The sequence below is a fragment of the Dipodomys ordii genome, unplaced genomic scaffold (assembly GCF_000151885.1).
Source record: "Dipodomys ordii isolate 6190 unplaced genomic scaffold, Dord_2.0 Scaffold119, whole genome shotgun sequence".
NCBI classification, from domain to species: domain Eukaryota; kingdom Metazoa; phylum Chordata; class Mammalia; order Rodentia; family Heteromyidae; genus Dipodomys; species Dipodomys ordii.
Window position 1 is genome coordinate 5,962,992 of NW_012267335.1, and position 72,089 is coordinate 6,035,080.

Below are 72,089 nucleotides of genomic sequence, written 5' to 3' on the forward strand. Positions count from 1 at the left end.
CCTCCTCCTGCTCCTGCTCCTCCTGCTCCTCCTGCTCCTCCTCCTGCTCCTGCTCCTGCTCCTCCTCCTCCTCCTCTTCCTCAGTTTCTCTGGTCCTGCTTTACTCCCACCATGGTGCCCAGGTCATGAGTTCACCTCAGGACATTTCTGTGGGCACCGCTCTCCTTCTGCTCCTCACAAAAGACTTGAAAAGTCATTGCTTAAATTTTATCTTTTGAAAAAATCAGTTAAAAACCTGCTATTATGAAGGTGATGTACAGGGGGAATTTTGCCTTCTGTCCGACGCCTTCCTCTAGCCCCCGAGCTGCTGAAGTCAGCGGTTACTCCATCATTATGCCCCGTGCTGCGATCATCCCGTCCACCTCCCGGTCCTGCTCTCTCCCTGCTCGCCCCGGGATCGCCAGCACCATCGTGACTCGCACCTATGGTGAACCTCACGTCTTGCAGAGACCTTAGACCTATCTCAGAAGCACAGTGACCCTAAGTCAGCGGGTTCACGCTGACACACAGACATGGCTGCCCACCGCTGGGGAATCCTGCGGTGAGCAGGTGGCCGGTACCCTTGCTGGAGGGTGATCTGTGGCTTAGTGGAACAATGTAGAAGAATCTCAGTGATTGACTTTGGAGTCAAAGGGATTTGGACTCATGCTCTAGCTTCATCATTCAGTGGCTGTGTTACCTTAGGCAAATTACCGAACCTCTGTGAACTGTTTCCCTTTATGTAATGTGCAGGTCGCAATCCCTTTTTATAAGATCGGTGTTAGGATGTATGATACTGTGTGTGAAGTAATTAGCATGAATAATAAGGAACCACACGTTTTAATACATTTCTGTGCCAGGCACCAGGTGAGAGCATTATCATACCAACTCATCAGTTCTTTTTATCAATCCTGCTAGGTATAAATGATTATCCTCACTTTAAAAAATGAGAAACTTTTGAAACAGGATAAGGTTGAGATCAGACAGTCAATAAGTGACATAATCCTAATAAACTCCGGAAGGAATTTAAATTGCAGAACCTAATCTGGAAAGCCCTAAGCTATCATGCTTCCTTATGGCATGTGGAAAAATATATCTCAATGGAAGTAAGGAATTATTTCTGAGTAAGTAAAGAAAATTGGTAACAGAGCAGAGAATTAAAAACAAAACAAAACCTGTACAGTTGGAGACCACGTCAAGGTAGCAAATGATCCCTAAAAGAGATCATTTTCAAGTTCAACAGATTTGGATAATTTTGGTTTCTAAGACCAGTCCCAGGAAACAGCAGATATCTGTGTCCTTTTCTTGTATCAGATTGTTTGGGTACCTCTTGTTGTGGGTGAGCTGCCCTCTCATTTATTGTATTTTCTTGACTCGTGGTGAATTGCTTTTTCCTGGTGCGTGTAATTATTTACTATAAAATCATCTTTTGTGGGCTTGTTTTGCTGCAAATGTCTGTGAGTGCTGAACTGTGGACATGTCCTCACTGAATAGATTTCCATTTGTTTCTGCCTGGTCTTCGTGGAGTTAATAGCCTCGATCAGTTTTTTGTTTTTTATTGTGGAGTTTCCTTACGGCACAGGCAATGTAAATTGAGACCCCAGGCCACCCTGGCACAGGCCTGAGCTGTGAATTTCTGTTGTGATGCCTCCCTTTCCCAGCACACCTGGCGGAACGGCTGGCTCTCTTCCTCACAGCTTTCTCTGGGAGAATGGTCAATATTTTTCTAGTCACATTGTCAAGATGAGCTAGATCCTAAGGGCTGTTGGATTTGCTCAGTGTTTCATATCCGATTCCTTTGGCTTAGGCCACAGGCTACACATTTTACTTATGAACACCGATTAGAAACTTAGCCCCTACCCTCTACAGACCTTTTCTGGGTAAAACTTATGGGGATTGCCCATCATTCTCTGCCTCTGATACTGGCTTTACCATGTCTTGTTTCTATAATCACTTTTATTGCTTTTTCTTTGAGGATATCTGTCTGTCTGTCTATCCATCCATCCATCTATCCATCCATCTCATTGAGGGTGTTTAAACATTGTTGGCATTTCCATGCATTCACGGTGAGAAGAAGGGCTCCTTGTGTCCTTTTGGTCCTCTGTTTGACCAGAAGACATAGCAGCACATAGAGCAAACAGGTCCTTCTGCATTGATGGAATACAGTGTGACCAGGACAGAGCTAGAAAAGCCACTCAAGAGGTATTCTTTATTTTGACAGTCACAGGGAGCCACAGTTGTGTACGTGTATAACATAATATTTTATTTTTTAATAATTTAATATTTTAATAATTTAAGAGATTAGCTCAGTAGAAACACAACAAATGAATCAGAAACAGATTCATTCTAATAATAGAGAGCTGAAAGGGCTGAGAGTGTAACTCAGTGGTAGAGAACTTGTCTAGCATGTGCAGGATCTAGGTTTCTTTCCTAGCATCATAGACAAAGAAAAATCAGAAAAAAAGTGAAGAAGAAGCTTCTAAAAGGTCAAGCTAAGGGAGGAGGAGTGTAAGTTTGAGCCCAGCCTGGGACATATAACAAATTCTAGGCCACCTGAGATACCCTGTACAGTCCTGTCTCAAAACCAACCCAACCCAACCCAACCCAACCCAAACCAAACCAACACAAACCCCCGAATCAAAACAAAAGCAAAAAACAAAAACAGAAAATAAAGAAAAAGCAACAACAACAACCCAAAAAAAAATAGTTGAGTGAGATTGATAGAATAATAGAAAGAGACTAGATCCAAGAGAAAATGGAGAAGCAGCAGAAGAGAACATCTAGGTTTTTGAGCTGAGTACTTAGGTGGACCTTTGGTTGGATTTGTGGTATTTTCTCAGAAATATAGGTTCCCATAGACTACAGCATGGCACCGTGCTGTTCCCCAGACACCAGTATCCCCATTAGCAGGGTATCTGGTTATACCCAGGACAGCAGTGTGGCTGAATCCATCAATACTGAAATGGGCTTACAATTGTAGTATACATAACGATATTATTCAGTAAGATACTTGAAGTGATCCAGAAATCTTGGGGTCATGTGCATTCCATACTTATGCATAGATTAATAAGAGGAGAGGTTTGATTCCCTTAACTCCTCTATGTCAACTGCATTCTTGGGTTTTCCTTTACTTCTTACATATGATGGGGAGCTAGTAGGTTTCCAGGATGAGTAGGTTTTTGTTCTGTCTGGGAATTAAATATTTGGTCTATACATAGATAAAAGTGAAATTAAATGAAACCATAGAAATTGACTGAGGGGGAAAAACCCTATATGTTAGCAGTTTTATGAATTAAAATTTTCTTTTTTGCTGACAAAGCACAGCAGGCCTGAACAGAAAGAAAGTCTGGCACAAATGTGATTATAAGACTCCTCACCAAGACAGGAACCAGCTCAGCAAAAGGGATCAGAAGACAGTGATGCTGTTTACCCTCTCCCTGCTTCTTCTAAGGAGGGGTACATGGCATGAAATGCAGTGAGATTTCTCTCCATGCTTTCAGCCTAAACCATATTACTTCCCAGTTTCCCAGAGCCACTTCCGCATTCTAAATGGAGAATGGGTTTGCTACACTCAAGCCAGCCAGTCATCCGAAGTTATCTCTGTCAACACTTCTTTCATCCAACTGCTTTGATTTCCTTTAGCGAAACCTCTCAGTGGAAGCAAACATTAAGCGACTAACTCTTTGACGTGAAAAGGGTGATTACAAGCCAAAGTCTGTGTGTGCCAAGACCAGGCCTCCAAGTTCACCCAGAGTGCTGAGAAAGGTCATGGCAGAACTCCTAGGGAGCACAGGGGTCCAACACAATGGCCTGTGAAAGAGCTTTGAAGATCAAGACCAGGAAAACAAAACAAACATCAGCCCTGCAGAGAGTCAGTCCTTTGTGAGTTGTCATCAAAGCTGGGGTGGAGGGATGGGGAGGCCTCCATTCTGTGCTCAGAGCCACTGTCTACCTGTCCACCTCTGCCGGTGGCCTTGCCTCCGGCCTCCATTTCTGCATTGGCACACATGGATTATTCTGCCCCAAGTCCTGAAAATGTCGCAAACATCCTCAGATTTTTGGTTTGTAATTTGGGGGTGAGGTCAGGAATGGCTGATTGGGAGGGCACGCTGGGGATTCAGATGTCTCCCTATGGTCGGGAAGTACAATTCGGGTGGTTTTCATTTTGTTTTGTTCCATCTTAAGGTTTCTGTTTCCCAGAAACCTCTCCAGCCTTAGAACGTTCCGAAAAGACAAAATGAATTATAATGTTCTACATTTATACCCATTGATTAACATTGGCACTCTCTCCTTTCTCTTTTCCTCTCTCTCTCTCTCTAAATATATCTGTACGTGCATTATTATAATATTTTTAAGCTACTTGAGAGTAAGTTGCCGGCATCCTGATACCTCACCTCAAAATACATCAGTGCTCACCTCTTCCAGATAAAACCCTTCACCTTTCCAGTTCTAGCATGGAGATGAAATTCAGGAAGTTTTATATCCATGCAGACTTATTACCTAGAATACATGAATACAAACATCCAAAATATTGTGCTTAATATCTAGTTGATTTTTGGAAATGTTTTTAAAATGTTACAGAAAAAATTACAAATTCAAGGAAGTGGCGCTGTGGCTCAAGTGGTAAAGCACTCACCTTAAGCTGAAGAGCTGAGGGACAGTGCCCAGGCCCAGAGTTCAAGCCCCATGACCGGCCCAAAAAAAATTTACAAATTCAAGACAAAAACTTCCATTAGCATGAGTTCATTATATAGAGGGGCCTCATTACAGTAGTCTACATCTGTGCATATAGTGTACTTTCATCAAATTTTCCCTCTCTATACCTGTCCTTAACCTCCCTCATCTGTGTATTTTCATACTACATAATGCAGTTTGATCATATTCATCCCCCTCCATCCCATTCTTCCCCTTTTCCCCCACCCAGTGGTACCCCAACAGCTCCAGTCATTTGAAAGTAAGTTGCCAATCTGCTGATCTATTACTGCATCCCTCTCAGATGCTCCAGTGTATATTTCCTGCACTTTCTCCAACCTAACCACTGGACAGGCACCAGAAGAGGAAATCAGCATCAATACATTGCTGCTCTCTCTTCCTCAGTCCCTATTCAAAGTTTGCCAGTTGGCTCAATAATATCCTTTATAGATAACCATCCAACACAGAGCCATGTATTATATTTAGTTGTCTTATCTATTTAGATTCCCTCCATCTGGAAGAGTTTCTCAGGCCTCCTGTGACTTGCGTGACCTCAGAGTTTCTGAAGATTTCAGATCCCTCACTTTGTAGAATGTCCTTAAGTCTAAGTTTGTTTGATGTTTTCTCTTGTTATGGGTTATATTGTCCAGTTATGGATTCAGTTTTCCAAACAGCCCTGGTTCCTTTTGGGTAGAGGATGCTATTCGGGAACCAGGATCTGGGCAGTAGATTTGCTCATAGCTAATAGTGTGTTACTCCGGGGGGAGAGAGAGAAAAAAGAGAGGGGGGGAGGGAGAGGGAGCAAGAGAGAGAGAGTATTAGATATTTGTGTGTGAGTCCTATAAATATATTTGTATATAAATAAACTAGTTATTAATACTCATCCACATAATTCAAACCTATAGTTACTCATATATATATATATATATATATATATATATATATATATATATATATATGTATTGTTGTTGTTGTGGTTGTTTGCTTTGGTTTGTGTTGTGCTGGTCCTGAGGCTTGCTCAGCACCTGGGTGCTGTCCCTGAACATTTATTTTGCTCAAGGCTAGCACTCTAGCCACAGCTCTTCCTTTGACTTTTTTGCTGATTAACTGGAGGTAAGAGTCTCAAGGACTTTCTTGCCTGGGCTGGCTTGGAACTGTGGTCCTCAGATCTCAGCCTCCTGAGTAGCTAGGAGAATAGGGTTGGGCTACTGGTACCTGGAGGTTATATATATTCTCTCTCAGTCTCTGTCTCTGTCTCTGTCCCTCTCTCTCTGTCTCTGTCTCTGTCTCTCTCTTTCTCTCTTTTGAAAAGCATGATTTCACGATGATGCATCCAGTTCTGTCTCACACAAGGATCATGCTAATTTCCTTCCTTTCCATGATTGTAACCTACTTCTAGGCACTCATTCTCATCTGTGGGTTCTGAAGGTCATCACCTGGCCCGATTCCTGCCCACAGCGAGGCCTCTTCACCCGGCGGGGCTCTGACATCTCACAGCTGCTCCCCCTGTCCTCCCTCTGGAGGAACCCTTTGCCCCACTCACTTGATGCTCCACATCAGCCTCTTCCATGGTGACTCCCTGGCCTGGCTATGGGCAGACACTGTGTCTTTCCTATGAGGCCGATTCTGGTGGCCCACAGCAGGCTTGTCCTCCAAGGAAGGCCCTCGCCCTGGGAGAGGTCTGGAACTCTGCCCATCTCTGACCCCCTCCTCTTCCTCTCATCTCTGACCCCCTCTTCTTACTTGAGCTGACACCCAACCCTTCGCCCAATCCCACCATGGTGGCTACTCCTCTGCCCCAACCACGGTCCCCTCTTTGCTCCCATGCAGTGGAACAGAAAGCAGGTAACTGGCTAAACAGATGTCACTCAAAGGCCAAGGACGGCAGGAAGGGAGGGGGTTAAAAAGGCTGTTTACTAGCAAAAGAGTAAAGCACAGAATATCAAAGGAAAAAGAATCAGTAGGTAAGATTATTCACAGCTGTCAATAGCCACTGTTGCTAGACATAATTTCATTCCATTTAAGCAATGTATCCACGTTTCTTGCTGCTGTAGGATGGTGGTATGTGCGTGACGATCAGAGAGAACACATGGCCCCAGGAAGGTTTGCCATACTCTCATTTGGACCAGTGTCAGGTTTCTTTAGGAGGAAATTACAAGAACTCCCTGTATCGCCCCTGCGAACTCCATTTCAACAGAAGGCCGTTAGTAGCTAGGCGCATACACACCTGTAATCCTTGCTACTCAGGAGGCTGAGATCTGAGAATCTCAATACACAGCCAGCTGGGGCAGAAAAATCAGTGAAACTCTTATCTCCAATTAACTAGGAAAAAACCCCAAACTGGCAGTAGGCCTGAGTGTAAAAATCCAATGGAAGTGAGACCTTGAGTTCAAGCCTCAGTCCCAGCACACATGCACATATTGCCTGTGGTGGAGAAAGGGTAGATTTTGTTATAAAATGGGGGAAAATGTGATCTTAAACAATGCAACTTATTAGAATGGGTAACTCATTATATTAGGACAGATCAGCTCTTCGGTGGAGATTGGGACACCAATTGGGACTAACTCAGGCATTAATGGGTCCCCAACACTTACATCCAACCCAGCCATGGTTTACAACTCACATGCAGCCGATTTCCCCACCCTGTGAGCCTTATCGGTGCTTTCTTTTAGATTATTCTCGTAGAAATAGGTGGCTAATTTTGATAAGGACAATACTTGTTAAGCCATAGTTACCACAGTTCCCAGATAATTTTTTTCTACTTGATTATTTATTCTTTTGCTCCTAAAGCATACTTTATTAGCCACTCTCAAGTACTCAAGAGGCAGCTGTGGTTATAAGGAATGCAGGAGACCTTGGTCTTGATTCTTAGTCATTTGTGGTCTCACAGATCATGTCCTGCATATTTCTGGAGACACCATGCAAAGCACTCATGCAGCACCCATGTGGCACCCATGCAGGGATGTGTGTGTGTGTGTGTGTGTGTGTGTGTGTGTGTACTGAGAAACTGCGGGAACTGTGGACAAGCTTCTCCACTCCCAAGCCCCAGTCAGGAGCCTTTTTAGAATATGGCACACAGCCCTGTGTGTGTATGTGTATGTGTGCATGTGTGTGTGTGTATGTGTGTGTGTGTGTCTGAGAGAGAGAGACAGAGAGAGAGGGAGGGAGGGAGGGAGGGAGGCAGGAGAGAGAACCCTAGGTGGTCAGTGCTTTGCATAAGAGTGGATGGAGCAGAGAGGAACCGGCTTTCTGCAGTGTAATTCTGCTTTGCTGAATTGGCGCAGGAGCATGACCTCGGAGCCCTTCTCGGGGATGCAGGAGGCCACTCCTGGCCAGGCCGCCTTCCCCTCCTGCTGAACAGCAGCGGAAGGACCCCAGGGAGTCTACTCTGAGTGTGGTGAGGGCCTGTGAGATGAAGAGCCTCTCTCCATCAGCAGCCTGGGCATGCTTTCTGTACAGCCTGGCCTATCCAGGAGAGAGCACGTGGCAGGGCCATTTGTGGAAAAATTGCTCTGCTTGGCTGAGGCCAGGGCTAGCTCCAGGCCTGGTGCCCCCAAAATGTCAGAAGTGAAACTTACTTTTACCTTATTGACATTTTGATGGTACTAGGGTTTGAACGCCGGCCTTCCTGCTTGGTAGACAGGTACTTTCACCCCATCTCATTTGCTCTTAAATATTTGGTGGGGGGAAGGTCTTTCATTTTTGTATGTAGCCGGCCTTAGACCATAATCTTCCTACCTATGTTTTCTGGGATTATAGTTGTGAATCACTGGTCCCAGCCAAGAATGATTCCTTTTTAAAATAAACTTTACCTCCTCACAGTATTTTTCTATGTCCTAATTTTATTTTTTCTTTTACTTTTTACTATCTTGTTAGGTAAAACATGATAAAAATGTAACATTTGAAAGCTTGTATTGGGATGTTCTCCTATTAGTGTTGAAGCAATTTTTCCAGAAAAGACAGGATGGAACTGGCCTGGGTAAAGGTATGATATCTTTCAGTTGTTCAAAATCATATGGCTTCTCATTTGCACCCACAGAATTAGTTAACTTCTGACAAGTAGGAGAAAGTTGTATGGGTTTTCTTTCTTTCTTAATGAGGGAATCAATTTTTAATTGTTATTATAAAGGTGATGTGCAGAGGAGTTAGTGTTCCATGGGTCAGATCATGGACAATGTGACAAACTCCACAAAGGTGAGTGGCCTGATCCCAACACTTATACAGGTTTGTGTTGTGATGATCTCCATGGAAATATATATGTGTACCCTGACGTTACCAATAGACGGTTCAAACTATGGAATCTTACTAGTGACCCTTAATGCTTCTTTGACTGTCTCTAATTTGGAACACAGACTATTCATTGCTTTTAGTCTTTTCATTTTCTCAGTCAAGTCCTGCCTTTGCTAGCTGCAGGAGAGGTCTTGCTCTACAAGGCCCTGTTCTAAAGCAGCCTAAATTCTAGGGCTGAGACGTGTATAAGGTGTCCCGTTCAGGGTGGAAAATGACCTGGTGATCAGGTTGGGTTGATAGAAATGCTATCTGAGCAAGGGGTCTCAGACTGCATGAGTGCCCACTGGGTGGAAGGGAGAACTCAGGGTTGAACCTCCAGGGTGCCCGTAAGCTCTGGCGCCCAGATACCGGGGTGGGGTGCGGGGCTACAGATGGCAAAATGAGGGTGAGGGTGAGACTTCAAGGCCACTGAGACGATCAGAAGGAGCTTCCTCTCCAGCACCAAACACCACAGTAAATGCAGTTGCAGGCCACTCTCCCTCCCTTCCTGAACTACGCACATTTCTGCAGATCTTCCCTCCCTATTACTCTGTGATGGGGAATCCACTTAGAGAGCAATTTTCCAGTGAAGTATTTGTCCTGAGTCAGCTGGAGTGTGCGGAGCTCATCCAACTTAAGGATTTGAGAACGTACCCTTGGTTTAGTATTAGGAAATGTGCTCTGAGCGAGGAGGGCTGGCAGGTGAGGGCAGTGGCTGGCGTTGCTTCCCGCATGCTCAGGATGCCTGCTGTGCCATGGAGGATGTGGTCGGCTCAGCACCCTCGAAGGCCCGCAGCCGGGAAGGAGGCACGCAGTCATGTTGTTTGAGTTGGAAACGGGGAAAGCAGCTTTGGGGACACTCCTGTGTTTCTTGGCTATTGGAAGGTCATGTTTGTAATGAGCCATGTCCAACCCAGAGACAAAGAGCCGAGGTGTTCTCTGCGTCCATGAGAAAAATCCACCCAGCTTTCAGCATGGAGAGTGAAGGCTGAAAATTCTTTTCCTCTGAGGTGGAACTGAGTCACAGAAACCGGAGCCAGCGCTGAGTGAATCTGTTCCATTCCCACTGTTTGCATACCACAGAATTAGGTCTCAACAAGCCTCCGAAGGTTTAGCATACATGCTTGGTGATGTCAGCAGCTAACGTGGAGTCACCAGCCCAACCAAAGTCTGTGCTGTGTTGGTGGTTAGATCCGGAGCACACCATCCATTTCATAAGTGGTCAGGAAACGCCAAGAGGAGATAATCACATGGACTCTACCCCAATAAAGATCCTTAGAGCTGTTGAAATGCTTGTGTATTTCTGTAATGAAATATAGGGTGGTGCTATTTTCAATTTCTTTTCTTCCTTTTCCTTCCTTCCCCTCCCTCTCCTGACTCTTACTCCCTCCCCTTACTCCCTCCCCTTCCCTTACTCCCTCCTCTTACTTCCTTCCTTCCTTCCTTCCTTCCTTCCTTCCTTCCTTCCTTCCTCCTTCCTTCCTTCTTCCTCTCCTCTCCTCTCCTTTCCTTTCCTTTTGCAAAGGTCCCCTGAACTCAGGGCCAGGGCACTGTCCCTTAGATTGCTCACTCTACCATTTGAGTTACACCTCCACTTTTGGCTTTTTGCTTATTAATTGGCCATTCAGAGTCACGCAGACTTTCCTGCCTGGACTTGTTTTGAACCGGGATCCTCAGATCTCATTCTCCTGAATAGCTAGGATTATAGGCGTGAGCACTGGTGCCCAGACACTTTCAGTTTCTTAGTGAATGCCTGTTTCATAAATAGCATGAAGAGTCATTTCTCGTAGAATGTTACTAGCTCTGAGGCTGGACAGGAAGCTGTGACACGTGACATCTGCCATTGTGTCCACTGGACACAATGGCAGGCTTCTACCCCATCTAGGAAGGGCAGATTCTTAGTGATGGCAAGTGCAAACCCCAGGAATGGGTGGAGCTTGGGGGAGGCCCTCCCCAGCTCCTGCTGAGTCCAGGCTCCAGGATAAGACTCCATCATCTAAATGACTGTGCATGCGTGTTTTGTACCCCAAGATTTTACATGGTCACATCACAAGGAGATGAATACGGTGGTGCGTAGAAAGGTGCAGTCTCAAACCGTAGAAATCTGGCCCAGAGCTGACCTGTCTGAAGAGGGCAGACCTATGGAACCTACAGATAACAGTGGAGGGATGCACATTTTCCTCTGGGAATGTGTGTGTGTGTGTGTGTGTGTGTGTGCGCGCGCATGCGTGTGTGATAGCAGTATGACTTGCATGTGTGTGCATGTGTGACAACAGTGTGGCTTGCACTCAGGACCTTGTGTTCAGTAGGCAAATGCTGTCCACTGGAGTCATGGCCCCAGCCCTTTGTTCCTTTGTACTTGAGTTCAAAGTTTGTTTATTTGCTGTGTGTTTTTTTTTTTTTTGCCAGAACTGTGATCCTTCCATTTATGCCTTCTGATATAGGCATGTGTCAAACATGTGTCTTGCTTACATTTTGTCTAGGCCAACCTCAAGCTGGGATGCTCCTGATCTTTTCAAGTTTCTGGGATTCCCAGTGTGAGCCACTATTCTGGGGCCGAGCCAGCCAAGTTCCGTTCCTTTGCAGGCTTTGCTGGCTTCCTGGCTACAGTGGCGTACTGAGAGGGAGCCACAGAACTTGTTTAGCTTCTCAAAGGTAGCAGGAACTTGAGTTGCCACAGAGTCTTAATGATTCCTTCTGCTACTCAGCAGATTTATTATTTGATTCACCTATCCCACGTTGACACTCTTGTGTGTAGGGAGAGGAGAGTTTATGCAGAGCTAAGTTCTCTCAAGACTTTTTAAAATGGCGTACCCTTTGGGAACATGAGGCCTAATTGTAAATAAACGGCCTGCACTCACATCCGCAGTCCTCGCTGAGGAGTCTCACTTGTGTGTGCCAAAAAAACATTTTTCATTTTTTCAAAATGGCTCAAAGTGTGTAATCAGCAACCTTGACTTTGACAGAAAACTGTAACAGAAATCAGGACCAGTTTCGCTTCGCGTAGAGCTTTGCGGTCAGCTGAGCGGCACGCTCCCGCCTCACCAGGTTCAGCTAGCTGCTAGCAGAGTTGACGGGCTGTTTGCTGCACATCGTTTAATGCACGCTGCATAGTTGGTCTTTTCCCGTGTCCCTTTCTCACATTTGTACTCAGAGGTGAATACCTGTACTTCCTGCAATTCTTGGTTTACTCCCCTGAGTAGCAGCTGTTATTGATGAAGATGGAGTAAAAAAATATATTTCATATCTTTTATTTGTTGGTGCTAGGGCTTGAATGCAGCACCTCATGCTTACCAGGCTGGTGCTCTACCACTTAATCCATACGCTAGCCTGGCTTCTTGCTATTTTGGAGATGGTGTCTAGAGAAATTTTCTTTCCAGATTGGCCTCCATGCCACTCTTCTAGCCTCCTAAGTAGCTAGGACTATCGATGTGAAGCACCAGTGTCTGGCTTGTTATTGTTATTTTATATATTTGAGTAAAGGCTGAAATTTGAAGAAAGCATATCCCTGTTGAACGATTTCAACTTGGCCAGCAGCGGCACTCATGTCTAATGAGGCTTGATGCTTTGGGAACCAAATATGAACTCAACTCCCCAAAGCCATCTGGGCCTGCTGTAAAATACAGATCCTATCTGTACAGTTGCACTTCTGTGCCTTTTAAAAACAGTTCCCTCGGGAGGAGACGTCAGGGGAACATGAGGGAAGGTAACAACACAGAAGCTAACGTATTTCTCAGATACCCAGGGCAAACACACATCACTGAAACAAACCACAATATAGCAAATACCTGCCAAAAAACACACTGTGGTTGATTCCTCCAGCTTCCCGATGAGCAAGAAGCTATTGTTACGGTTCTAGTTTGTTCCGTGGTTGCATTGTCTCATGGTGTGATGCAAGGTTTGAATGAGTTGTTAAAAATATAGATCCATTATTCCAGCTTCAGACTTCTGAAAGAGAGCAATAGGTTTTGTAGGGTCGGGAAGCAACTTTAAACTGTGTACCTGAACTTTAAAAGCTACCAACAAATTAAGGGGTTCTGTCTCTTTCATGACCTCATCTAATCCAGATCCCGTCTGAATACCATTCATGACTGGATTCGAGAAGTTGGTGTCCCATTCATAAACTTCTATGTGGGTGTGGTGGAGAGGGCGGGAGACACACATTCAGACCACAGCAGCCTTTGAATCTGTTTCTCTTAGTACTTGTGGAGTGCATGGGTGTAATCAATAGTGCCATTCATGTGACTGAGCTGTGGTTCTCCAGTTCATAGTTATTTCTTGAAGACCACAATGATAATTACTCCTATAGTAGATGAAGGCACAGTGTGTATGTGCATGTGTGCACATGCATGTATATGTACATATGTATGTACACATATAAATGCATATGTGTATATGTTTATGTATTTGTGTATGTATATATATATATATATATATATATATATATATATATATATATAAATGCCATTCCCAGGCCTTGAACTCAGAGCCTAGGTGCTGTCCCTGAACTTTTTTGCTCAAAGCTATGCTCTACCCCTTGAGCCACAGCTCCATTTCAGCTTTTTGGTGGTTAATTGAAGATAGATGCCTCATAGGCTTTCCTGCTTGGGCTGGCTTTGAACTGTGATCCTCAGATCTCAGCCTCTTGAGTGGCTAAGATTACAAGTATGAGCCACTGAGGCCTGTCTCACAGTGTATATTTTAAGTGCATCATTTCTCCATAACCAGGAAATACAACACAGAGTCACATGAAGGAGAGCACGCTACACTGCTGAAGGTGGTGCCTCTTCGACAGTCTGTTGCTTTTCTGTTTAATTTGTTAAATGTATTGTCTTTAAATAGCTGTACAAAGGGATTTCAGTGTATTTAATGAAGTTTTGAACAAACTGCTTAGGTGACATGGAGATAAGGAAGCCATAGATGGCCGATGTAGATGGCTAGAAATTACATTTTAAAATAAGAGAGACGACTGGCTAACTGAGAACACAGTTGGCTTAGCTGAAATCTTTGTAGCACAGGCCAAAAGGGACACTCTGGGATCTTATGTGTGAGGCCGCAAATGTGACCTGTGGCAATCTATATCAAGCTCTGCACCCAGGCTCCACTGTCCTGCCACTGTTCAAAAATGCTTTTGATGGAGCTCAGACCAGCATGGTCTCTCCCCCTGTTCTCTCAACACTTGTCCTGGATTTATCACGAGAATATTTCACCAGCAGGAATAGCTCACTGCCCATCTTTCATGTAAAGAAATGGGATTATTATCTTTCCAGTGCTTATAGTATAATACAATACAAACTTGCTCCTGTGTAGACCAAGATGATTAAAGCAAAGCATTGCTTATTCCTTTCCCATCCATCTGTACTCCCAAGCCGAGGTGTGTCCTTTAATACAACTGACTGGTGGTAGGCACCCTGTCAGCCAAGCCTCTTGGAAGGGACCTCGTCTTCTACTGGGCTTCCATTCAAAGCCAGAACACTGATTTGAGTTCCAGAGACTCATTCAAAAGAGCTAAGTGTGCAGGAGCAGAGCAGAGGGCTGTGCAGGAGGAGAGGACAGTGCAGGGCAGAGGACAGTGCAGGGGGAGAGGACAGTGCAGGAGGAGAGGACAGTGCAGGGGGAGAGGACAGCGCAGGGCAGAGGACAGTGCAGGACAGAGGACAGTGCAGGGGGAGAGGACAGTGCAGGGGGAGAGGACAGTGCAGGAGGAGAGGACAGTGCAGGGGGAGAGGACAGTGCAGGACAGAGGACAGTGCAGGGGGAGAGGACAGTGCAGGAGGAGAGGACAGTGCAGGGGGAGAGGACAGTGCAGGACAGAGGACAGTGCAGGAGGAGAGGACAGTGCAGGACAGAGGACAGTACAGGACAGAGGACAGTGCAGGACAGAGGACAGTGCAGGGGGAGAGGACAGTGCAGGGGGAGAGGACAGTGCAGGAGGAGAGAACAGTGCAGGACAGAGGACAGTGCAGGAGGAGAGGACAGTGCAGGACAGAGGACAGTGCAGGAGGAGAGGGCAGTGCAGGAGGAGAGGACAGTGCAGGAGGAGAGGACAGTGCAGGAGGAGAGGACAGGGCAGGACAGAGGACAGGGCAGGGCAGCGTGCTGTGCAGGACAGTGGCCATCTTCTGGTCTCATGCAATGCTTTCTGGTTCATCTCTCACCATGGAGACAACCTGCTTCTCATCCTCTCCCTGGCTCAAGGTCCTGTGCCAGAGCAGGGCTGCGTCCTGACAGATTCCTGACAGCATGCGATAGACAAGAGCAGGTCTCACTGGATGCTTCGGGCGTCTTTGTGAAAACAAAATGCTCCCAACTTTTCAAATACAAAGAGAAAGGATCTGCAGACATTCCTTCCTTCCCTCAAACACAGAACTAAATATTTTTTAAAACTGTCATGATAATTATTTTTCCCCCCTATGGCTAGACGACCCAAACAATATATTTGAGGAAGCCTCCTGTCCCCTAGCTGTGTGCTGTCTGCTAAAGCAGACTGTCCTATGGAGGCCTAGGGATCACAAGGGTCCCAGTGGCCCACAGCTCCCTGGAGATATAGTCTTAACTATGAGCCAGGTCTGGGTCTCCCCAGCAAGCCAAAGACATCAGGCAAGGTTGAAAACACCACAGGTTCCCAGGAATTTCTGCATTTCATTAAAACACAATTTTAAAGGGAATGGAAAACAAATCATAACACATTATATAAAACAATGACGTTTTTCTTTTTCAATCAGAAAGGCACCTGGGTATGGGGGAGCATACCTGTAATCCTAGCAATACAAAGACAAAAGCAAGAGGATCCCAGGTTCAATGCCAGCCTGGACTATTTAGCAAGATTATCTGAAAAAAAACAACAAAACAAAACAACCCTGAAAGCAGCTGGGCACTGGTGGTTCATGCCTTTAAATCTAGCTCCTCGAGAGACTAAGATTTGAGGATCAAGGTTCAAAGTCAGCCTAGGTGGGAAAGCCCATGAGACTGCTCTTTCCAATTAACCAGCAAAAGGCCAGAAGTGGAACTATGGATAAAGTGGGAAAGTTCCAGCCAGCTTTAAATCAAAAAAGCCAGGTGAGAGAGTGAGGTCCTGAGTTCAAACTCCCGTACCAGCACCAAAAAACAAAACACAACTCAACAACAACTCAGAAATCTCCTAGGCACCCTGCCACAGCACTGCAGCACGCCTGATCTCTTTGTGGAGGACGTCCTCTTTTGGGCCACAGCGTGACTTGGGGAAAAGTCACAGCATCAGGCCTCCCTCTCCTAGGAGCACATCCTTTTCGAGGAAGAACCCTGTATAGTATTGACATAGGATCGATGGATGCTGGCGTGTCTTTCCCTTCCCTCACCTCAAGCCTTTAGCCTTGATCCTCGTTGCTTAACTGCACCCATTCTTCATGCATCCCCTGCTGCTTTCTGCATAGTTCCCTAGGTGGCTTGAAGGACAGAGATACAGATGCATGTCATACAATTAATAGGCCATTGCTCTATGGAACCAATAGACCATTAAAATGCACCCATGCTGTCCACGCTGCCTCTCCTTATCCTGCTCTCTGGGGTGGTTACCTGGCCCCGGGGAGGAAGAGCTTTGAGAATCCACCTCTTCCCTCTCGCTCTGTTTTAAGTGCTGAAGAGATAGTGAATGTCCACTGTCAGCCGCAAATGTGCCAATCACTCCAGCCCAGGTGTGTCTCCTGTGGGGGCTGCTGAGTCAGGAGCTGCGCCGTTTACTCCAGCAATGGAAGCATACCGCCTACCCCAACCCAGGGAGAGGCAGTGTCTTGCGGTAAATGTCCTGGCTGGATATATAATGGGGTAGAAATGGGCTGGAAGCTGCCTGGATTTTTGTTTGCAGGAAATAGGATAATGCTAAGCAATTTACAGCCCTGTTTCCCACCCCTAGTCCAAGGGCTATTGACTTAGTAATGGCAATAGCAGGAACGGGTACGTGTCAAGGTGGAGCCACAAGTATTAGGCAGAAAGAGAGCAACAGATATTAAAAGATGTTAACTGCCAACACCGGCTGATTGCAACTTGTGGCATTAGGAAAATGGAGTGTGCCAGGATCCTAAGCAGTGAGAGAACCAGCTACTGGAAATCCTCCGGCTGAGCCACCAATCTCCTGTACTCCGAGGCTCTCTGGGGAAACAGAGAAAGAATAACTTAGGCGCACCGGAGGCCTGATGAGCTAACACATTCTTATCTCTGTCAGTCAGAGGAATGAGGGACCCTGACAATATGTAGGTAGGTGTTGAGGGCAACAAATGTTACTGAGAGGATCACACAGAGCAGGCTTCCAGGCTGCCAAAGTGACCAGAGCATTCCTGCCGATGCCTCCCAGGGCAGAGAGAGACTGCCCATCCTTCTGGCTGAGGAGTTGAGATGGAAGACAAGGCTCTGTCCTGGGCATTTGAAAGACATGTGTACAACAGCAAACCTTCATCTCTCGTGTCCAACCCACCCTGAAGATAACAAGACTAGCAGCTTCTAGTTATTGAGAGGGGACTAAGTACATATTTATCCTTTTCAGTGTTCACAGTGAGCTTGTGAAATGTATACTCTTATTTTGTTACATTTTAAGAGCCTGTGGTTCACCTTTGGGCATTTACTGAAATGATCACAAACAAGACTATACTAAAGCTACCAGCACAACCATGTTTATTACAGCATTGTTCACCATAGCTAAGAATGGAACCAACCCAGATGCCCCTCACTAGATGAATGGATCAAGAAAATGTGATACACACACACAATGGAATTCTATGCCTCCATCAGAAAGAATGACATTGCCCCATTTGTTAGGAAATGGAAAGACTTGGAAAAAATCATATTAAGTGAAGTAAGCCAGGCCCAAAGAAACATAGGTCCCATGGTTTCCCTTATTTGCAATAACTAGTATATGTCTAGGACAAGCAGAAAAGTTCAAAAGCTATGTACATAAAAGATGATGCTAAGCGAAATGAACCCCAAGATAGGGACACAAGAGGTTTTATCTTTGTTGCTGTTGTTTTTAAGGTATTTACAGTATACTGTGTGATTTTCTTTGTTTCTATTGTATGTTCTTCCCTCATGGTATAACCTGTTTTCACTGTATGTGATTCTGGTACCCTGCATTTTGTATATACATTTTTCTAATTTAGGGAGGGGAAGGAAAATAACAACATGTAACAATGAGACGTACAAGACACTGTTGAAAATGAACTTTACAGCTTTGATGGGATGGGGAGGAAGGAGTTGGGGAGGTGGGGAGGGAAGGGATGGTAGAGGAAAAACAAAGGAGGCGATAACAATGCTTGATAGGAAACGTACCTGTTACCTTACTCGTGTAACTGTAACCCCTCTGTACAGTATCTTACAATAAAAAAAAATCAAAGATAGCTCGTAGTTGAATCACTACTGCTATTATTTCATTCACTGGAAATGCGACAAGTATAAATGAGACCATCCTCAGCTAATATTTATTAAGTATTGATTATGGGCTAATGGAGGCTGAAAACTTGAATGTATGAGGATAAGATGATCACTGTAAGAGACCAGAACCCTACTTCCTCAGTGTGTTGGCACAATGGATGGTTTTGGTAGCAAAGGTAGGTGGGATATACCCCAGGCTGTGGGGCAGTTTTGCAGGTGCACATGGCAGGGGCAGGCGGCAGGCGGGTCAGGGAGTGGACTGGTGGTCCCAGCACACCGCTCTCTGTTCTGAAGGACTTTTTAAACAAAGGAAAAGTAATTTTGTTTGTGTAAATCATGAAAGCCGATAGACAGTAATCATTTCCTGTATGACTGTAATTAGGATGAGGTAACCTAACACCACATGTTAGTGACCATGTTGCTTTCATTAGAGAAGCAGCTATAGTAAGTTTATTTATGAGATGTTAGCACAGGCAGTGCATTTGGATTCTTGAGTTGCATGGAAAAAGACATAAAACTTTATTTTTTAATATCAAAGCATTTCACTTAAAAATTAGTTTTATCTTTAAGTAGTTATACAAAGGAGTTGCCACTCCACAAAGCAGTTTATGAACACAGTGCATCTTGACCCGTATCACCCCTTTCCATATTCCCACCCCTTCCCTCCATTTTCTCAGCTTTGTAGACTACACATTGATTTTCATAGCTGCCCTCCCCCTGCTTTGTTCTCTATTTGTCTACCCCCCCACCACCGTGGACCCCTCATTTTTGAGTACCCACTTCCTGGTGTTTATTTTGCTGGACTGAGTTCCATCATTTGTGCTCTCCCTGAAATCTACCACGTTTCTGTTAGCCCAAAGCATCGAACGTTTAAAGCCCAACAATGTAAGGGATGAGTTTGGCAAAGAATTAGACTCGGCTTTGGGTGTGCATGGGTCGAGGTGGACATAATTTGTTTCAAGCGTAGCCAGAGCTGAGATTGGAGGGAACACTAAATGCGCTGCTTTCTGGCCCTGCCCCTGTCACTTTCGGTAAAAGTTTTTGTTTTTTGTTTTCCCTGTGTGCTCTTTGGACATAGACATCGATCTGAGTCTGGAGTGTGTGGTACAGGTCTGGTGAAGACACGAGACTGCTGTCCGGTTGCTCAGCACAAGGCGGTGTCCCAGCATCTTGCATGTCTGTGGCGCGCTTGCAGACGCAGCAGGTTTGACCTGCTGGGCGCGGGCCGGGGTGGTGGCAGGCGTGGGTAACGGCAGCCCTGGCTTCCTTCTCACAGGGACTGCTCTCACTTTTTCCTTCCCTCTGCCATAGCCAGGAGAGTGCTAAGGGAAGTGCGCAGTTGAAAATACCCCGTTTGTGGAGTGCCAGTGCAGGTGCACGCACCCCTGTAAGGCAGGTGCCCTCCTTGGTTCCAGGGGAGGATGTGGAGACGTGGCTGATGTGCGTTCAAGGCCCTACAACTGGAAGATGAGCCACACACAAGTGCTTATTTTGGTGTCACTATTACAAATTTTCTTTTAATGTGTCAACCTTTGGTCCTAAAATGAGATTAGAAAGAGCCTGCTGTGCTGTCAGAAAGTCATCAAGCAGTTCTTGTAAATAGATACCTGGATTGGAGTGGCTCTCAGCTCAGGATGAACAAAGAGAATTCTCATTTGGCCAAGTGGGAAGCTCAGTTCTTGTTATCCTTTCTGTCTTGAAATTAAAATTACAATCTTTGCAACTGTATAGACAGAGTGGTATAATTAATATATTATTCTCTTAGTGTTTGGTCTTGAAATCCTCCTTTTAGCAAAAACATGTCAATGTGCAGTTAATAGATTCAATGTATACGCATGAATCACCAGGATGCGTAAGGTTATGATTTTACATAAACGTTCACGGCATCCCTGAGTTATTGAACGGGGGTCTTCTAATGGGGATAAATGTCTGCACGTGGACCCCAAGAGGGCAGGGTACACAACTCATGTTCAGAAGCAGGGGAAGCACATTAACCCTTGCTGCGCCATGACGTGTGTGTGTCCACACACGCATCATGAGGCTACTAAATCCAGAGAGAGGAAAAGAAAACAGAGAGACTTCTGCTGAGGGCTTTCCCAAAAGCGTCTGTTGATTCAATGCCCTTCGTGTGGCATACAGGAAGGACAGCTGCTTTTTTTCAAAAGAGAAATTTTATTCAAATGTTATATAAGCTTTTAATCCCCTAAAAGTTACATTTCTTAAATTGTATGAGAATTCAGGGAGATTTTTTTTAAAATAAATGATAACTTAAGGAAAAGTGTTTTCTTCTAGTTTCGTAATATGTGAAAGATGCTAAGTTTACTTATAAATGATCAAAACAATGTAATTTCAATATCTTATTTCTGAAAGAGCATAGCTTTTATGAAAGTTATTGGGAATAATTGTTTTTCTCTGGCACATTTCTTTGCTCTGTCCTTTTTCTGTGGTAATATCTAGAGCTGAAAATAAAGATGTCCCTGGTTAATTAATAAAATGTTTGGTGGATACTCTATTAAAAATAGCAACAATAACAGCAACATTAACAAACCAAAACCAAAACAAAGCATGTCCTTTTCAAAAACCATTTTAAAAATGGGCTTTATTTTCAGCTTTTGGTTTCTGTCTCATACAGTAGATTGCTCACAGTAGTCGAGGTGTTGGAGTCATTGCTCACGGAAAGTACTTTCTGTGTGATGTTTCTTTGCTCTACATGCTTAACTAAGCCTAGTGTCTGTGGATAAACTCAGAGACCAGACTTCTGGTAGAGTAGGACCAAAGGGAGGACTTGGAATTTGGGACTGATCTTGCTCATCACACACAGTAGCTCAGGATGACATTAAACCTAGTTATCGGAGTCAGATATTTTGGATTGTAGCTATTACAAAGTGGTAGAATTTCCTTTCTTTCTAGACAGTTCTAGAATTTAAAATTATAGCCCTTTTCCCCTCTAGGCTGCAGATGAAGTCAGATCCCCTCCTCGCCGTCTCCACTAGATGTATAAAGAGCACTTTGAAGTTTTCATATATGCAGTAGAATTCTGAATTTGCTTTCCTCCAATCATTTCTTCCTCCCCGTTTATACTTTACCAAGTGATTCAGGTCAAAAGCCAGGGGTTATCCTTGGTGCCTCTGTGTCCTGAAATCCTCCTGTGAATATAGACAAATTTCATTGTTTCCAACCTCAAACTACATCCAGAATTTGCTCAGTATCACATTGTACCACTACTTTCCGAGTTCCAGACCCCACTGAGACTCACAGCTGGTTTCTCTGCACTAATGTTGCCTCACCTTAAATCACAGCCCCAGAGTCAGCTGGCTAGGATGCACAGGAGAGCAGGTCAGTCATTTTTCTGCTCAATCAGAATGAGACCGCGGCTCTGGGTTGGACTGCGGCTCTGGGTTGGACTGCGGCTCCGGGTTGGACTGCGGCTCCGGGTTGGACTGCGGCTCCGGGTTGGACTGCGGCTCCGGGTTGGACTGCGGCTCCGGGTTGTGGCCTTCCAGGCTCCATGTGACGTGGCATGTTACCTCCATGCTCTGTCACCTTTTGCTTTTCTTGCACTGGGCTCTGTCTGGAACACTGGTTCTTGCTACCAGCACAATCCTCAGGGCCTCTGGACGCTCTGTTCTCTCTGTTTGGACAGCTGTACCTCTGTCTATCGGGAAGGACTAGTTCCTGTGACTCCAGCATCACTTTCTCAGGTAGACAGACTGTGAGTGCTCTTGACCTTCTCCTTAGTCCTCTTGTTTTCTCTCCCACTGGGCAGGACTGCACTAGAGCATCTCCACAGGGCTTGGCTTCTTTCTTGTCTATCTCCCCTGCAGTGGCGTTCCATGACGCTAGAGGCTTCCTCCTGCTTCCTCTTTTGTCTCTTTATCTTGGTACCCAGAAAGGCTCAAGGTGAGATGTGAGCATGTGATACTAACACGTGCGTAGAAGATGCTGAAGCCTTAAGTAGGCTACAGTTAGAAAAACAGACGTTTTCTCCTCTTTCCCTTTATGCTGTGCTGAGCTACGTCTTTGTCCCTTCTGGAGAGCAGCTCAGTGTGCTGCAGGATGAAGAGCAGCCGGGAGGCCAAGGCCAGAGTGACACATTCTCAGAACGAATTTGTACCCCAAAGATGGCGGCTCCGTTAGTTACCTGAGCACCCATTACATTTCAAGAGTGAACAAGCCAGGTAGGGCCATCTTCTGAATCAAGCCGTTCACTAGGAAATCCTGCTCATAAAGAAGGGTGGGAATCTCATCTTTTCTGTCGGTAGTGTCCTGTCCCACATGTCAACATGTATCTAGTTTGAAGAACCATTCACAGGGCGTCCAGTCACATCAAAGACATCTGAACAGGAGCAGTGTAGTTAAATAGAAAGATGAGATGCAGAAGACCAGAAAGATATTTCTGGTATATTGCCAAAGTCTTTCCTCTCTTTTCCTTCCCTCCCTCCCTTCCTCTTTTCCTTCCTCCCTCTCTCTGCCTTCCTTCCTTCTCTAAAATAAAAAACATGAAGCATCCAACATATACAAGAATGAGGCTTGTTTCCTATCTATTGTGAGTACTGAACTGTAGATAAAGTAAACAATATCCAGTTGTTTTACCAGATTTGTCTGAAGTTCTCAGTGTTTTTGTATTCCTAGTTAAAAAGAGCCACTCTTGTTCTGTGTGGGGTGAAGTTGAGGCAGGCAGCACAGCCCTAGCCTGCCACTCATGGCTCTTTGATTGCTTTCATCTTGATGCAAAAATGTAAAGAACATTAAGTTTGCTTTTGGCAGCGGCTCAATTCTATATTCAGGTATTGGCTGTGTGAACACTTTATAATCACTCCTGAGTGGCTTGCTCATCACCAGCTCTGTGCTGGCTCTGAACATTCTTCTTTCTTCTTTCTTTTAGCCCTTTGTTGAAGACAGAATGTTTTTCTTTTTTTGTGTATATATTTTTATTGTAAAGATACTGTACAGAGGGCTTAGTTACACAAGTAAGGTAATGAGTACATTTCTTATCACTGTTACCTCCTCCTTTGTTTTCCCCTACCATCCCTTCCCAACTCCTCCCTCCCTCCCCCCCAAAGCTGTGAAGTTCTTTTTCAACATATATCTCTCATTGTTACAATGGGTAAACCTCTATCCTTATTTCAGCATTTTGTTATTTCCCTTCCTTTCCCCAAATTAGAAAAATGTATATACAAGATGCAGGGCACCAGAATCAAATACAGTGACAACAAGGGTTATACCATGGGAGAAGAGCATACAAAAGAAACAAAAAAATCACATGGTACATTATAAATACATTCAAAACAACAGCAAGAAAGATAAAACCACTTGTGGTTACCTTGGGGTTCATTTCACTTAGCATCATCTTATATGGTCATATGTACATAGCTTTTGAGCTTTTCTGCTTGTCCTAGACATATACTAGTTATTGCAAATAAGGGAAACCATGGGACCTATGTTTCTTTGGGCCTGGCTTACTTCACTTAATATGATTTTTTCCAAGTCTTTCCATTTCCTAACAAATGGGGCAATGTCATTCTTTCTGATGGAGGCATAGAATTCTTTGGGCCTGGCTTACTTCACTTAATATGATTCTTTCCATTTCCTAACAAATGGGGTGGTGTCATTCTCTCTGATGGAGGCATAGAATTCATACACACACACACACACACACACACACACACACACACACACACACACACACAATCTGAGTGGCATCTGGTTTGATTCCATATTTTAGCTATGGTAAATAATGCTGCAATAAACATAGTCATGCTGGTAGCTTTAGTGTGGTCTTGTTTGTGATCATTTGGGTAAATGCCCAAAAGTGGGATTGCTGGGTCATAGGGGAGCTCTATGTGGAGTCTTTTGAGGAACCTCCATACTGCTTTCCAAAGTTGTTGAACAAGTTTACACTCCCACCAACAATGCAGTGGGGTTCCCTTCTGGCCATATCCCCTCCAGCATCTTTTTTTTTTTTTTGTAAAAGCATTTTTTTTTTATTGTGAAAATACCGTACAGAGGGGTTACAATTACAAGGGCAAGGTAATGAGTACATTTCTTATCAAGCATTGTTGCCTCCTCCTTTGTTTCCCCTTTCCATCCCTTCCCATCTCCCCCCATCCCTCCCATTCTCCCTACCCACCCCCCACGAAAGTGGTAAAGTTTGTTTTTTGACATAACATCTTGTACACCTCATCGTTCACAATGGGTCCACCTGTATCCCTATTTAAACGATTTGTTTTTTCCCTTCCCCTCCACAAATTATACCAACATTAAATAAGGTGAAAGCAGGGGTTATACTCTGGGGGAGGGACATACAAAGCAACAAAGAAATCATCTTATAAATATGTTAGAAACAATTGCACGAAAGCAACAACATTTGAATACTTATCTTGGGGTTCATTTCACCTAACATCAATTTATCTGATCTTTTCTGCTTGTCTCAGACATATACTAGTTATTGCAAATAAGGGAAATCATGGGACCTATGTTTCTTTGATTTGCATTTCTTTTATGGCTAGAGAGGTTGAGCATTTCTTCATGTGTCTATTGGCCATTGTTATTTCCTCTTCAGAGAAGTTTCTCTTTAAGTCTTTAGCCCACTTATTTATTGGGCTGTTGTTTCTTTGAGGATTTGTTGTAGGGGGATTTAATTTTTTGAGTTCCAGGTATATTTTAGATATGAGACCCTTGTCTGTTATATGGCTACTGAAGATCTTCTCCCAATCCACGGGCTTTCTATTGATCTTGCTAGCTATGTCTTTGCCATTTGGAAGCTCTGCATTTTCATGCAATCCCATTTTTCCAACCTTTCTTTGATTTGTTGTGTTTCTGGGTCTCTTTTAAGGAACTATCATCCTGTGCCAAGGAGTCCTGGAGTTTTTCCTATTCCTTCTTGTAATGTATCTGCTTTGACTTTGAGGTCTTTGATCCATTTGGAGTTGATTCTGGTGCAGGGTGATATATAAGGATCTAGCTTTAGTTTTCTACAGCCAATTTTGCCAGCACCATTTACTGAAGAGGCTAAGACAGAAAGTTTCTGTGGCTGGAAAGGGCTCTAAAATTGAATCAATGCAAATACATGAAGGAATACAAATAATTCCACATGTTAGTTCTTCAGTAGATAACTTGAGGGAAGAGAATGTGTAATTTGGGATTTTATGCAGAAGGTACTTGGAGATGGGCATAGAGGAAGCATCGGTCTTGGAGCTCTTGCATTTCGTGCCAGCTTAGCCCAGCTGTGCGAGAGTCTCAGCCTTGAGAATCATATTATAAATCAGTCTGGGCTCAGTTTGGCCGTTCTCCTTCCAATCAAGCTCCAACCCAAATTTCTACCATTGCAAACCTGGCGCAAATCACGCTCGCATTTAAACATTTGTGTCTAATTTCTTTTAAACCTTGCTTGTAACATTGATGCATGCCTTTGGAAGGCCAATGGAAAAGTATAAATTTTGGTTAAAGTTTCCATGTCAACTAGAGGGAATTGTTAGTATAAAAATATCTTTTTTAGTTGGAAATTCTTCTTAGGCAGAACAGGTAAATCACCTGGAAAAATTTCAGTGAGCTCAATGGAGCATTCTTTGATGGAACAAGCTCATCGAAGCATAGATCTACTATTTTTAGTTTGGGGTCTGAAGTTCTTCTTTTGCTAACTCTTTGGCCATGATCTTTGTTAAAACAGCCAGCTCTTGGAATCATAGATCATTACTCGTGCTCATAGTGGACTTTTATCTCACTGCTAAAGGCTAGAAGGAGCTGAGGGCTAGAAGTCAGTGTGTTTTATTTTAAGTTGTTCTACATGGCCAATAGCAGGGTGATATCTAACGGAACTAAATCCCTTTTGTCACTTGTTTTTATGATAATAGTAAGATCTGTGGACAATCTGGGAGCTTAGGGATAAGAGAAAATACCATTTTTAACTTTCACTCCACTTACCACTTGAGAACAGGTATTGTTCATTTTCTCTCGTAAGAAATCACCTAAATAGATTAACTTCTCCATATGGCTTTGGAGAAATGGAAAATGGGGATGGACAGTGGCTGGTGACAATAATACACCTGCAATTGCCATTTAACTTATCCCTTTGCAATCCTCGGTTCCACCTCACTGAAGCTGGTAATGAATGTGAAAACCCACCCCGGGGCCCCCAGCACGCAGCATGGGGACAGCCCAGAGCCTCCTGGGATCTTTCTCTGGGCATACCTTCTTTATTTCCCCTGAGCAATGCAGATGTGGTGCCCGCATCTGGTGGTTTTTTTTTTCTTGCTGGAAAGAGCAAAGGCCTTTGTTCTTGTAGGATACCACCAGAAGTCACTTCTACCAAGAGGCCTGCCAAGCGTGTGCTTCTTCAAGTGTGGTCCCTGTGTGTAGGAGATACAGTGCCCTAGCGACATTCTCCAGCAGTTCCAGACCCTACCCTTCACCCCAGACCCAGTGAACTGTTACAGCAGTGTTGTAACAAGATCCCTGGTCATTCACAGGAACATTACTAATGTATATTTCTAAATACTTAAGAAAGGATTTGAGGTGGTCTCACCTTCCCCAAAGGATGGGCGAATGCAGTCATAATATTTGACATCTATGAAAATGGAACCTGGGAACTGGAGGGGATGGGTGGGCTTCACAGAGGGGGGAGAGGGGGAGAGGGATGGAAGGCTGGCGTTGGTCAAGACGAGCTGAGCTCATACCGTGACATGGTGAGTTGAAACCCCTTTGTACAACTTCTTAAAGATTTTCTTAAAAAGAAAGGAAACACGAATGTTCTCATGATAAATGCTCCACACACATTGGTGGTGATACGTAGACTCACTGCCCTGATTTGATCCTTCCAAATTGTATATGGACATCAAAGCATCACCAACACGTACAATCGTTATTTCAGTTCAAAAATGGAATAAAACTTGACAAACGTGGTGCTGTGGGAGCACGGCTCTCAGCAGCCTGGGTGGGCCTCGGCTGCTGCAGAAAGCTGTGAGGCAGAGTCACGCGCAGCCCCCAGGGTGGTTCTCCAGGAGGAAAAGTGCCGCATCCCTCCTCTACCTTCTGTCCTAGTTTGGCCTAGTAAACCTTTCCATGTCAGGTTTAGGTGCCTTTTCATACATAGAAGTTGATCTTAGGGAGAAGAAATCAATAGTTGCTCACAAGTCATTTCTTTTGGGGGACCTGGTTCAGAGAAAAAAAGCGGGGATTGAGGGCGATTCTCAGCGCCTGCCGCAGCGTTCCTAAAGCTGCAGATCTCTTAGGTCAGCAGAGTCTATGCTGACACTCACGTGTGCACACGTGGCTGGGAGAGGCATCGCGGGGTCTCACCTCGGACACGCCGCCTTATTCCTCAGGGCGGCAGCCTGCACAGAGCCCTGGGGCCAGTCTGCAGGGGGTGGGGGTTGTTACTACAGAGGACTTCTCAAGATCAGCAGCAGGTTTCTGACCCTGGGATGGGCTGCGGGGGATTGAAATGGCCTGAAGCCTCACTGCAGGAGCAGACAGGAATTCCACAGGGGCCTAGAGGACCAGAGGACCAGCCTGGCATTTTCTGGACAAGGAGGGAGGAAGCTGCTCAAGTTACTGACCCCAAATGATGCTCCTTGCTTGCATTCTTTTTTTTTTTTTTTTTTGGGTCCGGTCGTGGGGCCTGAACTCTGGGCCTGGGCGCTGTCCCTCAGCTCTTCAGCTCAAGGCTAGTGCTCTACTACTTGAGCCACAGCACCACTTCCGGCTTTTTTCTTTTTGCTTATGTGGTGCTGGGGAATCAAACCCAGGGCTTCAGGCATGCAAGGCAAGCGCTCTACCACTGAGCCACCTTCCCAGCCCCCCTTGCTTGCATTCTTGAAAACAATTGTGTCCCCTGCCTTAGCTGTCAGAGAGCACATAGCGATGATAGTGCGGTGCAATGTATTGCTAAGAAGGCTTGAAGTCAGTCGATTGGCCATGGTTGCATACTTCCAATGCTTCTTTAGGGCCCCAGGCCCTGACATATTCCTTACACGTGTGGACCCAGACATGTCAGCAGAATGACGTGAGGTGTACTCTTTCAAGAGCCATCTTTCTAATGCTTTTCATATCAGGCCGACAGTGTTCTCTGCTAACACTTTAGGAGGGAATATAAGATTCCAAAGATACTCAGGAATGAAAACCAAATCGGGACTGCCTGTCGCAAGGCAGCGTCTCTGAGGAGGAGTGCAGGGGAAGCAGATTTCCCATGAGCCCTTGGGTCCTCAGCCTGCAGTTGCACACATGGACACCGCACAGCTTCGGAGGGTGACATTGCATGGCCGTATGACGTACGTGGCCGCACACGGCAGCTCTGAATGGACTATAAATCCAGTAAAAGAACTCTCCACATGCAGTCTCATTCAGTCTTGTTACTACTTCAGATCAGTCCAGAGCAGGAGTGGGAAACGTTTGCATTCTCTGCCCTTGTCAGTCTGCATAAAGCCGGCTCAATCATTGGCTCCATGTGGATGGCCTGTGAATGATGTTCTAAACATCCAAATAGCCCTTGGCAGAAAAAAAGGGTCCCACCTCTGCTCAAGAGCCTTGCCAAGTCAATAAGTTAACCCCCCAAATGCTCTTTACGTATCTTGCTATTTGATGGGGAAGACCAGCGTCTGTGTACTTCACGCACACACACATACACATACACAAACACACACACACACAAAGCCGCTATGGGGTGATCCACACATACCGCTAAGTAGCCGCCAGCCCGAGAACAAAACATTTACTCTAAAGATAGTTGCGAATGAAATAAAATAATAAAATTCTTTAAAAAACCCATTTAAACAAATGCTGTCAATTAGGAACTAACTTACTCTCAAGCATTTTGGGGAATTCTGAATCTAGACAAGGTCATACTTAGCATACCCTTATCCCCTCTCTCTTTCCCTCCCTCCTTCCCCTCCTCCTCTCTTTCCACCTCTTTTCCTCTTAGTCCGAATGGCAAAGGAATAGGATGAATAACATTGACGTTCTGGGTATTTGTTGGGCTCCTATGGAAGCTTCTTCATCTCCCTCCTTTCTTTGTCGGCTGGATGCGGGGGGGCTGAGTACCTGCCCGCCCACACCGTGTGCCAAGCTCTGCCCTGCCCTGTCTACACGCACCTGGGGACTGTCACACGGCTTGCTCTGGCTATGGGCCGTGAGAGGGGCGAGGTCTGTGAGGTTTTGGAAGAATCTTGAATGTCTGGTTCCCTCGCTCTTGCTCACCCTGCTTCCGCAGTCAGCTAAGCATGGTTTCACAGGCTCCTTGGGAGGCCGTGTGCAGGGAGGCCTCTGCTGGCCTGTGATGGACGTGTGATCTGAGCTAGATAGAAACTGAGATTTGGGGAGAGCTTTTGTTGCAGCGTAGCTTGTCCAACTCAATCTCTTCAAGGAAACCTGGGAGGGAGGGCCTTCCGTGTCATCTCGGAGAGACACAGACCAACCACATTCTGGAGATGACAGTGCAGGGTATTGATCAGGTCCTTTTTACATTAGAAGCATTAGATGTAATGATAATAATTACCTGGCTTCTTAGTAAAAAGTAACAGAAACGACTTGTGCCAACCATTCATTATCTTCAAATTAAACATGAGTATTAGGAACCTCATCTTACCTAGTTAAGCCAATATCCTTGAGAAGGTACAATGTGTTTCCATCTCCCCAATCCTATTTATTCTGTAAAGAACTCTGAGAAAAATTTATCTGAGGACAAAAGATGACAAAAGTTATTGGCTAATCTTCTCAAGAGAAAATAGAAGGATATTAGAATGTACACAAAGCAATTCTTTCCTATGACACAGCATTGAGCCAGTCATCAGATATAAAGTTATTATTGATTTTTACATATTATTTATGATGGTTGTGAGAAGGTGACATACACAGACTGCAGCAATGATTGCTGTGTTTTTAATCCTTTCAAACGACTCGAAAGTCAACAGGAAGTGTCTTGCAGTGCACCTTTGAGAACTGAGAAGTTGAAACTGAGAAGTTGAAAACATAACTCTGAAAACATTAAATAATTAAGGTGTTATTTCTTGGATAGCAAATTTGAACTTCAAACACTTTAAAATGTTATTTCATGATGGATTGAAATATATGAACAGTTAAAATCACAACCTTTTATAACCAATAATTTCTCTGCTAAAACATGTTTGATTAGAAAAAGTAAAAATGGGGGCTGGAAGTTGGCTCAGTGGTAGAGCGCTTGCCTTGCATGCCTGAGGCCCCGGGTTCAATTCCTCAGCACCACATAAGCAAAAAGAAAAAAAGCTGGAAGTGGTGCTGTGGCTCAAGTGGTAGAGCGCTAGCTTTGAGCTGAAGGACAGTGCCCAGGCCCAGAGTTCAGGCCCCACAACCAGACCCCCCCAAAAAAATAGTACAGAAAAAGTAAAAATGCTATGACAAACTAATATTGTTTTGAAACCAAACCAAAATAAAATGGAAAAAAAAAGAAGACAGGCACTTGACTTAATAGCAATTCAATTCTCTATTTTGTAGGATATTTTCTATCTCTTTTTTGACTAATCACACCTACTTTGCTGTGTTTTACAGGAATTTGTGCATTTTCATGTTGACTTATTCTTGCTATCCTCTTAGGCTGGTGACAGATGGTGAAGTATCAATGGTTAGAAGAATTTTGTTCTCTCCAGGATATGTGGTCTGAGAAAAGTCTGGAAAGCCAGTCGCCCTGTGAGTAGGGTGCATGCTCCTCTTTACCTGTATCTTCTTTTTATAAAGGTTACTTCATGATATTGTCCTCCCCCGTTTTAGAGGTATGGGAAGTGTACTTCGGGGAGGTTAATGATTTGCCGTGGGCACCAGGAGCTCCACCTGCAGAGAGGCTTCCGTGGGCCATCTTGAAACTACTTATCAGCCCATTCAGTCCCCAGAGGTCCTTCCGATGCATCCATTGCACTAAGTGGGAGTCCAGAGGGAAAGAGCAGTCATCCGCCTGGTCTTCCACCTGCCTGCCCCTCGACTCTGTACTGAAGATGTGTGTAATTGGTCTTTCTCACTCTCTACTGTTCATGGCTCCTCTGGATCTCAGAAGCTCACACTCCTCTGTCTTCCTACTGTAGGGAGAATCCTACTAAGTCCCAGGCTGGCCATCCAATCGAGAGCTCTACAGTCAAAATGGCAGCCTGCATATCTTCTTTTGGAGTAATTGTTGGACCCATCATTTGTTTATTGAATTGAGTTGAATTTCATTATTTAGAAAAAAAATATTTGAAGATGGAAGCTTGTACGTATTCAACAAAATGGATAATGAGGCAGAAGTGAAAATTCTTTAATTTTCTAAAAGTGGAAAATCTTTAAGCACATAGAACTCTTTAGTCTTAAGATGGCTCCTGTGTATCAGCTTTGAAATATAAGAAAAAGTGAAGGAGGCATTATTGTTCTTAGGTGAGTCATGTTTTATTGAAATAGATTTCTACATTTCCTCGCTCCTATAGTTTAATGAATGTTGAGAGAAATGGCTGATTTTAACCACTTGTAGATATAAATGTATTTATACCTTTTTGTTTGTTTGTTTTGTTTTGTGCCAGAACTGGAGCTTGAACTCTACAACTGGCACTCTATCACCTGAGCCACGCCTCTACTTCTGGCATTTTGGTGGGCAATAGGAAAAAGAATCTCATGGAATTTTCTAGCTGGGCTGGCTTTGGACCACAATCCTCAGATCTCAGCCTCCTGAGTAGATAAGACTTGTGAACCTCCAGTACCCAGCCAGGAAACAAGTTCTGTAGAAATAGGAATAGTGACTTGCTTATAGTTGTATCCACAGCATACAGAACAGATACCAGCTCAGAGCTGGTTCTCAAGACCTCATGAGTGAAGAATTGCTGTTCTCTATAATGACTTAGGTGTAAGTACACCTTGCCTACACTCTTTCCCCATCATCATCATCATCATCATCATCATCATCATCATCATCATCATCATCATCATCTTTGTGCTATTGAGGATTGAACTCAAGGCCTTTTGCATGCTAGACAAGCACTCTACCGCTGAGTCACACTCTCAGCCCAGCTTTTTGAAAAAAACAGTGATTGACTTTTCCCCATAAAATTAGTCTTTGCTGTCTTTTCCTAATTTTTTTACCTTGTGCTTTCTAGCTCAGTTATGGTAATTGAACTTAAAAATATGTTACATGTTTATGGGGCTGGGAAGGTGGCTCAGTGGTAGAGTGCTTGCCTTGCATGCCTGAGGCCCTGGGTTCGATTCCTCAGCACCACATAAGCAAAAAGAAAAAGCCGGAAGTGGCGCTGTGGCTCAAGTGGTAGAGCGCTAGCCTTGAGCTGAAGAGCTGAGGGACAGTGCCCAGACCCAGAGTTCAGGCCCGACACCGAACCAAAAAAAAATATATGTTACATGCTTAATAGACACTGTCTTGAACTCTACCTTCATACTGGCTGTAGTGTACTTTGATAGAGACAGAGAGAGAATATTACAAAAATGTCTTCAGGTTTTGCTTTTGAATTGCATACAGGGTATTGGTAGGTGTCATGTCTCCACGAAAATCTTCCCCGGTGGTGCAGAGTGCATCCGGTCAGTGGGCTTTGATTTTTTTGATAAACTCCAAGTTCTCACGGTGAGTTCACTTCCTGTCTGAGGACCTGGGGTCCCTGGTTTCTGTGGCAGGTCCTGTGTGCGGCTCCAGCCGCACGCTGTCACTGAGCAAGAGCAAAGGCGAGGTCCCCCGGCTGGTCTCCTCTCCTGAACGCTCTGGATTCTCAGCAGCGTTCCCCATCCTGGACAAGCAGAAAACCGAAGAAGCCCACCGCAGGCCTCTGCATGGGCACAGGTGCGGAAGGATTCCCACGCCACGCGACGAGGGAAGGGTCTGGCCACACATTGAATGCTCAGTGGCTTTCCACTTATTTTCCTGGAGACTGTCGTCCAGCTGGGGGAAAAGAGGAAAAAAAATCATGCTCTCAGCTTTGAACCAGGGAATTTGGATGTCGTAAAGTTGCTTCTTCGGCCTCATGGTTTTTGTTACTTTAGAATTGTATATCATTGAAATAGCTACCTGAAATTGTGGATTCTGATGAGGAGATATTATGGGTCAGGGAATCATACATTCTGACGCTTAGCCCGGCTTTTTCTTCTTTCCCTCATTTTAGCTCCCTTTATGGATCACAGTATTTTTCATGTAAAACTCCCGGAATCTTAATGGTACCCTCCCTGGACCAGCACACTCTTTTCCCTGTGTTGCATTTTATCTCTATTTTCCCCTTTCTCTTCCTTCTCCATCCCTAGCCGTGTCTGGATGGCTGCGATTTTGCTAGAGAGACCACGGCCTTGTCTATTTTGCCTTAACATTCAAGTGCTCCACTGGAATCACTCTCTCTAGACATCGTGTAAGTAATGGTACGCACTGGAGTTTTAAGATATAATTTCTTTTCTCCTCTTTCCTCTTCTTGTCTCTAGCAACCCTGTAAAACGGCTCATGGCTTTGCATTTTGCAGGCATTCGAGTGTTTATGGACTCTAACGATCCTGCTCTCTCACTTCTTTTTTATAAGCAGAAAATGATAGTTGAATGTGGCACAGCTCCCGGTGAAGCGGCATGAAAAGTGGCAGACAAGCGGACGCTGGGCTGTGGAAGGGAGCCAGGGTCACGTGATTCCCAGAGGCCTGCCCCATCGACTGAGCACCTACATTTTAGGCTTTGGAGACCGTGCAGCTTCATTTTCTGGGAGTACAGAAATTCTTGGGTTTTCTGAACTCAGAGCCTACAGGCTATAGTGATATAGGCTGGCACAATGCCATCCAACCACACCAGTAGCCCCTCTTTTCATGGGTTATTTTTAGAGGAAGATCTCACTGCCCTCCTGGATGCACCTCTGAGCCACGATCAGCCTGAAGTCTGGCTTCCAAGCATTGTTGGCACCCAGGCATGCCCCACATGAAGCGGTCCTCCGTGGAGCTGGAGTCTGGTGGACTTTTCTGTCTGGATGCACCTAAGACCATGATCCTCCCATTCTTAGCGTCCTACGTAGCTTAGGGTGTCATGTGCATGCCTCTAGCTGAGCTATGGGTTGAGATTGGGGGGAGGTCTCAAGAATTTTCTGCCTGGGCTTGCCTTAAACCATGATTTTTCATTTTTTGGGATCTGGTCATGGGGCCTGAACTCTGGGCCTGGGCGCTGTCCCTCAGCTCTTCAGCTCAAGGCTAGCACTCTACCACTTGAGCCCCAGCACCACTTCCAGCTTTTTTCTTTTTGCTTATGTGGTGCTGAGGAATCGAACCCAGGGCCTCAGGCATGCAAGGCAAGCACTCTACCACTGAGCCACCTTCCCAGCTGCAAACCATGATTTTTCGAAGTCCAGCCTCCCAAGTAGCTAGGATTACAGGCTTGATGTTTTCTCTAATCAGTCTCCTTTTTGAAATTTAGCCTACTGGCTTATAGCATATAAATAGATAGGAAAAAAGAAGGGATTGACAAATGAAGTAGATAGCTTGGGCCAAATGGGAAAGCCACGTTCCTGTAGCAAAGCAATTGTTCCTTGTGAAACCAAACCACTTATGAGTTCTAGCTGCTATGTATGTTGCTTTTCTTATTCACTAGTTCATAAGAGCAGGCCCTTAAGAAGTAGTGCCATGGGAAGGAAAAAGGCTTGGGATCTACAAGGCCACTCATGCAGATCTCTCAGTGGGAAAAATTCAATGACTATGTGTGAAAAAGACCAGACAAACGATGGTACAACCCTGCCGGCAGGGGTTGAAATGGGTTGTGGTTCATACAGACACAAGAAGTATGGAAGAGGTTGTAGGTTGTCCAAATAGATACAGGCAACATGGAACTGGGGTGGGTTGCTGTTTGGGAGAGGCGAAAGCATAAAGTCGGTATGGACAAAAATTAATGCGATAAAGGTGGCAACTCCACAATAAGCTCAGTTCAAAGCATTTTGCGTGACTTGTCTCCTTACTGTTTATACAGTTTAGGGATATGACAATTGTTTACAGTTTACAGATGGAGAAACTGAGAGATGGAGAGTTTAAGTAACTTGTTTGGGGGTCACACAGAAAATAATGTCAAGGGCAGGATTTGAACTCTGCTTCTTATTCCCACTGCGTCCTTGCGGTAGGGAAGCAGCTTTGAGGAGACCCAGCGAGGAGCATGAGGAGCACAACATAACTGTGCATGCTTCACACCCATTGACTTGCGGGTCGTGGCTGAGTCCTGCTGGCCTCCCGGGGTTCCATTCGACTCTTCCCCCTCTTGGTGCCTCCTCCAGGTGCTGAAGTAGTCCTGGATCTCATATCATCCCGGAGGCCAGGCAGTGGAAAGGTGGCAGCTGCCGCTGGTGCTGCTCCAGAGGGACAAGGAAGAGCCTTTTCTGGGTTTTAGGCAAAGTTGTGACCACACTCAGGAGACACATTCACGGGTGCTCTGCTTGCTGATGAGGGGGGGGGGGAGGCCTGGCAGGGGCTGGGCGGTTGAATATGTAAATACTTGAGGAGAAGAGGGAGTGGAAAGGTGGCAGAGCAGGGCAGCCCTTACCAGGCTCCTGCAGAGAAGCCAGATGTTGGTCTGGGAGCTGTTGAGCATCTTGCAAATCCAGGAGCCTGGTTCTTAGGACCTATAAATCTGTAGAACTTGATTCCCAACTCAATGACATGAAATGAGTCAAATCACCGGCATGGGATTGAGTACGGTGCCACTCACCTTCTAGCCTAGTTTTTCCTGTCCGTGTGGGGACACCTGGCTGGAAGCAGTAGCCTTCTTGTGATGATCTTAGCCAAGACTGTTTTTTATAAAAATATACTGCTGTGCTGCGGATCCCACATAGGTATATGTGTATCTATATGGATATCATAGGTGGTATACAAACGTTATATTGTAATAGATTAAACAAGATAACTGCATAGACCGTTCTCTTGTCCTTGCTGTGTTTCTCAAATTTTCCTTTTCAGACCTGTTTTTGTAGGCTCCATTTAGGGAGTGAAGTGGTCCTGGTTGACTTTGAGGGAGACACCTCCACCCGCTGTGGAGGGTGAGCCGTCCGTCTCTGTGTCTCCTCAGTTGCCATGGTGAACACAGTGTCCGGGACCCACAGCTGCTCCCGCTTCCAGGGCCGACTGGTCACTTATCATGGCTCTCTGTCCTGCCGGGCATGGGGGCCGTGAGGAGTGCCGTCTGGCCAGTGCTAGGGGCAGTCACCGCAGAGCTGGCACAAGAAGGGGCGGTGGTTCCGTCCCTGCCTGAGGGCCTTTGTCTCTGGGCCGTGACATCGGGGTGTGTGCAGGGCATGAAAACAGGTTGTTTGGCTTCAGATAGAAATAGGTTTGAATGCAGGTTTGGCACTTACCAACCCGATGAATGAACTTGCTTCTCAGACCTTTGCTCTCTCTGTAAACTAAGATTAATAAGGCCAATTTTGTAGGCTACTCTATGATCTGAAATGCAGTACTGTTGTTACAGATTGCATGGTACCCTAAATATTGGTTTCCATGGCCTTTCTATCAAAGCTGAGAGCCAAGAGGAAATGTGATGGATTCTCCCCGCAGAACGCAAAATATTCGGGTTTTAATAGAAAGTGCATTTAACGAGAGGAATTAATTGGTGTAATGCCTTGTTCATTTGTGTTTAGGGGAAGAATATTTGCCTTTGCCTGCTCCAGCCACTCAAACCTTCGCCAGTTCTGCCTAAAGACATGGCGTGGTTTCAGTTTCCCAAATGTCGGACTTGGCAGGGCGAGTGTCTCAGAGAATTACAGAGGGAGGGGACTCCATAATCTTTGCCCTTGAGGAAGTCAAACCCGAGGCACAAAATGACAAATAAACATTCTGTGGAATACAAATAACTGAAGCTTGGAAATAGACCCACATATGCTAAATTATAGCTCCGTAAATGTATTCGCTTCTAAAATATCTGCATAGGCAGACAGATCAATGCCACAGAATAGAATCTTAAGTGGGCCCAAATACTTCAGGGAATCTAGTGCATAATAAAAGTGGCATTTTAAATCAGTGAAGAAAGATGGATTATTTAATAGATGGCACACAGACAACATTCTCAGCCATTTAGGGAAAAACATTAGACCTCTCACTCCTCACACTGAAGTACATTCTGGAGGTACTGACACTTTAGAGACAAAATGAGAAACTAAAACTTTTATAAGGCATCGTGGAAAAGCATATTTTTTTTAAAGGACTCTTGTGGTGGGTAAGATTTCCCTCAAGTAAGACACAATGACAGTCACAGCAGGAGAGCAAGAGAAATGAATTTTGTAACAAAACATTAAAATTCCTCCTAGTAATCAAAGTCAAAACTAAAAAGTCTATGTAAATGTCTAGCTCCAGTTGTATCTCAAGGAGGTTATTTTGATCTTTTACTGAACCTGCACTGGGTATGCACTGTGTATACCATCAGACAGATGTGAAATACTATTATAGACTGAAAAAGAAGTATGAATGACCCAATAAAATAGCCAAATGATATAAAAGTAACTCATTTTACACATATAAATATCCCCAACCTTATTCATAACTTAAGAAATGTAAATTCAGACCTTTAACCATTTTTTGGTGATAGTTATAAAATGTGGAAATTGACATAATGGATGTTAGTGCATGGATATTGGTGCATACAATGTAGGCCTGGTGAAAATCAGTACAACTTTTCGAAAAGCAATTGTACAATGCAATCCAAAGCTAAGATGTCAAAAGAAATAATTTTACCAGAACCAACAGACAACTCACAGAAACGAAAGGTTTTGCCAGCTATTCAATGATAAAGAATTAATAAAATAATATTAAAGAGCTCATAACAAATAGCAAAAGAACAAATAATATAATTAGCAAATGGGCAAGTGAATAGTTAGCAGGTGAAACACAAATGTCTTAGAAATGCATTACATTAAGTAATGTCAATGCTCTTGTCATAAAAGAAATGGAGATAAAAACCAAATAAGATTCTATTTCACCTCTGTTAGACTTTAAAAAAAATCAATGCAATGGGTCTCTTGATAGATTCACTATAAGGTATACCTGAATGTTGCTACATCCAATATCAGCATGGCTAGATATTGCTTAGTCCAATAGCAGCCCAGCTACATATTGTTTTGTCCACTAATATCCTTTCTAGTAAATTAGCCATTGAACATTTACTTATTGTTCCTTCTAATTCTTGTGTAGGGTGAACAGGGGCGGGCAGGGCAGAGCAGTTTTGCTTATACCACATTTCACCCATTGGGAAATCTAGTCTGAGAAAGAATTAAGTGTCTTTCTGACGATGAACTGATCAGATACAAAGCTGAGAATCACATCTAGGGTATTTAATGTCAGAACTGTAGCTCTTTCAGATCACACGATCTTTGTAAGCTATACCATGCTCATTCTGCTTGATGGATTAAAATGCCCTCTCTGACTTCCTGGTCCAGGGCACACGAGCACCAAGACGATGCATGTGTGAAGAATTATTGGATTTTTGTTTTCCACTTGTATTTCTTAAACATCACCAAGTGCAAGCTTCCTCAAGGCCATTTCTGTGTCTATATAACAATTGGGATTCACGTTCTCAGGAAATAGCATGGTAGAAAAGTTAGTGATATGACTTTTTAAAAACTTTTGTAGGTTGTCTATTTCAGCTTGAAAGAAGTAGGCCAGAGAGGTGACTGCAGATGTACCAAAGCATTAAAGATTTCATTTTTAAAAAGCTTTATTCCAGTGGAAATTCTGCTTATCCCTAGCTTTTGACAGTGATGGCGGGAGCTCGGGGAAGGAAAAGCTCCTGATCCTCCTAAGTCTGTGTTGCAGGACTCTAGGTGATGTCTGAAGCTCAAGTTTGCAAGGATGTCGGGGTGGCCGTCCAACCCGATCACGAATATTCTCATCTGCACGGACATCCTCCAGGAAGGGAACAGTGTCCTCAAAGTCTGCGCGGGCTCTGAAGGCTTGCCAACAGCCCCAGCCCGGGCGGGGGAGGCAGCCCGATGGAGGCCTGGTGCCACCGCGCTGTGAAGTACCATGAAGAGTGTCTGAAAGTTGGAATTAACTTTTTATTAGCATGACACAGCTGTGGGCTGTTTCATCTTGTCAGCAGCAAATTTCTGGTTCTCTCACTTAGCTTTTCATGGGCCGCACATCGGCTCACCTCCAGCTCTTCCTGCCGTTCTAACAGGCACTGTCCTGCTCCTGTCAGCGCTTTCTAGTCCTGCCGCTTCTTTATGTGCCTTTTGATGTCTCAAAAGAAGCGTGGAATGTGATAGACCTTTCATTTCCAAATGTGCTTTGACTGGCTTTGATGCTGTATCAGAGCAATAGCCTGGAAAGATTGGGTGAAGGAAAGATGGGGGCCAGCGTTCCAAGGGCTGGCTGAATAGCCTCAGCCATGCTATATTTTCCCGTCTGTGTCAAGAATGTGGGTTAAACGGTGTGTCTTCACCTCTCGAGCCTTTGCCAGCCACCTTCCGGGCTGTGGTCAGCTCTCCAATGTTCAGACTCCCAGATCTGAAGTAGCATAGTCCTTGATTGAAAACTCAGCAGCGCGAACATCGATTTGATTTCTTTCTTTGGAATAATTAGGGTTAGGTAGGCAGTTCATGGTTTGTTTTTATGTACCTTGTCCCTCTCCATTTGACCACCTGAAGAGCCATCTTCCTTTTGCCTGAGAATATTTAAAGCCGTGACCTTTAGAAAGAAATAGCCTGGAACAGCTGAGAATGTATGAATATTTGCTCTGCTCTGCGGTCCTGATTTCTGGAACATTATGTTTCAGATTGCACTAAAGACAAAAGGCCTCTTTATGACATTCAGTAACAGTACATTTTGTTCTGAAAAGATTTGATGAGCTTAAGATGCTATCCAAGGTCATTTGAAGACCAAACTAGAACAATAAAAACACTAAAATTTCACCCTAAATTGTCAATATCTTGTACTTAAAGATAACCAGTAAATTAAAAAAAATTATGACTCTTACAGAATCAGATCAAAGTGAACAATGGTGAACAGATCTTCCCTACCGTGCAGACAATATAATAACTGCATTGTTCAACTTGAACTTTATTACTGTAACAAAGCCACCAAAGAGTCAAATTTGCAATGAGAACCAAAGGCAAAATCAGTGGGCCAAAGTTACTGCAAGACAAATGGGATTTTGACTGTCATGTGGTTACACTCCTCCCACCAAATCCGAGTGTTCTGTTAGCTTGTTTCACAGGAATCTAGAAGGCACGTAGCTTAGACACAATAAATGATCTAATTACCTAAGAAAAAATAGACTCCATCTATTCAAAATATAGTTCTGTTCTCTAGGCACTTGGAACAAGAATTGGACAGAATTGAGATGGGAGACTTCCAATTCTATTAGTCCTTGATGAAAATATTCTCAAGGTGTTAATTTAGTGAATGGATAGTGTTGAAAATGATATAGACTTGATAAACATTCCTGGGAAATATGTCCAGGCATCCACTGTGAATTAGATGGGACAGATTTGATTGTCAAGAATATGACTCATCAGAACATTGTAGCCCTAGGACCCCTGGTATCCTTTTGGTGGGAGAGAATGAGTGGAAGGGTTCCACTCATTCCACTCAGGTAGAGAAAGTTAGATTTGCAGATCTAGGTTTCTCAGGGCTTGGACCCCTCTCTTCTTAGATGAACATTTCTCCTACTTAATAAGAACAATTCCAATAAAAATCATGTGGGTTTTTGTACTGCTGAGTGTAAGAGGTATGTGTGGCAAACAAGTTTTGTTGTATACTTAGGTGGTCTTTACATTGTTTCATGCTTTAAGTTTCTCACTTGTGGCACACTATACAGTAGGTGCAGTAGAGTCTACAGATTCAGACATAGAGACTTTATAACTGGAAGCTCTCCGTTCTCCTTGTGAAGTCAGTGATTTGAAATGTAAAATAAAATATCATAACTGTGGAGAGGAAGATAATTGACAAATGATGTTCTGCTCTGTAGAAAGCATTTGGGTTTTTGTTGGGACTATCCCATGCTTGACAAGTGAGCTAGCCTGTGTTCCCTGAGTGCTGCTCGAAATTCTCCTAAATGAAAAACATGAAATTAGGGTAGAAGACACTAGATAAAATCTAGAGGTCAAATATTTAAAACTGAAACTTAGATAACTTTAAAAAATAGTCCAATAAATTCCATTTAAAAAGCTGCTCTTGAGATATGGCCTATTCCATATACTTTGAATACTTGAGATTTTATGTTGAGAGGTGACATTGACTTTCAGTTCTAAAGGTAAATGTGCATTTTTGTCAGGCTGTGATTTTGAAGAATGTGTCCAGTATCTTGAGAGTTTCTTTTATAGTTGTTATAACTTTCAAAGTTATAATATAGTCTCATTAGAAACGATTCAATAATACATAGTACACAGAGCACAGTGCTAAGTACTCCTCTGCTGTCTACCCTCCTTTCCTAGAAGTCTTCCCTAGAGCTAAATTATTACTAGTATTGTGCACCCTCCATTCTCTTTTCTATGAATTAATACACATTATACTGTATAGATAGCCATACATACAATTGCATGTGTGCTAGAATGGATAGAACACATTTATAAGGTGGGTTATTATGAAGTTGATTACACTTGATTACAGAAGTTGAAAAGTTCCTCAATCCACAACCTGCAGGCTCAGAAACTGGGTACATACTACTGGAGAACAGATTAGAGAAGCAATGCTGTAGACTCCAGTCTGGGTCTGATGATTGGAATGCCACCAGTACCAAGGGTGGGAGGAGATGATGTCCTCAGTTAGGCAGAGAGAGCGGTGATTCTTTCTCCCTTCACCTTTTTGCATGGCTCAGGCCTCAACAGATTGTTCAATGTTGCATAGGAGTGAGCAATGCTCCTTACTCTGAAGACTCATAGCTAATCTCTCCCACAAATAGTCTCAGAGACATAGTCAGAAATAGTGTTGAACCAGCTACCTGGCATCACCACTTGTAGTAACGTGTGCCTTGCTGAATGGTGGACAATCAGAAAGGAGAAGCAATCAGTGGTGGATTGTTAGTCAATGTGAAGTTTGTGTCTTCAGTTATGAAGACGAGAGATCTGTTAGAGATTTGTTAGAGATCTGTGATACAGTGTTGCACCTATAGTTAGCAACACGGACCTGTATACTTAAAATATTGTTAAGAGGGTGTGTCCACCTCTAGTGAAGTATTCTTACAACAACCAAACCCCAGGACACTGTACTTGTGAAGTGTTCTCACTACAGCTGGACCCCTGAAGCTCTCAGGACTAGGGAGGAGGATCTTTTCATATGTTGGTTGACCATTTTTGGCTTTTCTGGGAGTTGCTTGCTCATTTGCTCTGCTTATTTTTTTCCTATGGGGTTGTTTGACACTTGTTAATCACTGGGCGAGTGATGATTACATATTATAGATATCATGTCTTTGAAGAGTACGCCATCTATGCCTTTTCTCTGCCAGTCACTCATCTCTAACTTTGGCTGTAAAGCTGTTTCTAATTTTTATGAGTTGATAATTGAATGCCTCCATTAGGACATTTCTGGTTTTGTTTTTGGCTTGTTTAAGGAGGCCTTTTGCATCACTGTACTTTCCTGGAGAACAACCCCGCACGCGCGCACACACTGTGTTAGTTCTTTAGTCTGTCTATAGTTTGAAATGCTTTATGCAATGTTCTAGCTCTGCTTGGGGAACCTGGATTTAAATTCACTTGTTATTTACAAACAGTTGCTTTTAACAAGCTTACTGAACCACGATGTCCCCCATTAATTTGAAATATCATCTCTATTACAAACTTCATAAATAAAATACCTGTGTAGGCGGGGATATGCCTCTGGGCTGCCTTTTATTGGCTTGGTTTTCAGTTCTTTGTGATATGATACCATCTTAATCAGCAGAGGTCCTACTGTGTTTTTGCTCTGTGATAAGTTGGTGTCTGGGCATGCTCAGTATTAATTTAGACTTTCTCCTGATTTAATTCAAACCTCATACCTAAATTCATAAGGTATGATTTTTGTTTTTTGTTTTTCTCAATGCCCTATGTTTTTATTCTTCCTGATTCAATTCTGACTTTATAGCTAAAATTATTTTTTCCTCCTGATATTCAATTTTATTGATTTAGTTTATTATCTTGAAGTAGTTGCACAAAGGGGTTTTAATTCAGCTTGTCAGTTTGTGAGTCAATGCATCTTGATCAGCGTCAGCCCTTTCAACATTAACTAAAATTGGTAAAATATTATATTTGTTTTTTCAATGTGCTGTACATGGATTCTGAACTCATTTAATGTAGGAATCTCTTCTTACTCCCTTACTTCTTAAGATGGAACTTCTGGGCACAGTCGCCTCTTCCTTCCTTCCTGTGTTGATGGAGATATTAAGGAATTAATAATTACGCTTTGGCTAGTAAGTTTCGGGCACGTCTTTTAACAAAACACAGTTTTCTTAGCTTGAGCTTTTGGACTTCATTCTTTTTCTGCTAGTGGTGTGGTATCACATGGTTTGTATGCTCTATAATTTATTTATTTTCCTTTTGGTGATTGCTTTGATACTGTCATTTCTATTATTTTCCAAACGATGATGAAATAAACATCAGTATGTCTGTATGTTTGTGTCCATAACATGGGCATTTCTTGGGACAGATTCTTCCAAATTGAATGGCTGCGTCACTGAACTGAATATCTATGTGGCTTAGTTAATGAAAAACCAGGGAAGTAGAAGCTCACATGAAGACCAAGCAACTGCACTGAAGATGGCAAAGAGCTTTTCCTTCTTCTACTCCTTGTTAAACCACTTCTCAATGAACCATGAGATACGTACAAAAACACAAAGTCCGAGGAGGGAGAGCAGACCGGCCTCTGCTTGGTGCTCAGACAGACGGGAAGGGGCCGTGGGAGGCTGGGGAGGAAGGCAGTGGGGTCAGTGACTGTCCCCTCCTCCTCTGGCGCTTCCCAACCCCCATAGCCTGTTGCCCAGAATGAGGAGATGGGGTGTTCTCTTCAGTGGAATCTGTCCCAGGAGAAAAACCCTCCCAAAGCCTGTGTATGTCCACATTGCCCCCATCCATTCAGATATCTGCTCCCTCAGCATCTCAACCTCTGCCTCTGAGCTCTGCTTTCCTCCTAAATCTGCTCCTCGTCAGGTTCCCCATTCTCCTGCTACTGACCTGGTCTCTTGAGCCAGAAGCCCCAGCCATGGCAGATTTTTCCTGCTTTATACCGTCTAATACTCTTTTTCACTCTAAACCTTCCGCGTTGGTCCTGGCCTCGCATGTTCCACATCCACAGTAAGCTTCCACGTGGCTTCCAGTTTTTCCTCTGGGCTTCTTTAAACCTGCCCTGGGCGGCCATCAGAGCGCTTCCTTTGAGAGAGGCTGCCAGTGTTCTGGCCAGGCTCCTGTAGAACCTTTGCCCCACTGTTGCCTTCCTGCTTTCTCCCTGCCTTTCCTCTCCCCTTCATATTTAATAAGCATCAACTTAACCTTGGTGGCCCCCAAAATGCACGTGCCTGAGCCCTGCTCCAAAGATTGTAATTCAGTATTACCCTGTAAGATTCTTTGCAACCGTTCTTGGATCGCGCGAAGGACTACTAAGATATCACCTCCCAAGTCCTTCTCATGACACACGTCGCCCTCCGTGGCCTGACTCCTGCCTGGTTGGCTTCCTTACTTTCCATTTCATTATGGGTTCCAGGGTTATCAAGAGAGTGTGCTCCCCAGTCATATCATTTTGTTGAATGTCTTTGCATATCTTACCCTGCTTTCCTCACCCTGCACATATAAGCAGGGCTTCTTGGCCTGAGGTTAATGGTTCAGAAAATCCATGAAGTCTCTGAAATTTCTGTGCTACATTTTGTGCATCTGAGTGTGTAGAAATATATAGGTCAACCTATCTGACTTTTCTGGGAAGAAGCTCTGTCAATTTTCATCAGCTTCTGGAAGTAAATGCGAACCCTCCAAAGGAGAGTAAGGGTCCCCGATGGAAGGATCTAAATAAAATTCTGTTGAAGTGGATTTTAAAATGGATTTGAATGATTGATTTTCCTCAAGCTGACACTGTTGATGATTAATGAGTGTGTGTGTGTGTGTGTGTGTGTGTGTGTGTTAGAAAGAGGAGCTAAAGCCACCAAGTTTATTTAGATGAGGACAGAATCTGTTTCCTGGTAGCTTTCATTGCATATGACTTTCTTAGTTTAAGTGGAGAGATAATGCATGTTTTAGAATAGATCTGGCCAGAAGTACTTTGCACATTGTAACTATCCATTATAGAATAAAAGTTTTGTTTTCAACATAAATTCCCCTAATCATCGACTGCTCTCAGTGTGTGGACTATTGATTGTTTTGATTGACTTAACCCAGATCAATAGAACAATACATTGACTTTTTCCACCAAGGTACTGGCTGAATCCACTGGTTATTTTTGGAGCTGGAGAGAAAGCCTCAGGTTCCTTATTCTGAGTCTTCCCTGTTGGAGTCTGGTCTATAGTCTATGTCTGAATTGTTGTGCAGGAACACTGAGTTTCATGCCAATGAAGCTTCTACTTTTGTGCCAATGACATCCCAATTTCTAGCTTTGTGGCTTCGGGGCAGTGTCTGTGTCTGCCCTGCCCTAGTGGCTTTAAGTTCTCTGGCCCTACATGCTACTCAGTTCTACCTATGGACTATAGTGTTTCTTAGACAATTATTATTTGTGTGTGTGTGTGTGTGTGTGTGTGTGTGTGTGTGTGTGTGTGTGTGTAGGGTGGGTGGGTAATGAGACAGTTAAGACAGCAAATCAAGGACATAGGTTCAGTAGGCTACTACTTCCCTAGATCCCCCTTCATTAATACTGCATATTCAAACGTCATTATCAATCACTTCAGTAAAATTAAAAATGCATTTTATTTGAAAATAATTAGGTAAACATAAGATTGTCTAATAGAGAGGATTCAAAATATACAGTGAGTCTGATAACCAGCTTTGAAATGGAGTGGACTGGTCATGCTTGATTCTTTCTATATCCCTTGTTTTTCTCTGCAGTTATTGTGAATCAAGATGTGGTACCATGCTGACAGTGTATAGCGATGCATTTGTGGGCGGAAAAGCAAGGAATGAATAGAAGAGCATTAACTGTCTCTATCTCAAGTTAGGCACCCAAGAGATACTGGAAAGAATGGCCCTTTAAAGGTGCTATAAATGCACATATTCTTCCTTTTGTTCTAGGCACTGAGTTTCCTTATTCTGAATTGCTATATAGTGCAATTTGTTTCTGAGCAAGTGGCTTTTGTCCTTGAGATCTTCTTTGGTGATCTAAAGTCATAGTTATTAAGAGATGAATTAGTCCAGAAGTCATAACAAATGGAGGAGACCCTTTCAGAGTGTCTCTCAATCAAAATTAAAGTACCTATTTCATGGGAGCTCCTTATGATTAAAAACTTCCCTCAAGTCCAAATGTCTCTTAACATGTTGTTTGAAGCCTAGTGCTATTTAATGCTCAGAAAATGTTTAAAGGACTAGAAGGATAAAAGAGCATGGGCGAAGGGTCTCATTGGATAGAGAGGTAGTATGCTAGAGCCCCTCTGAAATGCTGATGCACGATTGCTTCTTGCCACGTGCGGGGGTACTTGGTGGGGGTAGCTGCCTCAGTGGTTCATATTCTCATGATATAAGGAGTTGGAAACAGCAGGTTTCACATGTTTTGATAGTAATAGAGCCGAGTCAATGCATTTACTGTCTCATTTCTAGTTTACTGGGAATCTGTTAATAGAGATCCAAATTTGTAAATGATCACAGAACCACCATTAATTATACAACAATCTTGACATATTTGAATAAAGCCCAAGGCCGACAGAGGTATTTCCCTCTAGCTCAGAGCTCTAAGTACCTATGCACCTGCTCTTTTTCTTCGCTTCTCCGTGACTTTCTTTTCTGTACATGTCACTTACTACATTTCTCAGTTAATGTACTCGGTGATACAACTGAATTTCCACTAATTTCCTGTGTGTTGACTTACTCTACTGCTCATGGGAAAGACAGAGCACAACCCCTAGCAAACGAGTAGCTATCCAACAGACCTCAGGGGCTATGATGGAGAGATAATAGGTACAAGGTGGGAGGGAGGCATAAATGATCTTTGAAAACAAAAGTGAAGTATAGTGTTCATGAGCTCCTGATTACCAAGAAATTAGAAACTGGGTATTCCATTCCTAATTCTGTCCATCCTACGCAGAATGAATGTGAAATCCACTATTGTTGTTCTTTAATTTCACTAGGCTCATCATCTGTATTCTCAGCATTGATTTTCTTTGTGACTTTTCTCCTCGTAGCTAAAGGATTTTTACATTGAGCCTCAGATGCGTTTGGTGTGGGATTTGTCTCACCAAGAAATGTGAGCGGAGGAGATGAGAGGTCCATCATTAGACTCTCAAGACGAATTTGGAGGAGAAAAAAATAAAACCATTATGGAAATTATGTTGACACAAACTCCTCTTTTTTTTTTCTACTAGTAACCTTTCCTGTGGCTAGAGTTTCATGGTTCAGCATTTTTAGATGTAAATATGTTTTCCCTGACCATAGCATAACTAAGTTTCAAGTAGCACAGAGGTATATTTGGCTTTAAAATCAGTGACCTCTCGTTGACAGGGCTGCCTGAAAGACACAGAGAGACGCGGGGCTGGAGTGTACAGAAGTGGTGTGTTTATTATGTAGCAGGCTTCTCCCAGGTCCCCGCTGGGCCTGAGAGAGCTTGGCTGTCTCTGTTCTTGCTACCTTAATCACTTTCTGTTTTAAATTCAGGAGCATCAGGCTGGGGGAAAGGGTCAAAGACAAGGTAAAGCAATGGGAAAGTCAATTATGGTAAATAAGCTTCTGATACTCAGAAGTAGGTCGGTGATGATTTTGGCAGTAGTCAGTAAAAAGTCTGCTTTCGATTCACATCCATCAGAGCCTCCGTGTTTATAACCTCTATTAGTAAAAGCCAGAGCCTGCTGAGGTGAGGAGGTGGCTTCTTGTTCTGCTCAGAATGATTTGAAGTGCAAATGTGCAGAACTCCGGAGGTCTCAGGCCCTGGGCTTCAGCAGAAGAGGGTTTGGTCTCTACACAGCGCTCCCTGCCTGAGGCCATCGCGGATTCTCGGCCCTGAGCACCGGCTGTGCTCAGCTTCCTCCATGGCCAACAGAATTCTGTGCTTCCAGAAAGGATAGGTCGTGCGTCTGTGCACATAGTTCTCTCTGCAAAGTTTTATTTCTTTCCCGGAAGTGGCGCTGTGGCTCAAGTGGTAGAGCGCTCGCCTTGAGCTGAAGAGCTGAGGGACAGCGCCCAGGCCCAGAGTTCAAGCCCCACGACCGACAAAAAAAAAAAAAAAGGAAGAAAGACTAGGGACTGGATTGTCCAATAAATTCTCAAATAAACCTAAAATCAAGAAGTCAGAGGAGGCTGTGGTTTCTTGCAGGTATTTTTCCAGAGATGAGGGCTTTCAACATCAACAGATGTCTCCATCTCTCTCAGCCTGATGGAGAGTTCTAGGTGTTCAGTGACACGTTGAAGACACATCCGTGTCGGTTCCCAGGCTGCCATCACTGGACGGCAGGCGTGCAGTACGAGCACGTCAGGCCCTGGCTGCAGACCTGGCCGCTTCAGGTCCCTGCGGGATCCCCTGGAGAACGCCGCCGCCTTCCTCTCCCTGCCTTCTCACCCCTCCCAGATTCCCCCTGTCCGCTCATCCAGCCCCAGCTGCCTCGTTCTGCAGCGCATCTAGGATATTCCAGCTCAAGTCTTTCAGACTTGCTTTTCCTTTCCTTGTAGTTGTTTGGCCCGGGATCTTCACAAGTCTGCCCCCTTCTTGTCATTCTGCTTCCGGTTCAAATGTCTCCTCCTCTCGGAGGAGTGGATCAGTCCAAAGCAGCATCACTCTGTCCCGGTGACAGCACCTATTACACGTGGACACTGATTATCTGCTGGAAGTGTCTCCTGTCAGGCCGCGCTCCCTGAGAGCAGAGACCTGGCCCTTATTCTTACCGCCGATATCTGCAGGTGCTTCTGACGAGAGTGCTGATGACTGCTAGTCAAGGGAGGGGAGGTTCTCATCATTTAGCAGAGCACCTAATGATCTCCCAATATTTTACCCAACAGGACACACATCTCTCCCATACAGCCCAATCGACCACATGATTGTAAAGATCCATAGCTAATAAGTGCTATCCTGTTCTTTCACGATTGTTAAGACTTTTTAGAGAGCCTTAAGACAGATCCCCCAATGCATTATTAAAAGTTGGCTAAACTATCAACACCGCTTATCTCTAGACTGCACAGGTAAGGTCTGGGTACCAGCCGTGAGTGAGTTGGTCTGGGAGCTGTGAGAAGGTGGCAGGTCACTGGAGCCTCCTGCACAGCTGGGCATAGTGACACAGCTGGATGGCTTTGATGAGTGGAGCCCACACCGGTGGTCACACAAGAGCCGTCTGTGAATAACCCCGCCACAGAGAATCGCCCAAGGCTGAGGGACCCCAGCAGAAAGTTGCAGTGTGTGGTTGACCACCAGGACAACATTTAAACCACCTGTGTCACAGGGGGACAGGGAGGGAGTGTGTAGAATACCATCCCGGCCATCTCTTCGCTGATTCCCGCCTAAGGACAGAGTCATGGCAAAGGGAATTCAGTAGCTAAGGACACTTAGGTGACAATTACTTCAAAAAGGGCTTTATCAGCCCCCACTCCCAGTTCTGCTCCACCGGTAGCATAATGGGGGAGAGAACGGGGAGAAGAGCAGAGCTCTAGACCCACTTTGGGTCTACAGCAGCACCCTGCAATTTTTGCTTTTTGTGACTTCTCTCCCCAGGAGTTATTTTTTAAACCTTTTTCTCCCTTAGTGGACCTTTCCCTTTGCCACGAACGGTAGGTTGCATGGATAACGCATGCTGCCCCATGACCTGTGGAAAGTCTGCACAGCACTGAAACATCCAGGTCTTGTCCTCCACCTCCCAAATCACCCTTAAGAATCGTGGTCTGCAGGAGCCTCTCTGCGCTCCGGGAAAGTCATGGTTATCACACAGGAGGAAGCGAGGGCGGCATGCCCGGAGCACAGCCGGAAGTGCGGCTGAACTAGAAGAGGACAGCTTCCCACGGCAGGCCCCACGTAGATCTGAGAACTACACGGAATGTCCAGGGTGAGGCTTATGCTGAAGGAGGAACGGTAATTTGAATTAATTGGGAGATTGGGATTTTAGACTTGACTGGCATGTTCATTGTTTAATTACTTCATTGACGGGTGGCATCTGAAGCCAGCCCTACCAGGATGGTGGAGGGAAATGGTCACTAGGAGGGGAAGGGGGAGTGGGAAAGGAAGGCGGACTTGTTTCTCCCTTGTGAGTTCACTTTGAAGTCTGTTGACTGCAGGGATGCCACTGTGGGCTTGTAAGCTCGGGCTGTGGATGTATGTACAGTAGGTCTCAGACCAGAGCGCACGGTGCATGCATTGAAATGTGTGTACTGAAGACCACTAGCCATGGCTGTGGTTCTCGGAATGGAATCACATTCTCCTTTCTCTCCAGTGCTGATTATGGAAGGTGTTTTCTGTGCCTTGTGGCGGGCAGGGGTCTGTGACAGGGGTCAGAAGTCTGGAGACAGGAGAGGGGGCAGAGGCATGGCAGGGGGGGCCGGCTTTCCCCTGTGAAGGAGGAGAACCCTCTTTCAGGATGGCTCCTTTCTTAAGATCACCTGCAGGACTTTTGAAGATGTTTATTTGTAGCATCAAGTGTTGCGCATAGAAGCAGAAAAAGAAACAGGTGAGGGGAAACTTCTTGAAGATAGAATCTGGCAAGGGTGGTGTTCTGTGCTTGACTTTTCACAGGACCCAGGACTCAGCATTCAGGAAGGATACTTCTTGACTCCAGAACTCCTTAGCATGAATGTAATGCATCTGCTCATCCTGCTGCTGCATGTGCCTGGCCCCTCCAGGAATCACATCTGCAGAACTCCCCAGGGTGGTCAAGATGTGTGTGTGTGTGTGTGCGTGCGTGTGTGTGCGTGTGTGTGTGCGTGTGTGTGTGCGTGTGTGTGTGTGTGTGTGTGTGTATGGCTTGCTGGCCTCAGATGGTCTCTTTACTCCGGGCCCATTCGCATGTGGACAATGTGAATTTCCTGATGTGAGTTTCCAGGGTGGCAGCCGGGCAAGAGAAGAAGGTTGATGCCTTCTAGAAGCTCTTAAGTGACGGGAGGCCACTCTGGCTGCATGCTGTTGGCTATCTCAAGTCTCAGGACAGAGCTAGCCTCTCTCAAAGGGAGTGGAAACATGGCTCTGTCTTGGGCAGGACAGTGTCAAAGTCACTTTCCTGATATTCATGCTTCCAGGGGTGAAAGAAAGCAATGCAGCCATCTTTGTAATTCCTGCACCAGAAAAGATTTACCATGTCTGTCAATATATCTACAGATGACAATATTCAGAGCTTATTTATGGGTTTTGGTACAGGATCTGCTGAGAGTGACTGAATAGTCTGTAAGAAAAACAAAATTTATTGTTTTTCTCTCTCTATCATATACTTTATGGTATAATAGAATATAGAAGACACGCAGCTTTTCTGTTATCCATCTCCTTTTCCTCTTTTTATAGGATATTTATGGTCCAATCTGGATTCTCCTGTACGACCTCCATTGTTCTCGTCCTACAGCAGTTACGCTGTTTCCAGAAGTTCTGTTTCAGAACCCTATTTCTTTACTATATCTTATGCACTTTTTTGAGTTCTACCTTTGAATATGCAAGGTAATCCCAAAAATGTAGCCATCTGTGGTGCTAAAAATCCAACCTGAGAGCTTTCTTTTTCCTTCTCTGCCAGAATCACAATTTTGCTCTCTGGCACAGCTTACTCTCTTCATTCCATAAAAACTGGAGTTAGTTTAAAAAGATTCTGTGATGTGAAGAATCTCTTCTTGTTCAGAATCTGAACCACAAATAAATCCTGCATTTGCCCAGAGCGGTGACAATTCCAGCATGGATCTAATGCTATGGGCTGCAAGGAACGGAGCACCTGCCTCAGATTGGCTTAGACAATAAACACACTTATCATCGTCTATAGCCCGAGGCTGGATTTATTGAAGAACTCAGTGGAGGGCTCTGTTGTCTCTGCCTAGAGTGTTAACTCTGATCTCTAGGTTTTATCTAGCAGGACAGAGAGAAAAACAACCCCTTCTCTAGTAAGGACAGACAAGTCCTATCTAATCTAATTAATATTCCTAAAGTACCAACATTCCCCTAAGCAGAAAGAATGTTACTTTGCCACCATCATAAAAGGGAAAGTTGATCCCTGAGTAAAATGTAGCTTCTGGTAGGAAGCTAGAATTGAGAAAGAAGGTTAGTAGGCAACCTAGAGTGTCTTACCTGCTCATGAACATTCTCTAGAAAAAATGTAATCCCAGAGGATGCAGAAACTGTAAAAGTTACCATCCCAGTTAGCCCAAAAATGACTAACCACCACCACAAAACCCATCAAAAATGTCAGAAATATTTCAAAAGATCAAGGTAACATTGGTATTCCCGGATTCTATTTTGTTTACTGTGATGAGGTGCCAACAATGTCTCCTTCACCCCCGTCCACTTTCTGTGCAGTGCCACACACACACAGACACAAGGCCCCCAGATGTGTGAGGGGAGTGAAATGGGATTCTTCCATGTGGTAGAGAGAAGTGCTGGCTTCTTCCCAAGTGCTTCCTTCTAAAATAAAAAGGCTATTGTTGGCAGCTACCGGAGGCCACTGCTGGGGGTGGAGGGAGGCTGTGCAGGTGCCGGCTCTCTCCTGGGCTCCCCTCCTCCTCTCCCTTGGGTACCACGGCTCCTTCAGGGTACGCTCTCAGAGGGCAGAGGCTGCCGTTGTGTTGTATCCTTAATGGTTGTAATAGCACCTGGCACAAAGCCACCACCTGCTAAAGCGTTGGTGAATGAGTTGCAGCAAAGCATCCTGGGAGCAGAGCTGAAATGAGGCCAGCCCTGGCAGCAGGAGGTTTTGAGCAAGCAGGTGTTAGCAGGAAGGGAGGGAGGGCAGGACCAGGCCCTGCTCGGTGGCTGTTTGCCATCAGGACCGCAGGAAACTGCTTGCTTACCTTCAAGTCCCTGGGTACTTTTTATTCAGCGGAAATAAAGCTAAGTAGTTACTTCCTCCGAGGACAAAGCAACCCTAGTTAATGTCTGATGATGGGGTTTTAAGGAGAAATTTAATTAGGGTTCCTGGGTTTTGTTATGCGGCGTTTAGCTTTTCCTCAGGAAAACATGCTAGACATGGAGGGCGCTTACAGCACCCCGGTGTGTGGTGTGTTTTGCTGGAAGCCGTCGATGTGAATGGCTGCCCTTTGATGCAAGTACTATGATATTTAGGCATAAACATTTTGATAAAAGCTAAACTCCCGGTTTCCTCGCGGCCCTTTGATGTCACGCCACTAACTGAGCAACCGCCGGTGGCACGGGTGGGAGTGGGGACAGGGTGTCTGTGGCCGCACGCTGGGGTTAATTCCAGCAGATGCCCAGGACCACTGCTGCTCTTCTGGGAGCCCGCAGCTTGCTGTTGCTCCTTTTCATTCAGCACCCAGTCTCCCAGGCTGCCCTGAGCCGGGCGTGGTTTGGAGGCTGTTCATGGCGGCCATACAGATCCTGTGACAAGGAAGAGTGGTTACTGCCAGATCCGGGCTAGATTTGTCACATTGTGAGACCAAGAAATGGATGATTATTTCACTTCCCTCCTGGCCTCCCTGCCAGCTATTATACACACCTTAGCCAGGGTGACCCCATTCAAATACAAGGCACAGGATGTCATTTTTCTGCTCAGAACTCTCTGGCAGCTTCCTGTCCTTTTCACAATAAAAGCCCAAGTCCTTGCTTTAGCCCATGGGGTCTCAGATGCCCACTGCTTCCCTGCCTCTCTGATCTCACCCCTCCCCTCTCCGCTGCTCACGTTGCTTGGGGTAAATCGCCCCAAGAGCCTCTGTGCTCTTTCCTGTGCAGCGTGGGGACGCGTTCTGACCTCCTAGGTTGAGAAAGTCTCCAAGAAATCTGCCTGGGTTCAGTGCTCTCATGAGGACTTTCCCCAGCAACGGGAATAAAACGTGTCACCTATTGTTCCAACATCTCCTTTCCAGCCTTGAGTATTTCTTAAATATAAGTTTTATCTATTTGCATTTAAAATTGTCTTCCCCATCAGCATGTAAGCTGATGTAAGGTAGGGAATTTTCTGTCTCTCCACCCACAGCCCAGATCCGACAAGTAGAACAACACCTGGCCCACATGAAATTCATAATAAATCTTTATTGAATTCTGAGCGGGTGTGTTCTGTTAGTCATATTCATTCTTCATTTACCGAGAGTCAGGCATTATGCAAGATGAACCAGAGGGACAAGGTCTCTAGCTGCACAAAATTTAAAATCAAGGGAGAAAAGAAACGCCAAACAACTGTCTTTTGTACGTACGGGCTTCAAATTGCATAGAAATTAACCAAAATTTCGATTAGTCGCTATTGGTAAGTGGTATAGCTAGGTTGAAAACCCAGAAACTTAAAATGTTAGCCCCGTTCCTTGTGCCATCTTGGTTGACTTAAACCCCAGCCCACTGTTTGTCGCAAATTGGATTTCCTTGGAATGTAATGCCCTTCCCGAGGCAGGAACTGTGTGCTCTTTGCCTCTTCTGGGATGTTCTCTAAAGTACTAAGGGCTATCATCAGCTGAACCGCATCAATCCTTATTATTGTGGATAGGCTTCATTTGATCTGCCCTTCAAGAACTTCAAAATAAGAAGAACAACTGTTTTATCTCACTTGCTCTGCATTTGAAAGAAGTCCCTTAGTTTATTCTATGCTTGGACAATGTGCAGACACAATCTCCTTGAGTGGACATCTCATCTCTTGGTTCACCCTCGAAGTTGCTTTTGAAAATGGTAGGGTGCCTGTTAAATCCAGCTTTAAGTAGTAATTTCTATATTTTTAAATTTGATGCAGTCTTAAAATAGGGATCTATGTTGAAGTCAGTTTTTATTGTTAACTTTAATCTTGTAAGATTGGAGATGTTCACAGAGGATGTAAACTTTCTTAAAAGTTCAATGTCAGTTGAACATGTTAAGATAAAATTGCATCTCCTAAATGGCAACAACCAATTTTTTAGCAGACACCGGTTGACGTGTCAGGAGATAACGATGTGTGTGTTGTTCTGCAAGTATGAAGATGTATCCACATCTGGAAGTCAAACCCTTCCCAAGGGAAAAGCGAGTCACCTTGACTGCTACTTGGTGAGAAACAACAGATGCTGTTGGAAAAAGTACTGTGAAGTTGTGTTCGTTTTCTGTCAAGGTAGAAAATTCCTGAGATAATGGAGAAGAATGCATCTATTTTGACTCACAGTTGGGGATTCAGGTTGTGGTTGGTGTTCGCGTTGTTTGGGGCTTGTGGCGACACTTAACGCTGAGAGGAGGCTGTGGGTCAAGCCCTGGTGCCCGAGAAGCCAAAGAGAGAAAGGGGGAGGGGCTTGGGCTCCACTGTTCACTCACAAGGTCTGACCTCGGTCACTCAGAATCTCCTTATGTTTCCACCATCTCCACCACGTTGGGGAGTAAGTGATTAACACAGTCCTGATTCGAACCACGGCCTGGACTCATTTCATAGCTCACAGAAGGCAAAAAGATTTGGCTCTAGCAAAACAAAAAATCCTCATTCTTATTTTTTGTGAGTGAAAATGTACATAACTAAAACACAGTTGTTTCCTCTTTTATTTCTTTAATCCTTCCTATTTCAGTCAGGGTAAAGAGAGATCTTTTACTGTATTAATGTCATCTATGAACATTAATGATAACTCAAGTTGCTTGTTTGTTCATTTATTTATGTAAATAATCTCTGAAGAAGAAAGATCACCTATTCTTCTTCCTTGTTAGGTGATGGAGCTAGTATATACTATATCATCATGCTATATCACATACACCATATCACATATGCTAGGTCACATGTATGTCACATACACTACATATACACTATGACACACACTGTGTCACATACACTATACCACATATGCTATGTCACATATGCTATGTCACATATACTAGATCACATATGCTATACTTGCTGCATTATTCCCTCCTTAGGTTCCTAGTACAGACATATTATCGGATGACACAAAAATGCACGTGCATTGGTCAATAATTTGAAAGATAAGGGTACTGGCTTAGTCAAGGTGATTTAAATGTAAGATAATGACATAAAGAAGTGAGAATTTGTGCCAGCATCAGAAGAATGTCAGTGCCGCAGGAATTCAGTGTGATTTGGGGGAAGAGCTGTGGTGTCCTGTTTTCCCGGACCACACACGGGGGGGTGTTGGATGGGGAGCCGGGCAGCTCAGGTTTGTCTGTGGACATTGGTCACTATATGGATCAGCTGCTCTTGGAATGAAAGTATTCAACAACAAATTCTGACATTAATATATTCTTAATTTTTTATTAATATAAGTTAATTACATGAAAGGGCTTTGTTGTGAAGCTCACAATATGCACATAGTGTCCTTTGATCGAATTCACCCCGTTTGATTTACTCTTTCTTCTGTCTCTCCTTTACCCTCCTTTGAAATAGATTTCCGTGGATTGCGCTTTCACACATATATAATGTTCTTCTATAATATTCACCCCATCACTTTCCTCTTTTCTCATCCTTTCTCCTGCTATCTCCTTTTCTCAAGCATGTAATTACAATCATGTAATTTTATTACTTTTTAGGATCTAGATTCTTCTTATGTGTGAAAATATGTGATAGTTGCCCTTCTGAGTGGACAGTTACATTTTTAAGATAAGGCATTTTAAGGTGAATTTTAGAAGTTGTACCTGATCTTCTGTGAATAAAATTGATATGGAGAATAAATTATTGATGAATGTTTAAAAGTAAAAATGAATGGGATCTGAGTAGAGGAGAGATTTTTGGTCACGCATGTTTTAGTTTACCGGAAATGCAGTCTTCTCTCCTCAGTTCCACTTTGGTTAGATGTTCATGTTGGATGGGATGATACAATAGCAAACTTCTACATAGGTAAGTTGTTTCAGTAGTTCTTCATATTAATTGGGTTTGTCAATATATTTTCCATTACTCTGTTAGAAATGGATTTAACCTAGTGTGAAACCACATATCTGTATGGTATATATGACATCCCCAACAGAAATGAGATTACAACTCCTTGGAGATCAGTCATACTAAAAGTTATTTAAATAACAGACCTTCTGAACTAGTCTGGTTATATCACTGTATGTCACCTTAGGTGTGTGTGTGTGTATGTGTATGTGTGTATGTGTATGTGTGTATGTGTGTGTGCATGTGTGTGCGTGCGTGTGTGTGTGCACGTGCACCCATGTGAGTGTGCTCATGCTGGGGCTTGAATTAAGGGCCTTAAACTCTCACTGTCTTCATCTTTTGCTCAAGGATGGTGCTCTACCACATGAGCCACATCCCAACTTCCCTAAGTATCTTAAAATAACTTATCAACCTGAGTCACAGCCATGCTTCCCTAAAATGTTGTTTTTGTTTGTTTGTTTTTTTGGTCAGTAATGGGGCTTAAACACAGGGCCTGGGTGCTGTCCCTGAACTCTTTTGCTCTACCGCTTCGAGCCATAGTGCCACTTCTGATTTTCTGGTGGTTAATTGGAGATAAGAATCTCATGGACTTTCCTGCCCAGGCTGGCTTTGAACTGTGATCCCCAGGTCTCAGTCTGAGTAGCTAGGATTACTAATGCCTGTTTCCTAAAACAATTTTAACATGCACTGTTACCTGGACAACAGAATCACAGTTAGTTAGATTCAATTTCCTTTTATCGACCTCAAAGATAGATATTAATAACTCTATTACTCCATATAAAGAGTGTTTCAAACTGAACAGGAATGGGACAAGGAATCATTTTGTGTTGAAAGCCTCGTTTGGCAGCCATAATCAGATCCTCCTGGCAAGAATGCTTTCAACATCCTTTCCCATAATATCCAGATGGGGACAAACGTAGAAGCCCTCCAACTCCCTGATGAGGAAGGTCATTACACAGATGAAAAATAGGAGAACATCTGGAGGCGCTCTCAACCCTGCCAAATGTTCCTGCAAGGGGAAATGTAATTCATGTAATGTGTCAGTATTGTCTGGAGATGCAGGAAAGAAAGAGACAGTGCTACCTGGCTCCTGGGACATAGAGATCATGAGTTTTACACAGTGATGTATAACCGATGGCAGGATGGATGGCCGTCCCTGAGTCAGATGCAGACCGTATGGTTTGGAGTTTTTATGAAGGTGTAAACATGAGAAGACTCCATTTTTAGAAATCCGATTATAAGCATACATCTTAAAGATGGGACATGAAACTTCACCTCTTTCTCACTGTTAATTTCTATTTCATCTAGACTCCAAAGTTGCCCTTAGACAATATCGTGAAGATGTCTTTTACCCCATTTCTACATGCTTCCACAGGAAATGAGCTCATCAGTTAGTGGCTTAGTGGCTTGAGATGCACCTGCGGGCTCATACCTTCACGTAATCTCCGAGAAAAACATAGCATTCTCTGAACTGTGCAGACTACATTGCGAATCTCTTATTTGATTATTTGAGAAGAATTTCAGCTACTGAAGGCAGACAGGATTTAGAACCAGAAAAATCTAAGAACTTACCTTTAGCAAACTAAGTAAGACAATTTGAGTAGAGAAAATATTAACACTCACAGTTTCTGGGGTTTCAGTAGTTGGGCTGTGGGCTCCATTGCTTGTAAACAGTGATAAAAACAGAACCGTCGTGGTGGAAGAGCATGGTGGGGCGATTTGCTCGTTTTCTGGTGTCTAGGAGGCAGGAGGGGGTTCAGGAAAGACTGAGGACAAGGTTTGTCCTTCTAGGGTGTACCCGAGAGACTGGCTTTCTCCACGCAGCGCTCATCTCCTCCTTCCCTCCCAATAATGCCACCATGTCAAGCACCCACCAAAGGATCCTGTCTACTGACAAAGTGATGAAGAGGTGATGAAGACTGCTATCTGGAAACCTAGCCCCTGACCCATGAGCTTGGCAGCCCCTTTACATGCGAAGCATAGCAGGAATCATTTTACTGGTCATGCCTTGTCAGTCCCACAACTCCAGGGGCATTCAGAATGATTACAAACTCCTGACTATAATTGTCACCATCCTTTACATCAGGGCTTTACAAGTTACATGGAAAGCAATGTGTAGTGACTACCAGTGAGTCATGCATTGGATGACCTTAGGGTGAATTAGCTGATTCACTCCGTATCGCCTCTGTGTGTGAAAAGTGATGTGTTTGCCCTACTTGAGTGAGGTCTCATCAGGCTGGGCAGTTTTTCTGGGGTCAACACAGCTGAGTTCCTACTGGAGGAGGGACCAAATCCAGGTACATAGCTAGCCCACACAAGCACTGTAGCTGCTAGAACACAGTGCTGCTTCTTCAGCAAAGGACTCTTTCCCTCTTCATTAATTAGTATTCATTTTTGCTTGATCGGACCATTCCTTGTAGCAGATCAAACTTCCATTCGAAACAAAATCTATATGGTTTTACGAAGCAACTGGAAAATGGTTCAGCTTTCTAGCTTCTACACTCTAAAAAAGAAACCATGTACTGAATTTGTAAGAACTGTAGTAAGTTTGCATGTGCAATCGTAGGCGTTTGCAGAAGTGTCCAATTCCCCAGGCTGATCTGCTCTTTGTGGCTGTGTTAATGGAAATAAATGGTCAGGATGGGATTTTACAGTCCATTTGCGCACAGAAGCAATGTGTACATTCATCCCATATCCAGCCATTCTTGGGCTTCCTTTTATTGCTTTATTTCTCAGAAGTGCCCCCAGTGTTTTACAACTATTATACACCATGATATCCGGAACTGACCAGCTCTGCAGAGGTGGAATTCTGTTCAATATCATGACTCCTCAGAGCTCACAGCAAAATCACATTAGTCTTTTTTCCTTCCATTCTTCTGTTTCTGTATTGCCGTGTAAGACATAAATCAAGTGTTATTCATTCTTCCCTCCAGGTCTCTTTCTTTGTCATTACTGTCTTCTAGGTGTTTTGGATTATTGTACCTAAGACGTATTAAGTTGCCTTTGTCTCTGGCAGAATATTATTTCCTTCTTTCTTTTTTTGATGCTAGTCTTGGGGCTTGAACTCATGGTCTAGGCTTGAACTGTCTTTCCCTGAGCTCGTTTTTGCTCAAGGTTAGTACTGTACCACTGAGCTACAGCTCTACTTCAGGTATGTTTGTTGTTGTTGTTGTTGTTTGTAGTTTATTGGAGATAAGAGTTTCATGGACTTTCCTGTCCAGGCTGGCTTTGAACAACAATCCCCAGATCTCAGCCTCTTGATTGCTAGGATTACAGGTGTGACCACTGGTGTCCCACTGTTTTCTTATCTCTTCTCCTTTTCTCATAGACACTTCCAAAGTTAGGATCATTCTGCAATAGGTATCCTGAAGGTCTTTGTAGCATAAACATTTATTCATGTTGATTTATTAGTATAAGTGCTTTTGCACTTATCTGGTTTTGGGAGACTTCAGTAATATGTTTTGCTTTATTTTTACTTCAGTAATATGTTTTGCTTTATTTTTGAATAATATTCGCTCCCTGTTTTTGTTAACTGAACTAGTATTATGCACACAACTTGGTGTTGTGAGGAATGCGTGTAGACATGGATAAAGAGCCTGTGTGTGTGGTCTCTGTCACCACACATCGGACTCCATTTTCAGCTGCTTCACCTGGCAAATAGCTGTAAGCTGCTTTCACAGAATTGCTATGAGCCCTGAATGGGATTAACATGTGATATTTCCTGGCACCTATTAAGCTTGAAAAAATACCTGCCATCTGCATGATAGATAATTTATACCCAACATTAATCTTTTGAAAAAAATGTGGTTAATTGTATCCCTGGTTTTGCAGATGATTTGCCTGCTATGAATGACCTTGCAGATGGCTGCTTTGTTGTGAAGAGTCGGGCCGAGACTTGAACCTCTTTCTAACCCTAAGACATAGTCTGCTTCTGTGTTCTGACCAGCCTGACATCAAATCAGTGGCATAGAAAGACTGGTGGATGATGTAGAGAATAATAAATGCAGTGATAGAACTAGAAATATAATTAATACTTGGGGGCTGGCAACGTGGCTTAGTGGTAGAATGTTTGCCTTGTATGCAGGAGGCCCTGGGTTCAATTCCTCAGCACCACATAAGCAGAAAAAGCCAGAAGTGGCGCTGTGGCTCAAGTGGTAGAGCGCTAGCCTTGAGCTGAAGAGCTGAGGGACAGCGCCCAGGCCCAGAGTTCAGACCCCACGACTGGACCCCAAAAAAAGAAATGTAATTAATACTCGGATAAGAGAAAAGCGAGCTTGCTCAACTGGTGGGTATGGATGGCCTTGGGATGGTTACCTTGGCCTCCACAGGGAGACAGAGTTTGGACTTGAAATGAGAGAACAGGCATTCCTCCACAGGGGCTGCTGTGAGCTGTTCCGGAAGTAACAGGTCACCCTGCAGCTACTGCTCCCATGCTTTTCAACCAGGTTTTCAGAAAGTAACGGATGCGAGGTGTTCACTTGTGAGCGGAGCATCAGTAAGACAATGAGTGCTGGGAGAGAGGCTCTGACCTGGCCAGCAATGGGGACTTGGGGGGTTGTAAAGCTTGGTAAGGATTAGGTGGATGAATCAAGCAGCACAGGTAAAGATAAGACACCAGACACAAGAAACATCTGTGGAAGTCATGTTGGGATGCAGCACCACACGGCCAGTGCTGCTCCGAACTCGGCATCTGAATCTTTGGGACACCCTCGCAGTAGGCATGGCCTCACAGGGAAGTGGAGGAAGGAGGGGAAGGAAAACAGAAAGATGTCACAATTTGGCAAACAAGTATGGGTGAGAGAAAGAAGGAATCATGAAGAAACCAGCACTGCTTGGGTGTGTGGCAGCTCCATGAGAAACGCCTTGGATTTAAAGACATGGTAAGTTGTATGGTTCAGTGTTGCTGTGGGGAGCAATCTTGGGAATAGAACCCCAGCACATGGGAGATATTGGGCTAACGGTGAGATTGGATCAGATTTCATGACACAAAGAAAAGACAAGAAAGAAAATCAGGTTAGTGATCAGATAATACCGATACCAAAGGTAGTTCATGATTTGCAGTTCAATGAGGTTGTGATCCTTGATATTGTATACGATACTTTTACATATAATATCTTCAGTGCCAAAGAAGCCTTTGGCAACCGTCTACCATTTTTTTTTCCAAGGTAAAGAAAGATGTAGAAAAGGAATGGTTGGAATGATCTGTCACCATCAGTTTTCAATCAAAGCACATTTCAGGGCTTCCTGTGCTCTGCGTTCTGTGCCAGGACCTAGAGATTGTGCTGGACAAAGAGTTCTTCTATCATGCGACATTTTCTATTATTTTTAATGAAGAGATAATTTCTGTCCAACTGCTGACATCACTTCAACAATGTTAGATGCAGAAGGAATAGTAATAATAATTTTAAAAACAGCCTTTAAAAAACTGAGGTTGAGAAAGGAACAAAAAGGAAACACAGACAATTTTAGCAGTTCATGCTTAAATGACCCAATATAATCATTCTGATACTTCACAAGATTACTGCTTGTAGTTATGACTGACTGTTCATTATTCCACTTCACCTGGATTCTTTATCTCATGAGGCTAGTTAGGGTACGTCGTGCAACGCACCGTATATGAAAGGTGCCATAATCTAGTTTACCTTACCTGTGTGACAACTCCAGGCTGGAAAGGACATGGGCCTACTAGATCCTTCCAGACCCTTCTACATTAGTCAGTGTCAGTATAAAATGGCGTCAGTATTGCAAATTTTGCTAGAATTTAAAAAAACACACTCAACAACATATGCTTATTCATGATCTAGAAACTTTACATAATTTTTTAACTTAAAAAATAAAAATTGTATTGAAGAGTTTTGGATGATAGGAAATGGTATCACAGCATACTTTGGAGCACATCCAAAGCTGATCTGGGTAAATAAATTAGTGGATAGACACATGATAAAGTAATTTTCTAACTATATAAACAATTTAGAGTTAAGGTGGTAAGCATGTAGGTAACTACAATTCTTTTACAATCCACAGGTTTGAAAGTTTTCATAATAAGATGTTAGAAGAAGACGAGTCTACCTAGGTGATGTAATTCATGTTTGCTCATTTAGTTGTTTTCTCAGCAAATGATGTGCTTCCCCCCAGCCCCCCCCCACTGTCTCCTGAGGGTTTCTGGGGCAGCAGACTCCATTAAAGGATGGAATAGACAATTCCTTTTCAGTCCACTCAGCCCCCTCTCAATCAAGTTCACCACTGTGTAGACTGTCCGAAATGATGATTGTTTTGGAGATGAAAGATGGCTTTTCAAAATGTGATACCGATGTTGGACATTAAACCCCGAGACCTGTAACCTTAGTAAAATTGTTCCTATGGGTGGCTTTCCTAGGTATTTGTGTAGAACTTATAAGGATAGAATATTATCAATTGATGATTGATTCATAATTTAATTGATGTAAGCAAAATTCCCTGAAGTATATAAAGACGTGTGTGTGTGTGTGTGTGTGTGTGTGTGTGTGTGTGTGTAAGCCCCAGTCCTGCGGCTTGAACTCAGGGCCTGAGTACTGTCCCTGAGCTTTTGTAATCAAGGCTAGCACTCTACCACTTGAATCACAGTTCTATTTCTGGCTTTCTTTGATGTGTTAGAGTCTCAAGGATTTTCCAGATTAGGCTAGTTTTGAACTGTGAAAATTACCTTTTCACTCAGTTCTCAGCCTCCTGAGTAGCTGGGATTACAGGTGTGAGCCACCCATGCCTGGCTATTCAGAGAGTTTTGGCCTTTGCTAGCATTTCATTTTCACATTTGTAAATTTACTTTTGCTCTATGAAACACATATTCTATAAAAGCAAATAATTTTGCGATCAGGTATCTTCCATTAACTTCAAAGTTAATTATCTTTATATTTAATATTTCTCTTAGATCCCACTAAAAGAAAATGGAAAAATTGGAAAGGGGCAGAAAATAATCATCTTTCAAACTTGAGTACTTTGTAAAACAGGAAATTTGCAATTGTCTCTAACATTTTCTGCTAAGCAATGTGATTGACACCTATCATATTTAGTTAAATTGATGAAATAAATTTATCTTTATGTGTACATAAGTCATTTATGAGTCTCGGATAGCTTAAATTAGGGAAGAGTTTGGGTTTTGATGATTGAATGCCCATCTATTTTTAATTAGAATTACCCTTTCACTTCCTTTCCAAAGACTTTTGAAAGTATCTGATTCTCCTGACCCCAATCTATGGACACTGATCGATTGAGCATACTGATTCTTGCTCTAGGTGGAGTGACTGATCGGGGGAACACCTGAGCCCCGTGTTGGAGGGTCACTGGCTTGTATTTCTTGCTAATTAGGTATCTAATCTCACACTAGGTGCTGAATTCTCCAGGCTCCATTTTTTATATGAAAGTGTTGAGTTTGGACAAATTGACATGAATGTGTTTACATTTGTTTTTAAACTTGTTAAGAATCTAGACTAGTCTAAGAAGGTTGGAGTAACTGCACTTGCAATTTCTCCATTATTTTCTGTCTTCTTGTTTTCTTTTTATTTATTTTTTGATATAATAGTCTCTTATAATATTGAACATCTGCCCCTTCAGTACATGTAGGTCTCTCATTTTTAGTGGACACATCATTTTCACTGTATGAGTGATAGCTTATTCAGCTAGCATGTTGTTATATATATATATATATATATATATGCTTTTTACTGTTTTTTTTTAATTGTGAAAATACCGTAGAGATGGCTTACAATTACATGGGCAAGGTAATGAGTGCATTTCTTATCAAGCATTGTTGCCTCCTCCTTTGTTTCCCCTTCCCATCTCTTCCCATCTTAATATAATTTTATTGTAAAGATACTGTACAGATGGGTTACAGTTACACGAGCAAGGCAATGAGTATATTTCTTATGGAGCATTGTTACCCTCCCCTTTGTTTTTCTGCTACCATCTCTTCCTGACTCCCCCCAAAGTTGTAAAGTTCATTTTCAACACAGTGACTTGTACATCTCATTGTTACAATGTGTTATTTTTATTTATTTAGTTTTTTGGTCAATTGCGGTGCTTGAACTCAGGGCCTGGGTGCTGTCCCTGAACTCTTCAGCTCAAGGCTAGTACTCTACCACTTTGAGCCACAACACCACTTCTGATTTTCTGGTGGTTAATTGGAGTTAAGAGTTTCATGGAATTTCCTGCTTGGGCTGGCTTTGAACCTCAGTTCTCAGATCTCAACCTCTTGAGTAGCTAGGATTACAGTGTAAGCCACCAGAGCCCAGCTTTTCTTTTCATTTTAATGTGCAATGATATCCAAGCTGAATGGGGGAGAAGTGAGAAAATCCACCGAACTAATACAAGTCTAGGTAAGGGATGTGCAAAGTAGTGTATATAAGTAAATGAGCTCATGTAGACCGAGCCACCACAATAACCAATATTTACTCCCTCCCTCCTGCATTCTCCTCTATTCCTAGTGATTTGTGTATTACCTCACTTAATCTTCATAACAACTTTATGAGGTTTACAGTGCTGTTACAGGCATTTTACACATGAGGAATCAAGGGCAAACACATTTGCTCAAGATCACTCAACCAACAAGTGAGAGCTCCAAGTGTTAATCAGATTGTCCGTTTGGAGGAGGATGCTGGAGGATGATTACTGAGTAAGGGGAAAGAAGGGCCTAGCAGTGAACCTTGAAGATCCACTATTACAGGTCAGGGAGGGCTCTGTGGTGGGGTGTGTACTTAGTGTGAGTGAGGTCCTGTGTTCGGTCCCAGCCTGAGGGAGAGAGAGGAAAGGGGATGGAGAGAGAAGTGGGAAAGAGAGGAGGGGGAGAGAGACAGAGACAGAGACAAAGGAGAGGGGAGAGAGAGAGGAGAAGCCAGAGGGGGAAACAGGGAGAGAAGAGAAAGAGAGAGAGGAAGAGAGGTTGAGAGAGGAGAAGGGGGAGAGGAAGAGTGGGGGCAGGAGAAAGGAGAGAGACCAGGAGTTCAAAAGCATGCCTTCAAAGGCAGCAGAGAAGAAATGGTTACAGAGACTGGAGGACCACAGGAGAGCATGTCCTCCTAAGAGACAAAGGAGGACGCAGGAAGAGGTGTTGTCATGGAGACACAGTGACGGCCATGTGGAAGGCAACCATGGTTATGTAGCCAAAAAGCATCTGGGAAGAAGTCGCTTCCTAGAAATAATGCTTCCATTATGCATTTTACAATATCGATGGTGCTGCAGGCATGCTTTACCAACCGTTGAGGGTCACCATCAGGACCTGCTGTGTGTGGAGGATCTGACGGAGACACTTGGCTCTTTGCAGCTGTGGGGGAAGCAAAGTGGCCCGGTAGCCTGAGGAACCACAGTGCTCTTCCGTGGGTCTCCACGGTCCGCCTGAGTCCTGCCAAGGAGAAAACGCTCTTTATGCCTTTCCCCCTTTATGTCGCCGACGCATAAAGACACAAACATAGCATATACTATTGGGGTTCCAGGAGCTGTTTCAACGTACATCTATCGTGCAGTACTTATATCAAGTAATCTCCACAAACTCCACACATGACTTTAGGATGAAACTTACAAAATTGTTTCGTCTAGATCTGTGAAATGTACAGTTCACTGTCGTTGCTTATATAATTGTTTATCACACACCAGAGTTTCTCGCTGCTCCTTAACTAGGAGTTACTACCACTGGCTTGTCTATCTCCTCTACTCACCGGCTACTGATAAGTTTGCCTTTCTGCATCTGGCTTATTTCACATAACAATGATTTCTACCCATGTCATCACAAATGACAGAATTTCATTCCTTCCTATGCCTGAGTGGTATTCCATTTTCTCTAAAGACTACGTTTTCTTTATACATTCATCAATGCATGGACACTTAGATTGTTTGCATTTCTCGGCTTTTGTGAATGGTAGTGCAATGAACCTGGGATACTAAGAGAGAGTCTAAAGAGTGTATGTAAGGAAAAACCCAAATAGAGTTAAATTGAAGAAATTACCCTTGAAATTAGTCTGTAAGAAGGGAAATAATCACTGCATGTCAGACAATGGAAAGGCTGGGCACGGGGTGGGGGTGGGGGAATGGAATGTTGTCATGCTCACTCTGGGGTGGATGTCCATTGGGAAGAAGGTAGGGGAGGCTGATGGTGTTATAGGAACAGTCTCCCAACTACATATGATGGGCATAGAGTTGAATGATCAATGTTCTCCCCTCTAATTTTCTCTTCTTTCAGACAGCATTGAGGATTAAATTGGCTTTGGTCTGAGTTGAATCCTTAGGATTTTATGTAGCATCCAATTTGACTAGAATAGAAGGCTGTGAGTTAAGAGTAGCTTGGCAAAGTTACCAAAGTTGAGTTGTGGTGATTTCTCTAAAGTCCAACCAAGGCCCATTTTATCCTCTGTCATTTGGAAAACTGTGGTCTTTAAACTGGTGTATGGTTATTGGCATAAGTAAATGTCAACCGTACCTGTTAGCCATCTGAACCTAGGCAGTGGTCCATTAATACTAATCTCTCTATCATCAGTATGATCGAGAGAAGCATTTGAAGTGTGTCAGCTATGGAAATTGCCTTTGTGCTGAACTAGAGGTAATCATTGCATGCTAATTAAGCCATTTGAAAATGTCCATGTGTAATAAGGAAAGATTTCAGCATTCACCATTTCCCCCTACAATGGTGGGTCTGCTGCATTTATTCCTTCTCCACCCACCCTGTGAATTCATTCGTTGCCAATGTTTCTAGTAGTATTGTTAGTTTCATTGCATAATTAGTGGTATTCAGCTGTGCTGTTTAGGCTGAAAGAGTGGTAATTAGTTTTCATTCACTCCTGGCATTTATGTAGTATCAGGGTCATTGTCTAAAGGTATAAAGACTATAATTCTATCACTAGGTTTTAAATCCTTAAAAATGTAAAAATCTATTTTGTTCATTTAAAGTAATAAGAGAGGGTATGTGCCACAAATGGTGAGCATTTCGCTGCTCAGAAGGAAAGGATATTATAGGATTTGAGTGAGGTGTGTGTGTGTGTATGTGTGTACATACACTAGGTACAAAATGTTCTCTGCCAAAGTGGGAAATTCTGTTCTGGCTCTTTAGTTAATTCTGAGTAAAGCAAATCATGTTTAAGAGATCCATTTTCTTACATTTTTCCATTTCACCACTAGAGCTATGTTCTCAATACTCTTTCAAATTGTTACAAAGAAAGTGAAGCAACTACTATCCCATAAGCATTTTGGAAATCAGGATAGGATACCAATAGGGCCTGGTCACATGTTCCTGTGATCCTAGCACTCTTAAGACAGATGCAGGAGGATTGGGAGTTCAAGGCCAGCTGAGCTACACAGCAAGAACCTGTCTTTAAAAAAAAAAAGAAGCAAAAGCTGGGCACAGTAGCTCCAGTCTCTAATCGTAGCTGCTGGACAGGTGGAGATCAGGGGATCATGGTTGGAGGCCAGCCAGGAATTAAAGTCTGTGTGGCTTCATCTCACCCAATGGCTGAACAAGATGGTGCACACTATCCAAGGCTGGCGGGAAGCACAATGTCTGGGTGCAGTGGCATGAACCTGTTATCTCCAGCAACTTGATAAAACACAGTAGAAGGCTAACGTGATACTACCTTGAAAATAACCAACATGAAGGGCTGCGGTGTAGCTGAAGTGGTAGAGTGCCTACTCAGTGAGCGAGAGGCCCTGAGTTCAATCCCTAGTAATGACACAAGAAAAAACAAAACAAAAGGAAGGAAGAAAGAAGGAAGGAAAGGGAAAGGAGCTTTGTCTTGGTGTCAGCCTAGGTTGGAACTCTAGTAGCAACAGCACAGAGACTATGGGAGGTCAGTGAGCTGTGTTCCTCCAGGCCAGGTCAGCCTGCACACTCCTGAGGGTTCTCTTAAACCACACCAACACCTACAAGCTCCTACCTCTAGGATGTTAGAGTATTTTATGGCTGGGCCTAAGCTATAGATTCTTTTTTTCTTCTGCAAATTCTGTAGGCAATTCTGTAAAAAGCAACCAAGTTAGAATCCCTGCTGTCAAATATCAGGAACACATTTCTGTAACTTGGGTACAATGGATGCATATACATCTTTTTGTCCTTTTTGTTGATGTTTCCTTGTTTGTTTGCTTTTATGCCAGTCCTGGGGCTTGAACTCAGGACCTCGGTGGTGTTTCTGAGCTTTTTCGCTCAAAGATAGGGCTCTACCATTTGAGCTATAGATCGATGCCTGGCATTTTGGTGGTTTATTGGAAATAAGATCATGGATTTTCCTGCCAGGGCTGGTTTCAAACTGTGATTCTCAGACGTCAGCCTCCTGAGTAGCTAGGATTACAGGCGTGAGCCATTGGCACTGAGCTCATCTTTAGTTTTAAAAAAATATATCATCTTGTTACAAATATGTTTAATGTAAATGGCTTCATGAAGATGCAGTATTGACAAAAGGGGCATTCTCTAATTGGAGATGGCATCCGAGATAAAGAAAGTAAGTTTTATAGTTGAAAGTTTCAAACCAAAATGAAATGACTACATGTACCTAACTTTTAAGCTAATTTTTCACATTAATGAACCTCAGAAGTCAGATTTGTAGAGCTACAATTACTGAAAGGGCTACAAAAGTGTAATATCGTACATCATGAGAAAATATAATAAGTATTAAAAAGAGGGCTGTGGTAATAAAATTATCATAACAACTCGATTCAGTTATGCTGCAGAAGCTTAGTGATTAAACTCTTCTATCCCTGTAGCTTTACTGTTTAAATTCAATTCACTCATATTTTTGCAGTATTGCTAATTGTATTATTTGAAAATTCAATGATATGTAAAATATAAAGGTACCAATTTAAAACTAAACGTATATCTTCTCTAAGCTGTCTCAATTTGCTACATAATTTGAATAAATTTGGATACTGTTGGAAAATTGCTAAGAAGAATTAGTTTAAAAGCATTTGGGGCTATTTTCCCTCAAACATACTGATGCTTAAAATAGAAAAATGTTGCAAGGTGCAGTTTTATGTTCTGGCCTCCCACAGATTTTAGAATAAAATAATTTTCCTATTAATGGCCATGACCCTGACATCTGAGCAGAGTTGGGTTGGGCCATACATTGTCCCGCCTACTTCTCAGCAGAAGTAAACCTGGGCCAGTCACTAAATATAGTTCCAAAGCCACACTGCGGATTCGTGTCAGAATCAGGGCTCGACAACTTAGCCCTCAGTCTCTTCTGCCTCATTATTGAGAAGCCGCGTAGATGTTGATTGGCTATCATTTGCGATGGATGTTGGACTTGCACATGACTAGTTCCAATCTCATCTATGGAATTGGGATTCTTGGGGAAGCTCTCACCAACGTCTATACTTGGGTCATCTGATTTGTGGAAACTCTTCTAGTAATTATCGGTGGTCTTTTGGCTAATCTTAAAGCATCCCTAGATTCTGGAGTTTAAATGTTAAGGTCTCCTTAGGACTCCGGCAGCATTCTCTGCAGAGATTTTAGCTCCAGGAACCTTGTCAACCTGTAGTTGACTGGAGATGATTATTTTTAAGCTGTACTAGTGAACAAGAGCTAGAAAAGCAATAATAAAGCATGTTTTCTTTGTTTTACCACATTCCCATTAGCTCATATTAATTGTGACAATGTAATGTCTCGTTCTGACATTTCGATACATGCATATAATATACAATGATCATATTCACTCCTCTATCACTCCTACCCCTGGTAGGTCCCTATTTTGTTAATACTAATAGCTATGTGGAATGTTTTATGTCTCACAAAAATGGGATAGAAATAAGAAAGATTGGAAAAACCAGGAGGGATAGTGTTTTAAATCTCAGTATTTGAAGATGCAATGTTGTGATTTAAGAAATTGAGCAAGTTTCATTCAGCAAGTAATGAATTTCCCTAAGTGTATTGACACACTGATACCTTGCGGATGAATAATGAATTTCTTGTGTGTTGATGCACAGATATCCAAGGGAAATTAATGCAATGGCTACTAAGCGAGGGAATGTGAAATCTCAGGTGTATTCTGAATTCTCCTCCTCCCATTTCAGTCTACCCTTCCTTCCTCTGCAGTGCTTCCGAGGCTTCTGTGTTCAGTCCTTGTCTTGGGAACCATCACAGGCTTCCACTAGAACCAGTGCCTGTGTCCTCCAGGATTGTAGGTAGAGGCTGTTAACAATGGGCTGGCAATGGCTTCTGCCCGAGGCTGGTTTCTTGTCAGAAGAGCGAGTCACTCCAGGTTTCAATAGAGCCATAGTTCTGTCTTCTTTATCTTTTCTTTCTTCTTTTTGTCATGACAGAATTGTGCCAGGGTTGAATAAATTATTTTGATAGGGAGTTTTCCTCTGACAGAGATTGGGATGTGGGATGGCACCATAACCACAAAGGATGGTAAGTAATTTTACATGAGCATTTATTAGTAATTTGAGGTAAGCTTTGTTTAGCACCTGGCCTCTGGTCACCTCCAAAGACCTGTCTCAGAATCACAGGGAAAGGAGGCTGTTATAGATTGAGAACCAGGAAAGACATACCCATGTGGAACGAGCATCTGCGGTCCCTGATGCTGTTGCAAGGTACCAAATTGACCCAAGGAATGTGGGGCGAATGAGATGGCACGTCCTCAGCATGGAGCCCAGAGCACCTGAGTGCAGGTGGGCTTAGCCCACCGTGGGAAGCAACATCTGCCTCTGGAAATGCACAGAGACCTGCACAGTATAATGGGATGGAACAAGGGAGGAAACAGAGGATGCAGCAAGTCAGAAAAACATGGCGGCCGTGATCATGTGGAAAAATGGAGTGGAAGAAGCTGGGCATCTCTGTGAGCTGCTTGAAGGTTTCC